General features: G+C 47.2%; 3 protein-coding genes across 3 annotated transcripts in view; 2 read left to right on the top strand and 1 right to left on the bottom strand.

Annotated features, from left to right (window-relative positions):
* Window positions 1-2,158: 2,158 nt before the first annotated feature.
* LOC135460482 (butyrophilin subfamily 1 member A1-like) lies at window positions 2,159-25,208 on the top strand. Its single transcript, XM_064737338.1, has 13 exons — window positions 2,159-2,201; window positions 5,261-5,599; window positions 10,237-10,521; window positions 11,772-11,876; window positions 15,732-15,758; window positions 16,471-16,497; window positions 18,251-18,277; window positions 20,429-20,455; window positions 20,698-20,724; window positions 20,947-20,967; window positions 21,933-21,959; window positions 24,047-24,405; window positions 24,729-25,208. Exons 1-13 carry the CDS (start codon window positions 2,159-2,161, stop codon window positions 25,206-25,208), a joined length of 1,794 nt encoding a protein of 597 aa, XP_064593408.1.
* Window positions 25,209-29,278: 4,070 nt separating this feature from the next.
* On the top strand, window positions 29,279-38,245 carry LOC135460481 (zinc finger protein 500-like; the record flags this gene model as incomplete). Its single annotated transcript, XM_064737337.1, has 6 exons — window positions 29,279-30,436; window positions 32,742-32,859; window positions 34,894-35,001; window positions 35,097-35,204; window positions 35,298-35,420; window positions 35,512-38,245. Coding segments are annotated over 6 exons (2,229 nt in total), but the record flags the coding sequence as incomplete, so codon positions are not given.
* A 23,543-nt stretch (window positions 38,246-61,788) lies between these two features.
* LOC135460500 (myeloid-associated differentiation marker homolog) overlaps window positions 61,789-62,639 on the bottom strand; it is a 3,623-nt gene continuing 2,772 nt past the window's right edge. The window contains exon 2 of the mRNA XM_064737364.1: window positions 61,789-62,639. This exon is cut by the window's right edge and continues 510 nt beyond it. Within this exon, the coding sequence (XP_064593434.1) occupies window positions 62,273-62,639 (367 nt within the window). The 3' untranslated portion in view covers window positions 61,789-62,272.

Here is a 62,639-nt window from a genome sequence, read left to right as displayed (position 1 = left end):
ATTTGGTGATTGGAAAGGTTTTTTCCATATGGAGCCAGTCTGGGATTCGACAGAAAGCTGGGGATAATGTAAAATTAGAATGAAAATATGATCTCAAAACATAAATTTAAATTGTTATAATAATGACGATAAAATATTTTATTATCAGCTTATGTATTAAATAAATACAGCAATAACATATAACATAACATAACATAACATAATAATATAATATAATATAATATAATATAATATAATATAATATAATATAATATAATATAATATAATATAATATAATATAATATAATATAATATAATATAATATAATATAATATAATATAATATAATATAATATAATATAATATAATATGATATAATATAATATAATATAACATATCATAACATAACATAACATAATATATAGATTAGAATACAATATAATGGGATACATATATATATAGATAATATAAAAATATATATAAATATATTAATTACATTACATATTATTGCACCATAAATAAACTGCAATTATTAGTCATTATTAAATTACAATATTATAGTGTGTATTATTTATTAAACAAATAAATACTATTTAAAATAATAAATTAATATATTATTTTCTCAATAAATATCATAATTCTATTAAAACAATAGCATGTTTACTATTTATTATTTCTTTTGCATATGGAATGTATTAAAATATTTAAATACAATGGCAAAATATAATATTAAAGTATAATATCAAAAATACATTCTCCAAATATGCAAAAATAGATCAAATAGAGAGTTAAAATATAATATCAATTGTAATCCCAAAACACAGCATCAGAATATAATAATAAATAAAATATAAAATATAAAATATATAGTCCTGAAATATGTAAAAAAATAGTATTAAAAATATATAAGAAAATTATGTTTTAATATAATATTGAAGTATAATATCAAAATTATATCAGAATAAGATCCAAAAATAATATAAAAAGCTTATATAAAATCTAACTGCAAAATGTAATAGGAAAACGTAAGATCAAAATTAATTACTGAAAATAGTAATTAAAATATCTTAAAATATTGTATTAAATCTAAAATAGAAATCAAATATTAAAATATAATAACCAAAATAAATTCTATAATATTAATACTTAAATGGAATGTTAGGGTATTATAAAATATTATATCAGAATATAGTCTTAAATAGAAGAATACAATAGTAAATTAATATTATAATATTACTCACAGAATAGAATGTAAAATATAAAATATGTGATCAAAATACAATGGTAAAATGTAATATCAAAATATCACATTAAAATATAATATTCAAATTTAATAATATTAGATTAATATTATGAAATAACAATTGGATATAATTTTGGCATAAAACATAATATATGGTATTAAAATACCATATCCAAATATAACATTAGAATATGCAAATGTAATAATAAAATAATTAATTAATAATGTACTATTAATAGGGTAATATGTAATATAAAATATTTTACATGAAATATATAATCAAAATATAATATTTACATATAATATCCAAATTCAATATTATTTTAAATTAATATTATTTTATTTATAATTCAATTCGATGTATTGTGTACATTTATATATATGTATATATTTATTTATATGTGTATATATATACATATATATACATATAAATAAATATGGATATTTATATACATTTTTATATTTATATTTTAAATTCATATACATATATATATTTATATATATACATATATTCAATATGATAAATATTGCATTAAAATACATATCAAAATATAATTACATAGTATCAAAATACAATGATATAATAATAAATTAGTATTGTGATATTAATAATTTTTATAACGTACAGCATTAGAGATTATTTCAAAATAACATCAGCACCCACTGTTAAAATTTAGTATTAAAATATGATCGCAAAATCCAATATTAAAATCCGATAACACCAAAACCCCACTAAAAACTGATACCGAACCAAATTCCAATTGGGTGGAATTCCTCAGGGAGAGGGGAAAATGGGAATGGAGAATCCCGGGAGGATTTAAGGGATGGATCTGCAGGGAGGGAAACTCCTGCAATCCCGTTTCCCAAGGATCCCAGGGATTTTCCAGGTTTTCCCTTTCCCTGCTCTCGCAGGTTCCCCTCGGGACGGGAAGCGCCCATGGATCCCCGGCTGCTGGCGCTGCTCCCGGCCCTGGCTGCAGGTGAGGGCGATCCCGCCGGATCCATTCCCGGGAAACGGCCGAGTCCTGCTCCGACTCGTTAATTAACCCCTAACGAGCAGCGGGATTGACTTGGGAAAGGTTCCTTCTGCTGGGGGCGGAGCAGCTCCGCAGCCACTCCGGAACATTCCGGAGCTCCTGGAGCGTTGGGACAACGCTCCCAGGGATTGTGGGGACTGTTGGGATTGTCGGGATTGTTGGGATTGTTGGGACTGTTGGGATTGTCAGGATTGTTGGGATTGTCAGGATTGTCGGGATTGTGGGGACTGTTGGGATTGTTGGGATTGTCGGGATTGTCGGGATTGTCGGGATTGTCGGGATTGTTGGGATTGTCGGGATTGTTGGGATTGTTGGGATTGTCAGGATTGTCGGGATTGTCAGGATTGTCTGGATTGTTGGGTTGGGACTCTTGGGAATGTCGGGACTGTCGGGATTGTTGGGATTGTCAGGATTGTCAGGATTTTTGGGTTTGGATTTTGGGACTGTTGGGACTGTCAGAATTGTTGGGATTGTTGGGATGGTCAGGATTGTCGGGATTGTTGGGATTGTCGGGATTGTCGGGATTGTTGGGTTGGGACTCTTGGGAATGTCGGGACTGTCGGGATTGTTGGGATTGTCAGGATTGTTGGGATTGTCGGGATTGTTGGGATTGTTGGGACTGTTGGGATTGTCAGGATTGTTGGGATTGTCAGGATTGTCGGGATTGTGGGGACTGTTGGGATTGTCAGGATTGTTGGGATTGTCGGGATTGTTGGGATTGTCGGGATTGTCGGGATTGTTGGGATTGTCAGGATTGTTGGGATTGTCGGGATTGTTGGGATTGTCAGGATTGTTGGGATTGTCGGGATGGTCAGGGTTGTTGGGATTGTCGGGATGGTCAGGATTGTCGGGTTGGGACTCTTGGGAATGTCGGGACTGTCAGGATTGTTGGGATTGTCGGGATGGTCAGGGTTGTTGGGATTGTTGGGATTGTAGGGACTGTCAGGATTGTTGGGATTGTCAGGATTGTTGGGATTGTTGGGTTGGGACTCTTGGGAATGTCGGGACTGTCGGGATTGTTGGGATTGTCGGGATTGTTGGGATTGTCGGGATTGTCGGGATTGTTGGGTTGGGACTCTTGGGAATGTCGGGACTGTCGGGATTGTTGGGATTGTCGGGATTGTTGGGATTGTCGGGATTGTTGGGATTGTCAGGATTGTTGGGTTTGGATTTTGGGACTGTTGGGACTGTCAGAATTGTTGGGATTGTCGGGATGGTCAGGGTTGTTGGGATTGTTGGGATTGTCAGGATTGTTGGGATTGTTGGGGTTGTCAGGATTGACGGGATTGTTGGGAATGTCAGGATTGTTGGGATTTTTGGGTTTGGATTTTGGGACTGTTGGCATTGTTGTCAGGGTTGGGACTGTTGGGGCTGTCAGAATTGTTGGGAGTTTTGGGATTTTTGGGACTGTTGGGGCTGTCGGGATGGTCAGGGTTGTTGGCATTGTTGGGATTGTCAGGATTGTTGGGACTGTTGGGATTTTGGGGTTTGGATTTTGGGACTGTTGGGACTGTTGTCATGGTTGGGACTGTTGGGGCTGTCAGAATTGTTGGGAGTTTTGGGATTGTAGGGATTGTTGGGATTGTTTGGTTTGGATTGTTGAAACTATAGGGATTGTCGGGATTGCCGAGATTGTCGGGATTGCCAAGATTGTCGGGATTATCGGGATTGTTGGGTTGAGACTGTTGGGAACGTCGGGATTGTCAGGACTGTTGGGATTGTTGGGATTGTTGGGATTTTTGGCTTTGGATTGTTGCGACTGTCAGGATTGTTGGGGCTGTTGGGATTGTTTGGATTGTCAGGATTGTTGGGATTGTTGGGATTTTTGGGTTTTTGGATTGTTGGGACTGTCGGGATGGTCAGGGTTGTTGGGATTGTTGGGGTTGTCAGGATATTCAGGACTGTCGGGACTGTTTGGATTGTTGGGATTGTTGGGATTGTCAGGATTGTTGGAATTGTCAGAATTGTCAGGGTTGTTGGGATTGTTGGAACTGTTGGGATTGTTGGGATTGTTGGGAATGTCGGGGTTGTCGGGACTGTCAGGATTGTTGAGATTGTAGTGTTGGAACTGTTGGGATTGTTTGGATTGTGGGGATTGTCAAAATTTTCAGGATTGCTGCGACTGTCGGGATTCTCCTGTGCAGGGCCAGGGGTTGGGCTCTGACCCTCTTCCAGCTCATGGAATTCCAGGATTTTACCACTTCCAGCTCATGGAATTCCATGATTTTACCACTTCCAGCTCAGGGAATTCCATGATTTTACCACTTCCAGCTCAGGGAATTCCATGATTTTACCACTTCCAGTTCAGGGAATTCCATGATTTTACCACTTCCAGTTCAGGGAATTCCATGATTTTCCCACTTCCAGCTCAGGGAATTCCATGATTTTATCACCCACATCCCAATCCCGCCCTGGGAGACCCTCGGGGACGCTCCCACACCTCCCAGCGCTGTAGGGATGAATTCCAGGCCCTGGGACATTCCCAACCTTCCTGGGACGCGCTGTGGGGGCGGGCGATTCCCACCCGGAATTTTCTGGATGTAAATCCCAGCTTTGAGAATTCTATTTCGGATGGAATTTGCCGTTTCCATCCATTTTCCCAGGATTTCCCAATGCTTTACCAGCCAAGAAATTGAGCTGTTGCTCAAAACACCAAAGGGTAAATCCATGAGCGCCACATTCCCGCTGTTTTGGTTTTCCTCTGGATCCCTCTCCTGCTGGGCGGGCGATTCCCACCCGGAATTTTCTGGATGTAAATCCCGGCTTTGAGAATTCCATTTCGGATGGAATTTGCCGTTTCCATCCATTTTCCCAGGATTTCCCAATGCTTTACCAGCCAAGAAATTGAGCTGTTGCTCAAAACACCAAAGGGTAAATCCATGAGCGCCACATTCCCACTGTTTTGGTTTTCCTTTCCCGCTGAGGGTGGAATCCATCCCGATGGAAGCCGATGGGAAACGCGGTGCGGAAACCCAGAACGGCCCCGTTTTCCCCCAAAGCAGGCGGATTCCTCAGCGCTCCCAGCGCTCCCGTGCTCGGCATCGTCGGGGAGCCGGTGCTGCTGCCGTGCCGGGTGGGAGCCGCCCTGGCTGCCCGGGATTTCTCCATCCATTGGACGTTCCAGGCCGGCCGATCCCGGTGGATCCCCGTGCGCAGCTCCGGCGGGGAGGAGCCGGACGGGCGGTACCGGGGCCGGGCCGAGCTGTTCCAGCGGGAATTCCACACCGGGAACGCGTCCCTGCTCCTGCGCGACGTCCGCAGCTCCGACCAGGGCTCCTACGGCTGCCGGGTCTCCGTCCGGGATGAGTCCTGGGAGGTGATGCTGGAGCTGCAAGTGGCAGGTCGGTGCCCTTCCCTCCTTTCCATTTTACTAAAGTTGATTTATTCTCAAGTTTTAATATTTTTTGCATTTTATAATTAAATAATTAAAATATTAAATGTATATTAAATAATTACATTATGTTTTGAATATTCATGTCTAATTTTTTTTTTACATTTGACAGTTCATATGTTTGCATCTTTAATTTCTGTTTTTATAGCTTTGATTTTTATATTTGACTTCTTATACGTTGTAAAATGTAGCATGTAACATCTTATATGTTATATAATATAAATATTACATTATAGAAAGATATAAATACATATATGTATATATACATATACACAATAACATATATATTATATGTATTACATTATGTATAATACTATAGGATATAAATTATCTTCAATTCAATAAAATAATTTTTATATATTATACAGCTCTGTAATTAGATATTGTTTGCTTTTTATATTACATATATTACATTACTTATAATTATTAATATATTAAATATATTAATATAATATTAATTTATATCTTATATCTTATATGATATTGCTATTATAATGTGATATCATTATACCAATATAATAATTGCTATAATTAATTATATCAAAATAATAATTGTTATATCATAACATTATTATTTTATACTATATTATACTATATAATACTATATTATATTATATTATATTATATTATATTATATTATATTATATTATATTATATTATATTACATTACATTACATTATATTACATTATATTACATTATATTTATAATGTATTATTAATACAATTATAGATCTATTACAATACATGCTATAATATATATAATATATAAGAAAATAAATATAAGGGATACATTTTTTTACATTTACACTTATATTCATATTTATCTTTTTACAGTTCTATGTCATATAGTTTATGTTTTTATATTTTATAGTTTTAATAAAAGATAATTCTAGATATTTATATAGATATAATTATATAAAAGATAAAAGATAATTCTATATATTTGATATATTTGTTACTACAATTTTATATTTCCTGCATTCCACAAAATCCTGGCAAATTCCACTCCCAAATCCTTCCCAGAGCCGCCCCCACCCCTCCATCCATTTCCAGATTCTCCCTGAAATCCCTCCTTCCCAAGGACATTCTCGGATCCATCGACCACTGAGAACTTCCAACCCCATGGATAAATCCTGGAAAATCCTCCAGGACTGTCCAGCTACTGGGCAAAAAACTGAGTTCCAAAAAACCTAAATTTAATGGGATTGAAATGGAAAATTCCTGGTTTTCCACTGCTGTTGGAGAAACTCCATCCATGGTCCCGTGGTGACAACCCCTCAATGAATGGGATCCTTGACTCCCAAAACCCCAAATTTAATGGGATTGAAATGGAAATTCATGTTTATCCAGAGAAGTTCCATCCATCATCCTGTGGTGACAACTCCTCGAGGAACGGAATCTTTGACTCCTAAAAACCCAAATTCAATGGGTTTGAAATGGAAAATTTCTCTGTTGTCCCACTGAGATTCCATCCATGGCCCCGTGGTGACAACCCCTCAATGAATGGGATCCTTGACTCCCAAAACCCCAAATTTAATGGGATTGAAATGGAAAATTCCTGGTTTTCCACTCCTGTCGGAGAAACTCCATCCATGGCCCCGTGGTGACACCCCCTCAATGAATGGGATCCTTGACTCCCAAAACCCCAAATTTAATGGGATTGAAATGGAAAATTCCTGGATTTTCCACTCCTGTCGGAGAAACTCCATCTATGATCCTGTGGCAGCACCTCCTGTTGGTTTCCAGAAACCCCAAATTTAATGGGATCGAAATGGAAAATTCTTCTGTTTTGCCAACTGAGTTTCCATCCATCATCCTGCGCCAGCAATTCCTCAATGCATGGGATCATTGGCTTCCAAAAAACTCCAATTTAATGGGATTTGAATGGAAAATTCCTCTACTTCTCCACAGCTGTGGGAGAGGTTCCATCCTTGATCCCACAGCGGCATCAACTCCTCAATGAACAGGATTGTTGACTTCCAAAAACCAAAAATCTAACAGGATTAAAATAGAAAATTCTTGTGTTTTTCCACAGAGGATCCATCCTTGATCCTTTGGTGACAACTCCTCGATGAGAGGAATCATTGACTCCCAAAAACCCAAATTTGGTGGGATTGAAATGAAAATTCCTGTTTATCCGCAGCCGTTGGAGAAGCTCCATCCTTGATCCCACAGTGGGAACTCCTCAATGCACGGAATCTTTGACTCCCAAAAACCCCAAATTTAGCAGGATTGAAATGGAAATTCCTGTTTTTCCACAAAGGTTCCATCAGTGGTGCTGTGGTGGCAACTCCTCGAAGAGCGGAATCTTTGACTCCCAAAAAACCCAAATTTCATGGGATTAAAATGAAAAATTCCTCTATTTTTCTAGAGCTGTTGGAGAAGCTCCGTCCTTGATCCCACAGCAGCGACCCCTCAATGAACACGATTGTTGACTCCCAAAAAACCCAAATTTAGAGGGATTAAAATGGGAAATTCCTGTGGTTTTTCCATAGAGGTTCCATCTGTGATCCTCTGGTGACAACTCCTCCATGAACAGAATCTTTGACTCCCAAAAACCCAACTTTAATGGGATTGGAATGGAAATTTTTGTTTATCCGCAGAAGTTCCATCTCTGGAAATTCCATCAACTCCTCGATGAACAGAATCTTTGCTTCCCAAATACCCAAATTTAATGGGATTTAAATGGAAATTCCTCTGTTGTTCCACAGAGGTTCCATCTCTGATCCTGTGGCGTCACCTCCTCCACGAGCAGAATTCTTGACTCCCAAAAAACCCCAAATTTAACGGGATTAAAATGGAAATTCCTATTTCTCCACAGAGGTTCCATCCATGGTGGCGCCTCCATCATGAACAGAATCCTTGACTCCCAAAACCCAAATTTAATGGGATTAAAATGGAAATTCCTGTTTTTCCACAGAGGTTCCATCCATGATCCGGTGACATCTCCATCATGAACAGAATCCTTGACTCCCAAAACCCCAAATTTAACGGATTTAAAATGAAATTCCTGTTTCTCCCACAGCAGGTTCCATCATGATCCGGTGACATCTCCATCATGAACGAAATCCTTGACTCCCAAACCCAAATTTAACGTGATTAAAATGAAATTCCCTCTGTTTCTCCAGCCAAGAATTCCATCCATGGTGACATCTCCATCATGAAGGAATCCTTGACTCCCAACCCCAAATTATTGAAATTCCTGTTTCTCCACCCGTAGAATCCTGACTCCCAAACCCAAATTTACCGTTTCACAATTCCCTCTGTTTCTCCGCAGCCATGGGCGAAGCTCCATCGGTGATCCTGCGGTGACATCTCCATCATGAACGGAATCCTTGACTCCCAAAACCCAAATTTACCGTGATTCAAACCCAATTCCCTGTTTCTCCGCAGCCATGGGCGAAGCTCCGTCCATGATCCCATGGTGACATCTCCATCATGAACAGAATCCTTGACTCCCAAATCCCAAATTTACCGGGATTCAAACCCAATTCCCTCTGTTTCTCTCCAGCCACAGAATCCTTGACTCCCAAAATCCCAAATTTACCGTGATTCAAACCCAATTCCCTCTGTTTCTCCCCAGCCATCGGCGAATCTCCATCTGTGATCCTGCAGTGACATCTCCATCATGAACAGAATCCTTGACTCCCAAAATCCCAAATTTACCATGATTCAAGCACAATTCCCTGTTTCTCCGCAGCCATGGGCGAAGCTCTGTCCATGATCCCGCGGTGACATCTCCATCATGAACGGAATCCTTGACTCCCAAACCCCAAATTTAACGGGATTAAAATGGAAATTCCTGTTTCTCCACAGAGGTTCCATCCATGGTGACATCTCCATCATGAACAGAATCCTTGACTCCCAACTCCCAAATTTACCGTGATTCAAACCCAATTCCCTCTGTTTCTCCCCAGCCATGGGCGAATCTCCATCTGTGATCCCGCGGTGACATCTCCATCATGAACAGAATCCTTGACTCCCCAACCCCCAAATTTAACAGGATTTAATTGGAAATTCCTGTTTCTCCACAGAGGTTCCATCCATGGTGACATCTCCATCATGAACGGAATCCTTGACTCCCAAACCCCAAATTTACCGTGATTTAAACAGAAATTCCTGTTTCTCCACAGTCATCGGTGAATCTCCATCGGTGATCCGGTGGTGACATCTCCATCATGAACGGAATCCTTGATTCCCAAATTTAACGGGATTAAAATGGAAATTCCTTTTTTTCCACAGCGGTTCCATCCATGATCCGGTGGCAGTGACTCCTCAATGAACGCAATCTTTGACTCCCACAAACCCAAATTTAACGTGATTTCAATGAAAATCCCTCTGTTTCTCCCCAGCCATGGGCGAAGCTCCGGCTCTGATCCTGCAGTGACATCTCCACCATGAACAGAATCCTTGACTCCCAACTCCCAAATTTGCCGTGATTCAAACCCAATTCCCTCTGTTTCTCCCCAGCCATTGGTGAATCTCCATCTGTGATCCTGCGGTGACATCTCCATCATGAACAGAATCCTTGACTCCCAAAACCCCAAATTTACCGTGATTCAAACCCAATTCCCTGTTTCTCCGCAGCCATGGGCGAAGCTCCGGCGCTGATCCTGCGGGGCCGCGATGGCCGCGCCCTGCGCCTGTCGTGCCGCGCCTCGGGCTGGTTCCCGCGGCCGGAGCTGCTCTGGCTGGACGGGCGCGGCCGCGTCCGCCCGGAGCCCTCGGAGGTCACGGCGAGCCCCGGGCCCGGGGGGCTCTTCAGCGTCGAGGGCTCGGTGCGGGTCCCGCCGGGGGCGGAGCCGGAGATCGCGTGCCTGGTGCGGAACCGGCGGCTCAACGGGAGCCGCGCGGCGCGGCTGCGGCTGCACGGTGCGCATGCGCGCGGGGAGCCGCAAATTCCCCATTGGGATTTCAGGGATTGGCTGGGGCAGAAGGGCCGGGAGGGGTCGGGTGCTTGGTTATGGGGGTTAAATTGGAATTTTGGATTTAAATTTTAAATTTTAATTTTTTTAGTTTTAATTGAATTGGATTCTTAAAATTAATTAGCATTTTAATGTAATTTAATTTAATTGCGACAACTGAATTTAAGTTTTGATTTTAATTTTATTTCGTTTAATTTTTATTGTGATTTAATTTAATTTCTACAATTAAATTTAAATTTTGATTTTAATTTCATTCCATTTAATTTTTAAATTTAATTTAATTTAATTCAATTCAATTCAATTCAATTTATTTTAATTTATTTTAATTTAATTCAATTCAATTCAATTCAATTTATTTTAATTTAATTTAATTTAATTTAATTCAATTTAATACAATTAATACAATTCAATTTAATTTATTTTAATTTCATTTAATTGAATTTTATTCAATTTAATACAATTCAATTCAATTTAATTCGTTCAATTTAATTTATTTTAATTAATTAATTTTCCATTTAATTGAATTTTATTCAATTTAATACAATTCAATTCAATTTAATTCATTCAATTTAATTTAATTCAATTCAATTTAATATTAAAATTAATTTTTAATTTATACAACATTTAAACTTTAATTTAATTTGACTACATTTTTTAATTAATTCCAATTCAAACTTGCTTTAGTTAAATTTTAAAAATTAATTCAAATTTAATTTAATGTTAAATTTTTAAAATTTATACAAAATTAAAAATTCAATTTAATTCAATTTAATTTAGTTTAATTTAATTTAATTTAATTTAATCTAATTAATTTAATCCAATTTAATTTAAATTAATACACTTAATTTAATGTAAAATGAATTTTTAATTTCTACAAAATTTAAACATTATATTTGATTTCAATTTGACTACATTTTTGAATTAATTCCAATTCAAGTTTAATTTGAATTTTTTAGTTACTAATATTAATTATAAATAATTGATTTTATATTAATTATTTTTAATCATTATTAATTATTAATTATTAATTATTAATTATTAATTATTATATCTTTATCATTAATTTTTATTAGTATTAATAATATTTATTATTATTTTATATTTGTACTAATTATTATTTGTTAATTATTAAGTGTTAGTTATGAAATTATTAATTATTAATTATAATTATTAGTTATTAACTATTAACGATTCCTTTTCCAGAGGGGTTCCTGCCCTCGCTCTCGCTCTGGCTCCAGATTTTCCTGGCGCTTTTGTTCCTGACCCTGGCGCTGATTTCCGGAATTTTCTGTCTGCTCCAGAGTGAGTCGGGAAATCCCAAATCCATCAGAATCCAGGGAAATCCCAAATCCGCCGGAATCAGGGAAATCCCAAATCCCGCTGGAATCAGGGAAAATCCCAAATCCCACTGGAATCAGGGAAAATCCCAAATCCCACCAGAATTGGGGAAATCCCAAATCCCGCTGGAATCAGGGAAATCCCAAATCCCGCTGGAATCAGGGAAATCCCAAATCCATCAGAATCCAGGGAAATCCCAAATCCACCGGAATCAGGGAAATCCCAAATCCATCAGAATCCAGGGAAACCCCAAATCCACCGGAATCAGGGAAATCCCAAATCCCCCCAGATCTGGGAAAATCCCAAATCCATCAGAATCCAGGGAAACCCCAAATCCCGCCGGAATCAGGGAAAAATCCCAAATCCATCAGAATCCAGGGAAACCCCAAATCCGCCGGAATCAGGGAAATCCCAAATCCGCCAGAACTGGGGAAAAAAACCCAAATCCACCAGAATCCAGGGAAATCCCAAATCCCGCTGGAATCAGGGAAATCCCAAATCCATCAGAATCCAGGGAAATCCCAAATCCCACTGGAATCTGGGAAAACCCCAAATCCATCAGAATCCAGGGAAACCCCAAATCCCCCAGAATCCAGGGAAACCCCAAATCCATCAGAATCCAGGGAAACCCCAAATCCCGCCGGAATCAGGGAAACCCCAAATCCGCTGGAATGGGAGAAAACCCCAAATCCGCCGGAATCCAGGGAAACCCCAATTCCCCAGAATCCAGGGAAACCCCAAATCCATCAGAATCCAGGGAAACCCCAAATCCATCAGAATCCAGGGAAATCCCAAATCCCCTCAGATCTGGGAAAATCCCAAATCTGCCAGAATCGGGGAAAATCCCAAATTCACCAGAATCCAGGGAAATCCCAAATCCGCCAGAATCAGGGAAAAATCCCAAATCCATCAGAATCCAGGGAAATCCCAAATCCATCAGAATCCAGGGAAAATCCCAAATCCATCAGAATCCAGGGAAACCCAAATCCGCCGGAATCAGGGAAAATCCCAAATCTGCCAGAATTGGGAAAATCCCAAATAATCCCGGCAGAATCAGGGAAATCCCAAATCTGCCAGAATCGGGGAAAATCCCAAATCCGCCGGAATCAGGGAAATCCCAAATCTGCCAGAATTGGGGAGAAAAACCCAAATCCGCTGGAATCCAGGGAAAACCCAATTCCCCAGAATCCAGGGAAACCCCAAATCCATCAGAATCCAGGGAAACCCCAAATCCGCTGGAATCAGGGAAATCCCAAATCCATCAGAATCCAGGGAAACCCCAAATCCCGCTGGAATCAGGGAAATCCCAAATCCCCCCAGATCTGGGAAAATCCCAAATCCATCAGAATCCAGGGAAACCCCAAATCCGCCGGAATCCAGGGAAACCCCAAATCCCCCCAGATCTGGGAAAATCCCAAATCCATCAGAATCCAGGGAAACCCCAAATCCGCCGGAATCAGGGAAATCCCAAATCTGCCAGAATTGGGGAGAAAAACCCAAATCCGCCGGAATCAGGGAAATCCCAAATCCCCTGGAATCAGGGAAACCCCAAATCCATCAGAATCCAGGGAAACCCCAAATCCCGCCGGAATCAGGGAAATCCAAATCCCACCAGATCTGGGAAAATCCCAAATCTGCCAGAATTGGGAAAATCCCAAATAATCCCGCCAGAATCGGGGAAATCCCAAATCCGCCGGAATCAGGGAAATCCCAAATCCGCCGGAATCCAGGGAAACCCCAAATCCCCCCAGATCTGGGAAAATCCCAAATCCTGCTGGAATCAGGAGGGAAAATCCCCAAATCCGCCAGAATTGGGGGGAAAAACTCCAAATCCCGCCAGAATTGGGGAAATCATAAATCCACCAGGATCCAGGGAAAAATCCCAAATCCCTCAGAAATCTCAGAAAATCCCAAATCCAATGGAATCAGGAAAAATCCGAAATCCACCAGAATCCATGAAAACCCCAAATCCCTCAGGAATCCCAAAAACCCTCAGGAATCCCAAAAACCCCAAATCCCTCAGGAATCCCAAAATCCCTCAGGAATCCCAAAAAATCCCTCAGGAATCCCAAATCCCTCAGGAATCCCCAAAACCCCAAATCCCTCAGGAATCCCAGAAATCCCAAATCCCTCAGGAATCCCAAATCCCTCAGGAATCCCAAAAAATCCCTCAGGAATCCCAAAATCCCTCAGGAATCCCAAATCCCTCAGGAATCCCAAAATCCCTCAGGAATCCCAAAACCCCAAATCCCTCAGGAATCCCAAAATCCCTCAGGAATCCCAAAAATCCCTCAGGAATCCCAAACCCCCAAATCCCTCAGGAATCCCAAAAACTCCCTCAGGAATCCCAGAAACCCCTCAGGAATCCCAAAATCCCTCAGGAATCCCAAAAACCCCAAATCCCTCAGGAATCCCAAAATCCCTCAGGAATCCCAAAAACCCCAAATCCCTCAGGAATCCCAAAATCCCTCAGGAATCCCAAAATCCCCAAATCCCTCAGGAATCCCAAAATCCCTCAGGAATCCCAAAATCCCCAAATCCCTCAGGAATCCCAAAAATCCCTCAGGAATCCCAAAACCCCAAATCCCTCAGGAATCCCAAAATCCCTCAGGAATCCCAAAATCCCTCAGGAATCCCAAAATCCCTCAGGAATCCCAAAAATCCCTCAGGAATCCCAAACCCCCAAATCCCTCAGGAATCCCAAAATCCCCAAATCCCTCAGGAATCCCAAAATCCCTCAGGAATCCCAAATCCCTCAGGAATCCCAAAAAATCCCTCAGGAATCCCAAAATCCCTCAGGAATCCCAAAAACCCCAAATCCCTCAGGAATCCCAAAATCCCTCAGGAATCCCAAAATCCCTCAGGAATCCCAAAAACCCCAAATCCCTCAGGAATCCCAAAATCCCTCAGGAATCCCAAAAATCCCTCAGGAATCCCAGAAATCCCTCAGGAATCCCAAAAAATCCCTCAGGAATCCCAAATCCCTCAGGAATCCCAAAATCCCTCAGGAATCCCAAAAATCCCTCAGGAATCCCAAAAACCTCAGGAATCCCAAAATCCCTCAGGAATCCCAAAAATCCCTCAGGAATCCCAAACCCCAAATCCCTCAGGAATCCCAAAATCCCTCAGGAATCCCAAAACCCCAAATCCCTCAGGAATCCCAAAATCCCTCAGGAATCCCAAAATCCCTCAGGAATCCCAAAATCCCCAAATCCCTCAGGAATCCCAAAAAATCCCTCAGGAATCCCAAAAACCCCAAATCCCTCAGGAATCCCAAAAATCCCTCAGGAATCCCAAAATCCCTCAGGAATCCCAAAAAATCCCTCAGGAATCCCAAAATCCCTCAGGAATCCCAAATCCCTCAGGAATCCCAAAAAATCCCTCAGGAATCCCAAAAATCCCTCAGGAATCCCAAAAACCCCAAATCCCTCAGGAATCCCAAAATCCCTCAGGAATCCCAAAATCCCCAAATCCCTCAGGAATCCCAAAACCCCTCAGGAATCCCAAAAAATCCCTCAGGAATCCCAGAAACCCCTCAGGAATCCCAAAATCCCTCAGGAATCCCAAAAATCCCTCAGGAATCCCAAATCCCTCAGGAATCCCAAAAACCCCTCAGGAATCCCAAAATCCCTCAGGAATCCCAAAAACCCCAAATCCCTCAGGAATCCCAAAATCCCTCAGGAATCCCAAAAATCCCAAATCCCTCAGGAATCCCAAAAACCTCAGGAATCCCAAATCCCAAATCCCGCAGAATTTCCCATCCAAATCTTGGGAAAAATGAAATTTTTAAATTTTCCTTCTTTTTTTGTTTCCCCCCAGGGAGCCACAAGAGAACTCTGAAGGCAGGTGAGGAATTAATTAGGAATTAATTAAGAATGAATCGTTAATTGTAGTAAATATAAATATAAATATAAATAAAAATATGAATATAAATATAAATATAAATATAAATATAAATATAAATATAAATATAAATATAAATATAAATAATATAAAAATATATATATAAATATGAGCATAAATATTAAAGTAAATGTAAATATGAATGTAAATACGTAAACAAATATGTATATTAACATAACTATAATTGTAAGTATAAATATAAATATAAAATTAGTACTAATATTAATATTAATTTGTATTTAAATATGCATATTGATATAAACATAAATATAGATATAGATAACGGTATATATAAATATAAATATAAATATAAATATAAATATATATTTATATTTATATTTATATTTATATTTATATTTATATTTATATTTATATTTATATATTTATATTTATATATTTATATTTTATATTTTATATTTATATATTTATTTTAAATAAATAAATATATAAATATATTATGTATTTATATATTTATATTATATATTATATATTTATATTTATATATTTATATTTTATATTTTATATTTATATATTTATTATAAATATAAATATAAATATAAATATAAATATAAATATAAATATAAATATAAATACAAATACAAATCAATTGTAAATTGTTCCCAATTCACTCATTAAAATTTTCTCTTTTTTCCAGGCAAGGCAAAGCTGGAAATGGAGGAAGGTAAAAATCTGTGTCTGATATCAATTACATTTCATTCATCAAATTAATTCCATTTCATTATTTAAATGAATATAAATAATTAATAAATTAATTAAATAATTAATAAATTAATAAAAATTAAATTAATTAAATTTGTAGTTACAATTTAAAAATTGCATTAATCAATTAACTATTTATTGATTTTCATTTACCCTCGCCTATTAATTCAAATTAATTATATTAATTATTGCATTATTTAATGCATTAATCATAAATTAACTATTAATTGATTTTCATTTAACCTCGCCTATTTATTTAAATTATCATTTTTGAATTATTGAATGCATTAATCATCAATTAACTATTAATTGATTTTCATTTCTCCTCACCTATTAATTCAAATTAATTATATTAATTATTGCATTATTTAATGTATGAACCATAAATTAACCATTAATTTATTTTAATTTAACCTCGCCTATTAATTCAAATTAATTATATTAATTTTTGAATTATTGAATGCATTAATCATAAATTAACTATTAATTTATTTTAATTTAACCTCGCCTATTAAATACAATAATTATATTAATTTTTGAATTATTTAATGCATTAATCGTACATTAAATATTAATTTATTTTCATTTAACCTCGCCTATTAAACACAATAAATATAATAAATTTGGACTTATTGAATTCATTAATCATAAATTAACTATTAATTTAACCTCGCCTATTAAATACAATAATTATATTAATTTTTGAATTATTGAATGCATTAATCATCAATTAACTATTAATTGATTTTCATTTACCCTCGCCTATTAGATACAATAAATATATTAAATTTGGAATTATTGAATTCATTAATCATAAATTAACTATTAATTTATTTTCATTTAACCTCGCCTATTAAATACAATAATTATATTAATTTTTGAATTATTTAATGCATTAATCATAAATTAACTATTAATTTAACCTCGCCTATTAAATACAATAAATATATTAAATTTTGAATTATTTAATGCATTAATCATAACTTAACTATTAATTTATTTTCATTTACCCTCGCCTATTACATACAATAAATATATTAAATTTTGCATTATTGAATTCATTAATCATAAATTAATTATTAATTTAACCTCGCCTATTAAATACAATAAATATATTAAATTTTGAATTATTGAATGCATTAATCATAAATTAACTATTAATTTATTTTAATTTAACCTCGCCTATTACATACAATAAATATATTAAATTTGGACTTATTGAATTCATTAATCATAAATTAACTATTAATTTAACCTCGCCTATTAAATACAATAAATATATTAAATTTTGAATTATTTAATGCATTAATCATAAATTAATTATAAATTTATTTTCATTTAACCTCGCCTATTACATACAATAAATATATTAAATTTTGCATTATTGAATTCATTAATCATAAATTAATTATTAATTTAACCTCGCCTATTAAATACAATAAATATATTAAATTTTGAATTATTGAATGCATTAATCATAAATTAACTATTAATTTATTTTAATTTAACCTCGCCTATTACATACAATAAATATATTAAATTTTGCATTATTGAATTCATTATCATAAATTAGCAATTATTTTATTTTATTTTCTTTTCCCCTGGCCCGTTCATTCCGATGAATTTTGGGGTTCTGTGGGCGAAATCATCGATCCCGAAATCCCAAAATTTGGATTTTCCGTCCTTTTGCTGAATTTCTGCCCTTTCTGTTCCAGACAAGAAGAGAGTGAAGGCGCTGCTGGGTGAGCGCTTTTCCCATTTTTTCCCATTTTTTCCTCTTTTTTCCCATTTTTTCCTCTTTTTTCCCATTTTTCCCATTTTTTCCCATTTTTCCCTCTCATTTTTTCCCATTTTTTGCCAATTTTTCCCTTCCCCCCCCCCGTTTTTCCCCTCCTTTTTTTCTCATTTTTTCCCCTTCCTTCCCCTTTTTCTTTTTTCCTTTCCCACTTTTCCCCTTTTTTCCTTTCCCCCCTTTTTCCATTTTTTCTCTTTTTCCCATTTTTCCCCTTTTTCCTTTCCCCCCCTTTTCCCCCCTTTTTTCCAGTTCTTTTTTTACCCTTCCCCCTTTTTCCCTTTTTTTCCCCTTATTTCCCTTTCCCCCTTTTTTTCCACTTCTTTTCTTATCCCAATTTTCCCCCTTTTTCTCCTTTTTCCTTTTTTCCCATTTTTTCCCCTTTTCCCCCTTTTTCTTTTCCCCCCCTTTTCCCCCCTTTTCTTTTTTATCTATTTTTCCCCCTTTTCTTCCCTTTACCCCCTTTTTCCCTTTTTTTCCCTTTTTTTCCTCTCATTTTTTGCCAATTTTTCCCTTCCCCCCCCGTTTTTCCCCCTTTTTCCCCTCCTTTTTTTCTCATTTTTTCCCCTTCCTTCCCCTTTTTATTTTTTCCTTTCCCCCTTTTCCCCTTTTTTCCTTTCCCCCCTTTTTCCATTTTTTCTCTTTTTCCCATTTTTTCCCCTTTTTCCTTTTCCCCCCCTTTTTCCCCCTTTTTTCCAGTTCTTTTTTCCCCCTTTTCTTCCCTTTACCCCCTTTTTCCCTTTTTTTCCCTTTTTTCCCCTTTTTTTCCCTTTTTTTTTTCCTTTTTTTTCCCTTTTTTCCCAGTTCTTTTCTTATCCTAATTTTCCCCCCTTTTTCTCATTTTCTCCCCTTTTCCCCTTTCTTTTCCTTTTTCTTTTTTTCCTTTCCCACTTTTCCCCTTTTCCCCTTTTCTTTTTTTCCCATTTTCCCCCCTTTCCTCCCTTTCTTCCCCTTTTCTTTTTTTATCTGTTTTCCCCCTTTTCTTCCCCTTCCCCCCTTTTTTCCTTTTTTTTTCTTTTTTCCCTTTTCCCCCTTTTTTCCCACTTCTTCCCTTTTTCCCCTTTTCCCCTTTTCCCCTTCCTTTCCCTTTTTCCTCGTTTTTCTCCTTTGCTCCTTTTTCCCTTTCCCCACTTTCTCCCTTTTCCCCCTTTTCGCCCTTTTTCCCCCTTTTCTCCCCCTTTCTTTCCCTTTTTCCTTTCTCCCTTTCCCACTTTTTTCCTTTTTCCCTTTTTTCATTTCTTCTCTTTTTTCCCTCTTTTTCCCCTTTTCCCTTCCTTCCCCTTTTTTTCCCTTTTTCTCATTTTCTCCCTTTTCCCCCCTTTTCCTTTTTTCCCATTTTTTCCCCTTTTTCCTTCCCCCCCTTTTTCCCCTTTTTTTAAATCTATTTTTTACCCTTTGCTTCCCCTTCCCCTTTTTTCCTTTTTTTCCTTTTTTCCTTTTTTTCCCCTTATTTCCCTTTCCCCCCCTTTTCCCCACTTCTTTTCTTATCCCAATTTCCCCCATTTTTCTCATTTTCTCCCCTTTTTCCCCTTTCCCCCTTTCTTTCCCTTTTTCTTTTTTCCTTTCCCACTTTTTCCCTTTTTCCCCTTTTCCCATTTCCCCCCCTTCCTTCCCCTTTCTCCCCTTTTTCTCATTTTTTTTCTTTTTTTCCCATTTTTCCCCCTTTCCTCCCTTCCTTCCCTTTTCTTTTTTATCTATTTTTCCCTTTTCTTCCCCTTTTTCCCCTTTCTTCCCCATTTTTTCCCTTTTCCCCTTTTTTCTCTCTTTCCCTTTTTTTCCTTTTTCTCGTTTTCCTTTCCCCCCTTTTTCTCCTTCCCCCTTTTTTCCCCTTTTCCTTTTTCCCTGTTTTTTTTCTCCTTTTCCCTTTTTTCCCCTTCCCCACTTTTTTCCTTTTTTTACCCCTTTTTCTCCCATTTTTCCTTTTTTACCCCTTTTTTTCCTTTTTCCTGTTTTTCCCCTTCCCTCTACCAACACCACCAATAACAAACACTTACAAACCTAATAGAATTAACGATTATTAACAATTATTAAATACTATTAACCATTATTAATTTAATATTTCTCCCTGTCATTCCTTTGATTCCATATCCGGAATTCCCAGATGGAGAAAAAGCCAAGAAACGAGAAGGTAAATCCCATTTTAAATCCCATTTTCAATCCCATTTTAAATCCCATTTTCAATCCCATTTAAAATCCCATTTAAAATCCCATTTCCTTCCTTTTTCCCCCCTTTTTCCCCCATTTTTCCCTCTTTTATCCCCTTTCTTCTCCTTTTCCCAATTTTTCCCAATTTTCCCATGCCTTTCCTGCTGATATTCCCATTTTTCCATGGAATTTTCCCATCTCTCATTTCCCTTTTTTCCTTTCCAGCAAAAATCCAATTCAAGGAACGCTTGGGTAAGAAAACCTCAAATTCCACAAATCCACATTTCCCCCGAAATTGGTTAAAAATAACCCTGGAATTCCACAGATTTTCCACATTTTCCCTGGAATTTGGGGTTCATTCACCCAGGGATGGGAATTTCCTGAAATTCCACATTTGGGGTTTTTTTCTGATGGGGAAAATGGGGGGAAAAACGGGAAAATCCCACAAAATGATGGAAAAACTTTTCCTTTCAGGTCAGCTGAAAGCCGAGCTGGGTGAGCGCGGAAAACTCGGGAATGGCAGAAATTCCTGGGAAAAATCAAATTCCTGGGAAAAATCAAATTCCTGGGAAAACCTCGGGAACCCCCAAATCTCCAAATTCCTCAATCCCTGAATTCCTGAACCCCCAAATTCCTGAATCCTCAAATTCCCGAATCCTCAAATTCCCAAATTCCTAAAATCCCAAATTTCTGAATCCCTGAATTTCCCCATCCCCGAATCCCTGAAACCTCAAATCCCCAAATTCCTGAATCCCTGAATCCCCAAATGCCCAGGAATGCCCAAATTCCTGGAAAAATCAAATTCCTGGGAAAACCTCGGCAACACCCAAATCTCCAAATTCCTGAATCTCTGAATTCCTGAACCCCTGAATCCCCAAATCCCCAAATTCCCAAATTCCTGAACCCCCAAATTCCTGAATCCCTGAACCCCCAAATTCCAAAATTCCTGAACCCCCAAATTCCTGAATCCCTGAACCCCCAAATCCCCAAATTCCTGAATCCCCAAATTCCCAAATTCCTAAAATCCCAAATTTCTGAATCCCTGAATTTCCCCATCCCCGAATCCCTGAAACCTCAAATCCCCAAATTCCTGAATCCCCAAATTCCCAGGAAAACCTTGGGAATGCCCAAATCTCCAAATTCCTGAATCCCTGAGTTCCTGAACCACTGAATCCCCAAATTCCTGAATCCCCAAATTCCCAAATTCCTAAAATCCCAAATTTCTGAATCCCCAAATTTCGCCATCCCCGAATCCCTGAAACCTCAAATCCCCAAATTCCTGAATCCCCAAATTCCCGGAAAAATCAAATTCCTGGGAAAACCTTAGGAATGCCCAAATTCCCGGGATTTGGGGGAAATGAAATGGGAATTCTGGGGGAGAAAAGGATGGAATTCCTCCATAAAAATCAGAATCCCTCCATGAAAATCACAATTCCCATTTTTTTTCCTTCTCCTCGCAGATTTCTGGGAAGCGCGGAGCCACGCGGGTGAGCAGGAAATTCGGGAATTTGGGGATTCGGGGATTCAGGGATTTGGGATTTCAGGAATTCCAGGATTTGGAGATTTGGAGATTCAGGGATTCAGGGATTTGGGATTTCAGGAATTTGGGGGTTCGGGGATGCCAGGATTGGGAAATTCGGGAATTTGGGGGTTTGGGGATTCAGGGATTTGGGGATTTCAGGGATTCCAGGAATTTGGGGATTTGGGGATTCAGGGATTTGGAGGTTCAGGAATTTGTGGATTCGGGAGTTCAGGGATTCAGGGATTGGGAAATTCAGGGATTCAGGAATTTGGGGATTCGGGGATTTGGAGATTCAGGGATTTGGGATTTCAGGAATTTGGAGATTCAGGGATTTGGGGGTGCAAGGGTTCATGAATTTGGGGATTCGGGGATTTGGGATTTCAGGGATTTGGGATTTTGCAGATTGAAGATTTTGCGGATTCGGGAATTTGGGGATTCAGGAATTTGGGGATTTGGGGGGTCAGGAATTCAGGGATTTGGGGATTCAAGTGTCCAGGAATTTGGGAATTCAGGGATTCCAGGATTTGGAGATTTGGAGATTCAGGGATTCGGGAATTTGGGGGATTTGGGGGTGCAGGAGTTCGGGGATTTGGGATTTTGCGGATTCGAGGATTTGGGAATTTGGGGATTTGGGAATTTGGGGTTCAGGGATTTGGGAATTTGGGGATTTGGGAATTTGGGGTTCAGGGATTCAGAAATTTGGGGATTTGAGGGGTCAGGAATTCAGGGATTTGGGGATTCAAGGGTCCAGGAATTTGGGGGTTCAGGAATTTGGGGGGTTGGGGATTCAGGGATTTGGGATTTCAGGGATTCCAGGATTGCGAGATTCGGGGATTTGAGGGTGCAGGGTTTCATGAATTTGGGGATTCAGGGATTTGGGATTTCAGGGATTCAGGGATTTGGGGGTTCAGGAATTTGTGGATTCGGGGGTTTGGGATTTCAGGGATTCAGGGATTAGGAGATTCAGTGATTTGGGGGTTCAGGAATTTGGGGATTTGGGGGGTCAGGGATTTAGGAATTTGGGGATTCAAGGGTCCAGGAATTTGGGGGTCCAGGAATTTGGGGGTTCAGTAATTTGGGGATTCGGGGATTCAGGGATTTGGAGATTCAAGGGTCCAGGAATTTTGGGGATTTGGGAATTTGGGGGTTCAAGGATTTGGGAGTTCTGGGATTCAAGAATTTGGGGATTCAGGGATTTGGGAATTTGGGGATTTAAGGATTCAGGAATTTGGGGATTTGGGGAATTCATGGATTTGGTAACTTGGGGATTCAGGGATTCAAGAATTTGGGGATTCAGGGATTTGGGGAATTCAGGAATTTGGGGACTCAGGGTTTTTGGAATTTGGGGTTTCTGGGGTTTCTGGGATTTCTGGGGTTTCTGGGGTTCAACGATTCTGGGATTCTGGAATTTGGGGATTCTGGAATTTGGGAATTCTGATATTCCAGAATTCGAGGTTTCTGTGATTTGGAGATTTAGGGATTCTGGGATTCCAGGATTTGGGGGTTTCTGTGATTTGGGGTTTCTGGGATTTGGGGATTCTGGGATTCCAGGATTGGGGTTTCTGTGATTTGGGGTTTCTGGGATTTGGGGACTCTGGATTCCGGGATTGGGGATTTAGGGATTTGGGGATTCTGGGATTTGGGGATTCTGGGTTTCTGGGATTCCAGGATTTGGGGTTTCTGGGATTTGGGGATTCTGGGATTCCGGGATTGGGGGTTTCTGTGATTTGGGGATTTAGGGATTTGGGGATTCCAGGATTTGGGGATTCTGGGATTTGGGGATTCTGGGTTTCTGGGATTCCAGGATTTGGGGTTTCTGGGATTTGGGGATTCTGGGATTCCGGGATTGGGGGTTTCTGGGATTTGGGGATTCGGGGATTCCGGGATTGGGGGTTTCTGTGATTTTGGGGATTTGGGGATTCTGGGATTTGGGGATTCTGGGATTTGGGGATTTGGGGATTCTGGGATTCCGGGATTGGGGGTTTCTGTGATTTTGGGGATTCAGGGACTCGGGGCTCCTGCGAGTCCCCTCTCCCGGTACCGTTCCCGCAGCTCCGGTGGCGCTGGACCCCGAGCCGCGGCTGCTGCCCCTCGGGGCCGCTCCGGCTCCGCTCCCGCCGGCGGCGCGGGTGGCGCGGGACGCGCTGGGAGCCGGGAGCCGCTACTGGGAGGTGGAGCTGGGCCGGGAGCGGGGCTGGGCCCTGGGCGTGCTCCGGGACCCCCCCGAGCCCCGGCACCCCCGGGACCCCCGCGATCCCCCCGGTTCCCCGAGGCTCTGGGCCCTCTGCGCGTCCCAGGGCCGCCTCTTCTCCGCCAGCCGCGCTCTCGGGAATCATCCCCGGGATCTCGGGAATCATCCCGGGGATCTCGGGAATCATCCCGGGGATCTCTCCGTGTTCCGGGATCTCTCGGTGCTTCCCAATCATCCCCGGGATCTCGGGAATCATCCCGGGATCTCGGGAATCATCCCGGGAATCTCTCCGTGTTCCGGGATCTCTCGGTTCTTCCCAATCATCCCCAGCATCTCGGGAATCATCCCGGGGATCTCTCGGTGTTCCGGGATCTCGGGAATCATCCCCGGGATCTCGGGAATCATCCCCGGGATCTCTCCGTGTTCCGGGATCTCTCGGTGCTCCCCAGTCATCCCCGGGATCTCGGGAATCATCCCGGGGATCTCGGGAATCATCCCGGGGATCTCGGGAATCATCCCGGGGATCTCGGGAATCATCCCCAGGATCTCTCGGTGTTCTCAGAGCATTCCCGGGATCTCTCGGTGCTCGGGGAGCATCCCGGGGATCTCTCGGTGCTCCCCGATGATCCCGGGCATCTCTCGGTGCTCGGGGTGCTCCTGGACCGGGAGAAGGCGCTGCTGGAATTCTACGATGCGGAGCGGAGGCGGCTCCTGACCGGGATCTCGCTGCGGGATCCTCCGGGACACCGGGATCCGCTGGCCGGGATCGGCCCGGGCGTTCCCACCGGAAGGTTTTTCCCGTTCGTGTCCCGAGGGGAGGAGGGGGCGCCCCGGATCCGCCCGGTGCCGGTGCCGGAGCCGCTCCCGGTGCCGGAGCCGCTCCCGGTGCTGGAGCCGCTCCCGGTGCCGGAGCCGCTCCCGGTGCCGTTCCCGGAGCCGCTCCCGGTGCCGGAGCCGCTCCCGGTGCCGCTCCCGGTGCTGGAGCCGCTCCCGGTGCCGCTCCCGGTGCCGGGGCCGCTCTGAACCCCCGGGACCGGGAAAGGCGCCCCGGAATGGGAGTGAAATAAATCAGGAATAAAAACTGAAATGTGAGCGATGCTGGTGGCGTGGGAGGTTAAAATAAAAGTGGAAATAAGGAAAATAAAAATAAAATTTGAATTAAAATAATTTTAAAAAAATATATTGTATCATATAATTTTAAAATAAAATAAAAAATGTTAAAAGAAAATTAAATAAAAATGAATTTAAAAAAATAAAGTAAAGCAAACTAAACTAAACTAAACTAAAAATACAAAATAAAATAATAAAAAAATAAAATAAACTAAACTATATTAACTAAAATACAAAATAAAATAAAATAATAAAAATAAAATTATTTTCATAAAATAAGATAAAATAAAATAAAATAAAATAAAATAAAATAAAATTTAAAAAATATTAAAAGAAAAAATAAAATAAATTTTAAAAACTTAAACTAAAACAAACTAAACTAAACTAAACTAAAAATACATAATAAAATAATAAAATAATAGAATAATAAGATAAAAATAAAATAATTTAAAAAATAAACTAAACTAAACTAAATTAAACTAAAATACAAAATAAAGCAAATTAAAATTTTATTTTATTTTATTTTATTTTATAAAAAAAAATAAAATTAAAATATTAAAAGAAAAATAAAATAAAATTAAAAAAATAAACGGATATAAAATAAAATAAAATAAAATAAAAATATTAAAATAAAATTAAATTAAAATATATTTTAAAAAGTAAAATAATATAATGATAAAAAATAAAATATAAACTGAAATAAATTTAAATGAAATAAAATAATAATATAAGCTAAAATATAAAATATAATAAGAAAACAAAAATAAATTAAAAAATTAAATAAAATATTAATGTAAAGTAAAATAAAATTTAATAAGGATTTAAAAATAAAGTAATTAAATTTTAAAATGAAGTAAAATAAAATAAAATCATAAAATAAAATAACTTAAAATGGAAAAAAATATAAAATAAAATAATAATATAAAAGTACAATAAAAAATGAAATAACGCTATAGGGTAAAATAAAATGGAATAAAAATATATAGTAATTAAATTACATTATAAAATAATATAAAATAAAATGGAAAAGTAGAAAACAAAATAAAAGTAAAAGAAAATACAAATATAAAGTAAAATGAAATGGAATAAAAGCGGAAAACATGTAAAAAAGAGGGAGAACGTGGGGAAAAATGGGAGATTTGGAAAAGATAAAATGAAAAAGGAAAAGGCCAAAAAAGAAGGAAAAAAGGAAAAATGGGAAAAGAGGGGGAAGGAAAGAAAAGAAAAGCAAAAGAAAAAAGGAAATTTCACCAATTTTCATGAAAAAAATCCCAATTTTCACCGATTTTCCTGCATAAAACCAATTTTTACAGGAAAGAAAAGTTTTTCAAAGATTTTCCTGGAAAAAACCGCAATTTTCACCAATTTTCCTGAACAAAAACCAAACAATTTTCACCAATTTTCTAGAAAAAAAACCCCCAATTTTCACTGAATTTTCTGGAGAAAAATCCCAATTTTCACCGATTTTCGTGGGGAAAAAAAAAATTCTACCATTTTTTTCTGGAAAAAACCCATAAATTTTTGGGTTTTATGCTTTTCCTGCCTAAAAGATAATTTTCACTAATTTTCCTGAGGAAAAAATTCACCAATTTTTCTGGGAAAAAAAAATCCTAATTTTCACCGATTTTCCTGGATTAAAAAAAAAAAAAAATTTTCACCGATTTTCCTGAAAAAAAAAATTCACTGAATTTCCTGGTAAAAAACCCCAATTTTTACCAATTTTCCAGTAAAAAAACCCCTCAATTTTCACTGATTTGCCTGAAAAAAAAAACCCAATTTGCACCAAATTCTCCCGGATAAAGCCCAATTTTCATCAATTTTCAGGAAAAAAAATATTTTCACCGATTTTCCTGAAAGAAACACAATTTTTCAAACTCTCCCTCAGGCCCCGCCTCCTCGCTCTCCTTGCGCTTCCATTGGCTGTTGCTGCTGTCAATCATTCACCACCGCAATGCCGTGTAGGGGTGAGCCCTCCCGCCCTTGTCCCGCCTCTTTCCCCTCATTCCCTTTTTCTATTGGCTGCTCGTGCTGTCAATCTGACCCCGCGGCTCCCGCCCCCACCCCGCCTTATGGGCGTGGCCTCCCTGTAATTGACAGCTCCCTCACCCAATGAGGGGCGGAGCCTCGCCGTCTCCCTCACGTACGGCGGGGCCCGGGGGGGAGAATTTGGGGAGGGGGGAGAAATTTGGGACCCCCGGGACTCCCCGGGACTTCCGGAACCCCTCGGGACCCCCGGGAGGCCTCGGGGGCGGCGCCGGGCCCCGCCGCTCCCGCCCTTTGTGTCGGCGAGCGGCGGCCGCGGGGCCGGGCCCTGCTCGGGGGACCCCCAGGTTTGGATATTGGGGTGAGGGGGGGTTGGGGACCCCCGGGTTTGGATAGGGGGGGGTATGAGGGCTGAGGACCCCCAGGATTGGATATTGGGGTGGGGGGGGGGCTGAGGACCCCCGGGTTTGGATACTGGGGGGAAAGAGAGGCTGAGGATCCCCAGGTTTGGATATTGGGGGAAAGAGGGACTGAGGACCCCCGGATTTGGGGGGCAGGGTGCGGTAACCCCAGTTTAGGGGGGCTGAGGGGAATGGGAGAGGCTGGGGGGGCTGTGAGACCCCCAGGCTGGGGGGGCTTCAGGGTGGTGAGGGGACCCCCAGGGTTTGGGGGGCTGTGAGACCCCCAGGATGGGGAGGGGGATTCGGGGCCGGATGGTGGGTGAGGACCCCAGGTTCGTGAGGCTGCGGAGTCGGGAGGGATTTGGGGACCCCCAGGGTTGGGGGGGCTGTGGGACCCCCAGGGTTGGCGGGGGGCTTCAGGGGGCTGGGGGACCCTCAGGTTGGTGTGGGTTTCAGGGTCGGAGGGGCTGTGGGACCCCCATAGTGGGGGGGGCTGCAGGGCCGGGAGGGGGTCGGGACCCCCAGAGTTGTGGAGAGCTGGGTGGCTGTGGGACCCCCAGGGTTGGGGGTCAGGTTCCCCTTCTGGGGGGTTTTGGTCCCGCAGGGTCAGGACCCCAATACCAGGGTGGGCTGGGGGCTCATTACAGAGCTCGGGGGATTTTGGGGCGAGGTCCAGCCTGGGGGCATTAATTTGGGGAGGGGTCCCCAATCCCACGTTCGGAGATTTTGAAGCAAGTCACAATGAGGGGGTTAATTTGAGGAGGGGTCCCCAATACCAGGTCTGGGGATTTTGGGGCAAGGCACAACCAGGCTGGGATCAATTTGGGGAGGGGTCCCCAGTACCATGTTCGGGGTTTTGTGGCAAGGCACAACCAGGAGGGGCTGATTAATTTGGGGAGGGGTCCCCAATACCAGGGTGGGGTGTGGGGGGCTCATTACAAAGCTCCGAAGCGTTTGGGGCAAGGTCCACCCGAGGGGGATTAATTTGAGGAGGGGTCCCCAATACTGTGTGTGGAGCTTTTGGGGGGAATTGCAACCAGGCTGGGATTAATCTGGGGAGGGGTCCCCAATACCAGATCCGGGGATTTTGAGGCAAGGTCCAGCTGGGCTGGGATTAATTTGGGGAGGGGTCCCCAATACCATGTTCGGGGATTTTGTGGCAAGGCCCAACCTGGAGGGGTTGATGAATTTGGGGAGGAATTTGAGGAGGCTTTTGGGGGGGAATTGCAACCCCAGGGGGGTTAATTTGAGGAGGGGTCCCCAAGCCCCAGAGCGCCTTCTAAACCCAAGCTATGAATTGAGGAGGGGTCTTCCCTTCATCGCCGCTTTGTCCCCTTCCTGCAGAGCCGCAGCGGGGCAGCGCAGAATGGAGCCGCCCCCGTGCCGAGCCCCGGAGGGACCCGCGGCTCCGGACGGTACCGGCACCGGCACCGACACCGAGCAGCGGCGGCTCCGGCTCCGCACAGCCCCGGAGGCTCCCGGCGGTACCGACACCGACACCGAGCAGCGGCGGCTCCGGCTCCGCACAGCCCCGGAGGCTCCGGACGGTACGGCACCGGCACCGAGCAGCGGCGGCTCCGGCTCCGCACAGCCCCGGAGGGACCCGGCGGTACCGACACCGACACCGACACCGAGCAGCGGCGGCTCCGGCTCCGCACAGCCCCGGAGGCTCCCGGCGGTACCGACACCGACACCGAGCAGCGGCGGCTCCGGCTCCGCACAGCCCCGGAGGGACCCGGCGGTACCGACACCGGCACCGAGCAGCGGCGGCTCCGGCTCCGCACAGCCCCGGAGGGACCCGGCGGTACCGACACCGAGCAGCGGCGGCTCCGGCTCCGCACAGCCCCGGAGGCTCCTGGCGGTACCGACACCGAGCAGCGGCGGCTCCGGCTCCGCACAGCCCCGGAGGGACCCGGCGGTACCGACACCGACACCGAGCAGCGGCGGCTCCGGCTCCGCACAGCCCCGGAGGCTCCGGACGGTACCGGCACCGACACCGAGCAGCGGCGGCTCCGGCTCCACACAGCCCCGGAGGCTCCGGACGGTACCGACACCGAGCAGCGGCGGCTCCGGCTCCGCGCAGCCCCGGAGGCTCCGGACGGTACCGGCACCGAGCAGCGGCGGCTTCAGCTCCGCACAGCCCCGGAGGCTCCGGACGGTACCGACACCGACACCGAGCAGCGGCGGCTCCGGCTCCGCGCAGCCCCGGAGGGACCCGACGGTACCGACACCGAGCAGCGGCGGCTCCGGCTCCGCACAGCCCCGGAGGCTCCCGGCGGTACCGACACCGAGCAGCGGCGGCTCCGGCTCCGCACAGCCCCGGAGGGACCCGGCGGTACCGACACCGAGCAGCGGCGGCTCCGGCTCCGCACAGCCCCGGAGGCTCCGGACGGTACCGACACCGAGCAGCGGCGGCTCCGGCTCCGCGCAGCCCCGGAGGCTCCCGGCGGCCCCGGCGGTGCCCGCACGGAGCAGCGGCGGCTCCGGTTCCGGCAGTTCCAGTACCGGGAGGCGGCGGGCCCGCGGGCCGCGTGGCGGCGGCTGCGGGAGCTGTCGCGGCGCTGGCTGCGGCCCCAGGAGCGCAGCACGGAGCAGATCCTGGAGCTGCTGGAGCTCGAGCAGTTCCTGAGCATCCTGCCCGAGCGCATCCAGAGCTGGGTGTGGGCGCGGCACCCGCGCTCCTGCGCGCAGGCCGTGGCGCTGGCGGAGCGCTTCCAGAGGGCGCAGGAGGAGCGCGAAGGGATTTGGGAGCGGCAGGTGGGAGAGGGTTTGGGGGTGATGGGGCCCGAAATTTGGAATAATTGATCCCCGTCCTTATGTTCCTCCCGCTCTGTCCCATCTCTGCTGTGGGATTCTGAGTTCGTTCCCAAGGAAAGCACCCAAAATTGAAAATGGAAAGAGGGCGCCTGAACCCCCTAGGCAGGGCAGCAGGTGGGAGAGGGGCTGGATTTTGGGGTGCTGAGTCACAAATTTTGAATTATTGGTGTCCCCCCCTTTACATTCTTCCCACTCTGTCCCATCCCTGCTCATTCCCAAGGTAAAAAAACCAAAATTCAGAGTGGGAAGGTGCCTAAATCCCCTTGGCAGCTTTTTGGGGTTCAGGGCATCAGCAGGTGGGAGAGGGTCTGGATTTTGGGGTGCTGGCCCCAAATTTTGAATAATTGATCCTCCCCTGTGTTCTTCCCACTCCCTCCCATCCGTGCTCATTCCCAAGAAAAAAAAAACAAAAGAAAAAAAATCACCCAAAATTTAGATTGGAAAGGGGGTCATGGGTCCTGGGCACCAGGTCAGCAGGTGGTTGAGGGTCTGGATATGGTGTTCCAAAAGGGAATTTGGGGGAATTCACCCAAATTTGGGAATTATTGCTCCCCCCTTTATATTCCTCCCGCTCTGTCCCATCCCTGCTGTGGGATTCTGAGTTCGTTCCCAAGGAAAGAACCCAAAATTGAAAATGGAAAGAGGGCGCCTAAACCCCCTAGGCAGGGCAGCAGGTGGGAAGGGGGCTGGATTTTGGGGTGCTGAGTCGCAAATTTTGAATTATTGGTGTCCCCCCCTTTACATTCTTCCCACTCTGTCCCATCCCTGCTCATGCCCAAGGTAAAAAAACCAAAATTCAGAGTGGGAAGGTGCCTAAATCCCCTTGGCAGCTTTTTGGGGTTCAGGGCATCAGCAGGTGGGAGAGGGTCTGGATTTTGGGGTGCTGGCCCCAAATTTTGAATAATTGATCCTCCCCTGTGTTCTTCCCACTCGGTCCCATCCCTGCTCGTTCCCAAGGAAAAAAAAAACAAAAGAAAAAAAACCACCCAAAATTTAGATTGGAAAGGGGGTCATGGGTCCTGGGCACCAGGTCAGCAGGTGGGTGAGGGTCCGGATATGGTGTTCCAAAAGGGAATTTGGGGGAATTCACCCAAATTTGGAATAATTGATCCCCGTCCTTATGTTCCTCCCGCTCTGTCCCATCTCTGCTGTGGGATTCTGAGTTCGTTCCCAAGGAAAGCACCCAAAATTGAAAAGGGAAAGAGGGCGTCTAAACCCCCGAGGCAGGGCAGCAGGTGGGAGAGGGGCTGGATTTTGGGGTGCTGAGTCACAAATTTTGAATTATTGGTGTCCCCCCCTTTACATTCTTCCCACTCTGTCCCATCCCTGCTCATGCCCAAGGAAAAAAAACCAAAATTCAGAGTGGGAAGGGGGTCATGGGTGCCTAAATCCCCTTGGCAGCTTTTTGGGGTTCAGGGCATCAGCAGGTGGGAGAGGGTCTGGATTTTGGGGTGCTGGCCCCAAATTTTGAATAATTGATCCTCCCCTGTGTTCTTCCCACTCCGTCCCATCCCTGCTCATTCCCAAGGAAAAAAAAAAAGAAAAAAAACCACCCAAAATTTAGGTTGGAAAGGGGGTCATGGGTGCCTAAATCCCCTTGGAAAACTTTTAGGGTGCTGGGCACCAGGTCAGCAGGTGGGTGAGGGTCCGGATATGGTGTTCCAAAAGGGAATTTGGGGGAATTCACCCAAATTTGGGAATTATTGGTGCCCCCTTTCTATTCCTTCCACTCCGTCCCATCCCTGCTCATTCCCAAGGAAAAAACCCAAAAGTGAGGCTGGAAAGGGGGTGCCTAAATCCCCTTGGCAGCTTTTTGGGGCACCCAAAACCCTTTTGGGGATCCCCAGCACCCAAATCCCTTTCAGAGCTTTTGGGGGCACCCAAACCCCATTTTAGGGTTTTTGGGGTGCCCAAATTGGGGATCCCCGGCCCCCAAACCCCTTTTAGGTTTTTTGGGGGCACCCAAACCCCTTTTAGGGTTTTTGGGGTGCCCAAATCCCTTTCAGAGCTTTTTGGGGTGCCCAAATTGGGGATCCCCTGCCCCCAAAACCCTTTTAGGATTTTTGGGGGCACCCAAACCCCTTGTAGGGTTTTTGGGGTGCCCAAATCCCTTTCAGAGCTTTTTGGGGTGCCCAAATTGGGGATCCCCCAGCCCCCAAATCCCTTTCAGAGCTTTTGGGGGCACCCAAACCCCTTTTGGGGTTTTTGGGGTTCCCAGCCCCCCTCACAGCTCCGTGTCCCCCAGGTGAGCGTGCGGGTGAAGCTGGAGGACCCCGGGGATTTGGGGGACCCCGGGGACTTTGGGGTCCCCCCGAGCCCCCCGTCGGAGGAGGAGGAGGAGGAGGAGCCGCCATGGGATGAAGGTACCGGGGTGGGGGCAGCAGAACCCCCAGACACCCCAAAAACGGGCTGGGGGTGGAGCTGGGGGGGGGTGGAACCCCAAAATCATCTCAGTGACCCCAAAAATCATCTCATGGGGGGCAGAATGGTGTCAGTGGTGTCAAAATCCCAAATCCTGGGGGGAAAAACCCAAATTCTGAGGTTAAAAAAACCACATTGGACCAAAAACTCAAATCCCAAACCCTGGGGTGAAAAACCCAAATCCAGATCAAAATTCACCTCAATGAACCAAAAACCTCAAATCCTGGGACAAAACCCCAAATCTGGTGGTCGAAAACCTTCTCCATGAGCTCCAAACCATCTCCATGAGCTCCAAACCATCTCCATGAGCTCCAGACCATCTCCATGGGCTCCAAACCATCTCCATGGCCTCCAAACCATCTCCATGAGCTCCAAACCATCTCCATGGCCTCCAAACCATCTCCATGAGCTCCAAACCATCTCCATGAGCTCCAAACCATCTCCATGAGCTCCAAACCATCTCCATGGGCTCCAAACCATCTCAGAGGGTTCCAAACCATCTCCATGAGCTCCAAACCATCTCCATGGGCTCCAAACCATCTCCTGGGCTTCCAAACCATCTCCATGGCCTCCAAACCATCTCCATGAGCTCCAAACCATCTCCATGAGCTCCAAACCATCTCCATGAGCTCCCAACCATTCTTGAGGCTCCAAACCATCTCCATGAGCTCCAAACCATCTCCATGAGCTCCAAACCATCTCCATGAACTCCAGACCATCTCCATGGGCTCCAAACCATCTCCATGAGCTCCAAACCATCTCCATGAGCTCCAAACCATCTCCATGAGCTCCAAACCATCTCCATGAGCTCCAAACCATCTCCATGGCCTCCAAACCATCTCCATGAGCTCCAGACCATCTCTTGAGGCTCCAAACCATCTCCATGAACTCCAGACCATCTCTTGAGGCTCCAAACCATCTCCATGAGCTCCAGACCATCTCCATGGGCTCCAAACCATCTCCATGGGCTCCAAACCATCTCCATGAGCTCCAAACCATCTCCATGAGCTCCAAACCATCTCCATGAGCTCCAAACCATCTCCATGGCCTCCAAACCATCTCCATGAGCTCCAAACCATCTCCATGGGCTCCAAACCATCTCCATGGGCTCCAAACCATCTCCATGGGCTCCAAACCATCTCCATGAGCTCCAAACCATCTCCTGGGGCTCCAAACCATCTCCATGAGCTCCAAACCATCTCCATGAGCTCCAAACCATCTCCATGGGTTCCAAACCATCTCCATGGGCTCCAAGCCATCTCCTTGGGTCCAACCACACCTGATTGGAGTTCCAACCTCCCCCTTCTCCGGATCACCCCCCATGGGTGGATCTGGGGTGGTCAGTGGTGGGAGCCAGACCCCTTTAGCATGAAGGGGTCGGAGCTGGACATTCCCCATCAGGAACCACCCATGGATGTTCTCCTGACCTTCCCCAACCCCAGAACCTCCAGAGACCCCAAACCCACTGAGATCCCCCCAAACCCACCATGGTGACCCCACCACCAGCTTGGCCAAACCCCTGCAGTCAGTGGTGGGAACTGGACCCTCGGAGCATGAAGGGGTCGGAGCTGGACATTCCCCATCAGGAACAACCCACAGATGTTCTCCTGACCTTCCCCAACCCCAGAACCTCCAGAGACACCAAACCCACTGAGATCCCCCCAAACCCACCATGGTGACCCCACCAGCAGCTCGGCCGTACCCCTGTGGTCAGTGGTGGGAACCGGACCCTCCTAGCATGGAGGGGTGGGAGCTGGACATTCTCCATCAGAAACCACCCACAGATGTTCTCCTCCCCTTCCCCAACCCCAGAACCTTCAGAGACACCAAACCCACTGAGTCCTCTCAAACCCACCACGGTGACCCCACCACCTCGGCCATATCCTTGTGGTCAGTGGTGGGACCCTCGGAGCATGGAGGGGATGGACTCAGATGTTCCCCATCAGGAACCACCCATAGATGTTCTTCTCTTCCAGATCCCAGCAGGACCCCGGAGCTGCCCCTTCCTCAGAACACCCAGAGACACCAAACCCATCAAGATCCCACCATGGTGACCCCACCAGCAGCTCGGCCGTACCCCTGTGGTGAGTGGTGGGAACAGAATCCTCGGAGCATGGAGGAGGTGGACTCAGATGTTCTCCATCAGAAACCACCCACAGATGTTCTCCTCCCCTTCCAGATCCCACCACAACCCTGGAGCTGCCCCTTCCTCAGAACACCCAGAGACACCAAACCCACCGAGATCCCACCATGGTGACCCCACCACCAGCTCGGCCGTACCCCTGCGGTCAGTGCGGGAACAGAACCCACAGAGCATGGAGGGCTGGAGCTGGACATTCCCCATCAGGAACCACTCATGGATGTTCTTCTTTTCTTCCAGATCCCACCAGGACCCCAGAGCTTCTCCTTCCCCAACCTCAGAACACCCAGAGACACCAAACCCATCGAGATCCCCCCAAAACGAGCACGGTGACCCCACCAGCAGCTCGGCCGTACCCCTGCGGTCAGTGCGGGAATTGAACTCACGGAGCTTGGAGGGGCTGGAGCTGGACATTCCCCATCAGGAACCACCCATAGATGTTCTTCTCTTCCAGATCCCACCACAACCCTGGAGCCGCCCCTTCCTCAGAACACCCAGAGACACCAAACCCATCGAGATCCCCCCATGGTGACCCCACCAGCAGCTCGGCCGTACCCCTGCGGTCAGTGCGGCAAATCCTTCGCGCGCCTGACCCACCTGCGCAGCCACGAGCGGACGCACACGGGGGCGCGGCCGTACGGCTGCGGCCACTGCGGGAAGCGCTTCGGCCACCTGAGCACGCTGACCACGCACCGGCGGCTGCACACGGGCGAGCGGCCGTACCCGTGCCCCACCTGCGGCAAGGCCTTCACCAACCCGTCGGACCTGCGCAAGCACCGGCGCTCGCACACGGGCGAGCGGCCGTACCCGTGTCCCACCTGCGGCAAGAGCTTCAGCCAGCAGTCCAACCTGAGCCTGCACCGCCGCAGCCACACCCAGGAGAGGCCCCACCCCTGCCCCACCTGCGGCAAGAGCTTCAAGCACCTGGCGGACCTGCGGGTGCACGAGCGCTCGCACACGGGCGAGAGGCCCTTCCCCTGCGGCCGCTGCGGGAAGAGCTTCAGCAACAAGTCCTCGCTGGCGCGGCACGCGCGGATCCACGCCCGGGCGGCCGCCAGGGACACGTGAGGGACATGGGGTGGTGCTGGTTGGGGTTTGGGGGTTCAGGGTGGTGCTGGAGGTGGGAGTGGTGTGGTGGGGCCAGGAGTGTTGGTGAAACATGGATGAGGATGGACGTGAGCTGGTGGTTGATGTCTGCCATCAACTGGTGGTTCCATGATGCCATTCCCCGCTCCTGGAGATCCAGGATGGGTGGTGGGACATCCCCCATGACCTGGTGGCTCCATGATCTCATTCTCTGCTCCTGGAGATCCAGGATGGGTGGTGGGACCATGGCCATTGACTCCCCCATGACCTGGTGGCTCTGTGATCTGATTCCCTGCTTAAAGATCTCCAACATGGGTGATGGGATGTCCCCCATGCCCTGGTGGCTCTATGATCTCGTTCTGTGCTCCCTGAGATCCAGCAGGGGTGGTGGGACCATGACCATTGACACCTCCATGCCCTGGTGGCTCCATGATCCCATGCCAGCTCCCAGATGTCCACCTCAGTTGGGTTGATGTCCCCCAAGAGCTGGTGGCCCCAGGACTGTGCCGAGGTGGCTCAAACATGGATGAGGATGGGCATGAGCTGGTGTTTGGTGTCTCCCATGAGCTGGTGGCTCCATGATGCCATTCCCAGCTCCTGGTGATCCAGGATGGGTGGTGGGACATCCCCCATCACCTGGTTGGCTCCATGATCCCATTCCCTGCTCCCAGATGTCCAACATGGGTGATGGGACCATGACTGATGGGTCCCATGAGCCTGGTGGCTCCAGATCTTGGCTCCCTGGTGCTGGAGATGGGAGCGGCGTGGTGGGGCCAGGAGTGTTGGGCAACCATGGATGAGGACGGACGTGAGCTGGTGTTTGATGTCTCCCATGACCTGGTGGGTCTGTGATTCTGTTCTGTGCTCCCAGAGGTCCAAAAGTGGTGCCGGGATGGACACCCCCATGACCTGGTGGCTCCATGATTCCATTCAGAGTTCCACCATGGGTGGTGGGATGTCCCTCATCACCTGGTGGCTCCATGATCCCATGCCAGCTCCCAGATGTCCACCTCGGTTGGGTTGATGTCCCCCAGGAGCTGATGGCCTCAGGACAGCCCTGAGGTGGCTCAAACATGGATGAGGACGGACGTGAGCTGGTGTTTGGTGTCTCCCATGACCTGGTGGCTCCATGATGCCATTCCCTGCTCCTGGAGATCCAGGATGGGTTGTGGGACCATGGCCATTGACTCCCCCATGACCTGGTGGCTCTGTGATCTGATTCCCTGCTTAAAGATCTCCCACATGGGTGATGGGATGTCCTCCATGACTTGGTGGCTCTATGAACCTGTTCCCTGCTCCCAGACGTCCCACATGGGTGGTGGGACCACGACCATTGACACCTCCATGCCCTGGTGGCTCCATGATCCCATGCCAGCTCCCAGATGTCCACCATGGGTGGGATTGGTGCCCCCCATGAGCTGATGGTGCCAGGATTGCCCTGAGGTGGCTCAAACACGGATGAGGATGGACGTGAGCTGGTGTTTGGTGTCTCCCATGACCTGGTGGGTCTGTGATTCTGTTCTGTGCTCCCAGAGGTCCAAAAGTGGTGCCAGGATGGACACCCCCATGACCTGGTGGCTCCATGATTCCATTCAGAGTTCCACCATGGGTGGTGGGATGTCCCCCATGACCTGGTGATCTCATGATCCCATTCCCTGCTCACAGATGTCCCACAGGGGTGGTGGGACCGTCACTGATGGGCCCCTGTGAGGGTGGTGGCTGCAGGTGGTGTGTTGCAGCGTGGTGCAATTTCCTGGTTTAAACTTCCCAGTCCCTTCCCAGGTGTGGCAATGCCCCTCTCCCTTCCCCCTCGCCCCTTGCTGAGTGAGTTCTGTCCATCAGGCTCAACATTCCAGCAAGGCCTCGTGTGCTTGGTCACGTTCCAAGGGTGTCCTTCAGGCCTGGGCTCATTGGCCTGTCTGGGTGTCCCGTGTCCCCTGGGAGCCTCCCCCTCTCACCTGGTTGGTGCTCACCTGTCCCTTCCCCTCCCGCTGTCCCTGAGCCTAAAAAGTCACTCAGGCCACGTGCTCGGGATTCTGTTGGAGCTGTTCCCTGAGATTCAGAGCTCTGTGACCATGGAATAAACTCTGGATTAAACCCTCCGGCAGAATCCGCTCTCTTTTCCTCTCCACCATCGCCGGAAGCCTTCCCCCCTGAGGTAAACTGAGTTTCTACAAGCCTGGGCTTGTTCAGTGCCCAGCTGCAGCATCCAGCCAGCCAAAGGTGTCTCTGGGGTGAAACACCACAGCTGCCGCCTTTGGCCCAGCAGCGAGGGTCAGACTGGCCCAGGCACAATCTAACTGGTCATACTGGGATTCGTATTCCAATATTTTGGCGCCCAACATGGGGCAACCCACTCTACACAGACAAGAACTGGTGTAAAAATTCAGTCTTAGTTATACACTCATCAGGTGGTGATTACAAGCCTCGAGAACTCCCAAAAGGTGTGTTTTTAATATGTGGAGACAGAGCATGGGCAGGTCTCCCTCCTCGTCTGCTTGGAGGTCCATGTACCTTTGGCAAGCTGAACCTGTTAACACCAAATCAAACAAATCTAATACATTGGCAAACTAAAAACAACACACATACATCGGCTATCAAAAAAAGAGACCTAAGGCAATTAGACCCTGACTGTAATTCAGAAATTGTTCACTGGTCCAGACTAAAGGCCACTGCAATTACAGTCCTGCCGTGGATCTCGGCAGCAAAAACCATGGGAGATTAGGCCGATTGGAATGTTGGGTTGCAAAACAGGCAAACCTCACTTCTACTGCCCTGAGTGACCTCTTATCAGATGAGGAAATTACCAGGCAAGCCACCATTCAAAATAGGGCAGCCATAGACTATCTGCTCCTTCTGCCCAACCATGCCTTCCATTTTCTGCCTTTTGTCCCCTCACGTTTCCCGCCCTTTTCCCCTCACATTTTCTGCCCTTTTTCCTCTCACACTTTCTGCCTTTTTTCCTCTCTTTTCCCACCCTTTTTCCCTCAGACTTCCCACACTTTTCCCCTCACATTTTCTCCATTTTCTCCTCTTTTCCCCCTCCCTCCCCTTTCCCCCCCTCACATTCCCACCATTTTCCCCCGTTTCTCCCTTTTTCTCCCCTCACGTCTGCCACCCTTTCTCCCGTCATATTTCCTGCCATTTTTTCTCATCGCATTTTCTGCTCTTTTCCCCCTCACATTTCCCCCCTTTTCTCCCCTTGTTTCATACCTTGTCTTCCTCTCATTTCCTGTCCCTTTCACTCGGCTTTACTGAGCTTTTTGCCTTCCATTTGCTGCCTTTCCTCCCCTCACGTTTCCCGCTCTTTTCTCCCCTCACATTTCCCGCCCTTTTCTCCCCTCACGTTTCCCGCCCTTTTCTCCCCTCACGTTTCCCGCCTTTTTCCCCTCACATTTTCTGCCCTTTTTCCTCTCACACTTTCTGCCTTTTTTCCTCTCTTTTCCCACCCTTTTCCCCCTCAGACTTCCCACACTTTCCCCCTCACATTTTCTCCATTTTCTCCTCTTTTCCCCCTCCCTCCCCTTTCCCCCCTCACATTTCCCCCCTTTTCTCCCCTGTTTCTCCCTTTTTCTCCCCTCACGTCTCCACCCCTTTCTCCCCTCATATTTCCTGCCATTTTTTCTCATCGCATTTTCTGCTCTTTTCCCCCTCACATTTCCCCCCTTTTCTCCCCTTGTTTCATACCTTGTCTTCCTCTCATTTCCTGTCCCTTTCACTCGGCTTTACTGAGCTTTTTGCCTTCCATTTGCTGCCTTTCCTCCCCTCACGTTTCCCGCCCTTTTCTCCCCTCACATTTCCCGCTCTTTTCTCCCCTCACGTTTCCCGCCCTTTTCTCCCCTCACGTTTCCCGCCCTTTCCCCTCACATTTTCTGCCCTTTTTCCTCTCACACTTTCTGCCTTTTTTCCTCTCTTTTCCCACCCTTTTTCCCCTCAGACTTCCCACACTTTTCCCCTCACATTTTCTCCATTTTCTCCTCTTTTCCCCCCTCACATTCCCCACCATTTTTCCCCTCATATTTCCCCCCTTTTCCCTCCCTTTTGCCCCCTCACAGACACTCAGCTGCTCATTAAGAAGCAGAAATGTCCCTTTAACGACAACACCTCTGCAGCCCCCAATTTAAGGCCAATTTAATTTATCGTCTCGTCCTAAATCCTAATTGTCCTAATTTTTATTGCTCTAATTATATTACTATGTTTGTAACCATTTTATTACTATTCATCCTTTTAAAATTTTAAAAGCAAGTGATTGGTGTTTTTCACACATCTGGTGTGAGTACCTCGTCCCTTTCTTTAAAAAAATATCCCACATACATAGTTTCTATTTCAACATTATGTTATAACCTAAAACTATATTTGAGAAATATATTCAGCAAAATCTGGGGGAGGTCCTGACCGAGTGTTGGCTGGAGATTTGGGGTGAGGGGATCCCCAAAATTGGAAGGAATCCGAAAGAAAGAGGCTTGGCGGATGTGAAAAATGCGTATTTTGTGATTGGCTTTTGGCAAATATTAAAACTAATATTTTATGTGTTGTGTTAGAAAGTAATGCTGTATTAATTCTCTTAAGTAGTGTGTTAAATATAGTTTTAGGTTATAAAAAAATTGTTAAAATAGAAACGATGCTATGTAGGATACTCTTTTTAAAGAAAGGACTCGCAATGAGACAGCAGCCACAGGACACCTGAATCTTCCAGAGAAAAATAATTTATTGCTCCGTTATCAGAAGAAATGAACTTCTTCCCACCTCGAAGGCGCTGTTAGGATTCAGAGGAAGAAGTTGATGATGACCAGAGAGAATCCTGTGTTTGAATGGAATTTATGCATCATGTATGAAGTGTATGAATATGCAACAGGCTGTTGTTTTAAAGGGTTAATCCTTTGTTAACTGTGTCCTTTTTCGGGTTTGTGCTGCCCAGAAAAGGTACCCGGACGTCTGTAACCCTTTGTATTCATTGTCTCATATTGCCCTAATTCAAACTGTCCAAATTATTATTACTCTAATCGTATTGCTATGTTTATAACCATTTTATTACTCTTAAAATTTTAAAATTTAACACAAAAAAACCCCCAAGCAATTGGCGTTTTTCACACCAGGAATTTCCCGGAATTGACTCAGCACAGGGGGTGGGAGGATTTTTCCCAGCATCGGGAAACAAGGGGAGAAAAAAGAAGGAGAAACTCGAAAGTCTTTGAGTCATTTCTGAGAATCGGGGCGTTGTTTTTCAATGCCTGAGGAAACTCGGGGAAAAAGGGGAAATTGGTGCCCAAACAAAACCCGAGATCCCCTCGGAATTAAAAGTCTCAGATCCAGGTATTTGGCATTGGGGAAAGTTTGGTTTTTTAATGATAATTCTGTTTAAAGTTCTTCATTAAAGCTCTGCAGACAGGCATTGCTTTAAGTTTTTTGAGAGACAAAATTGTAAATTTTCCGGTTTGTCAGATTCTTTATGTCACGCTAGACATAATTTTCTGTAGCATTGAGAGTTATTCTAGCCCAGCCTTAATACACAGAGCATTGTTTTATTATTTTATTATTTTATTATTTTATTATTTCATTTTTTATTCTTTTTATTTTGTATTCTTTTTATTTTGTATTCTTTTTATTTTTATTATCTTTTTTTTATTCTTTTTATTTTGTATTCTTTTTTTTATTTTTTATTCTTTTTATTTTGTATTCTTTTTCTTTTGTATTCTTTTTATTTTGTATTCTTTTTTTATTTTTTATTCTTTTTATTTTTTATTCTTTTCTTTTTTATTTTTTTATATTCTTTTTTTTATTCTTTTCTTTTTTATTCTTTTACTTTTAATTTTTTTTATATTCTTTTTTTTTATTCTTTTCTTTTTTATTCTTTTTATTTTGTATTCTTTTTATTTTGTATTCTTTTTTTATTTTTTATTCTTTTTATTTTTTAATATTCTTTTTTTATTCTTTTCTTTTTTATTCTTTTATTTTTAATTCTATTATATTATTTTTTAATTATTCTTTTCTTTTTTATTCTTTTTTTTAATTCTTTTACTTTTAATTTTTTTCATTCTTTTCTTTTTTATTCTTTTTTTTATTCTTTTCTCTTTTATTCTTTTATTTTTTATTTTTTTATATTCTTTTTTTATTCTTTTCTTTTTTATTCTTTTTCTTTTTTATTCTTTTTATTTTGTATTCTTTTTATTTTTTATTATTTTATTATTTTTTTTAATTATTTTTATTTTTTATTCTTTTATTTTTAATTTTTTATATTATTTTTTAATTATTCTTTTCTTTTTTATTCTTTTTTTTAATTCTTTTACTTTTAATTTTTTTTATTCTTTTCTTTTTTATTCTTTTTTTTATTCTTTTACTTTTAATTTTTTTTATTCTTTTCTTTTTTATTCTTTTTTTTATTCTTTTATTTTTAATTTTTTATATTATTTTATTTTTTTTATTATTTTATTTTTTATTCTTTTATTCATTTATCACTGTTTTATTTATTGTTTTATTGCTTTCTTTTTCCGCTTCTGAGCAACCTTAAGGCTTCTGCTTAACTCCAACCGCAGCTCTGCTCTTTTCTCTTCCCTGCTTTTTGCAGCTTTCCCAAAACCCTCGGATTTTTAAGGACTCCCACACCCGCACGCCCCCTCCCATAATTGGGGTCTCCATTCAATATTTGGGGACCCCTCTGCCCCAAAATTTGGGGGGAGGAGCACAAACCTCCCCCAACCCCAAATTGTCCACGGCATCTCCTCTTCCCCTTTTTTAAAAAAACCCAAAATTTGTGGTCGCCCCGCCCTGCAAAAATTTGAGTCATCCCGTTATACAATGAGATGATTAATTGGTTTCGCAATTAAGGGATGATTACTGTGGGAATATGAAGAAAAGTTTATTTTATTGATGTGCAGTTAAATTCTTGTGGTTTGCTGTTGGCTAAAGGTGGGCACAGACACTTTTTTGTTGCTGTTTCCTTATTTAATCCTTTTGTTATATTTTTGTTGAGGTTGAATAAACTTTTTGCTTTAGTTCTTTTTTGTTTTGTTTTTTTTTTTTTAATTATTTTATTTTTATTTTAATTTTTTTTTTTTTTTTTTTTAAGGAAGGAGCCGTTTCTCACCTTAGGAAGAAATCCCAGAGCTGAGAAGATGGCAAGAGCACAGAAGCCGAAACGTTTGGAATTCTGGATGATCAACGACACCCTGGACACCGACCTGGAGAACCTCAGGTGGGGCTGGGGGACACCAGAGGGACCCTCGGGGTGCGGGGATGGGGCATCTCCAGGGGTTGGGATCATCTCCAGGGTTGGGATCATCTCCAGGGGTTGGGATCATCTCCAGGGTTGGGATCATCTCCATGGTCTGGGATCATCTCCAGGGGTTGGGATCATCTCCAGGGTTGGGATCATCTCCAGGGTTTGGGATCATCTCCAGGCTCTGGGATCCTCTCCAGGATTTGGGATCCTCTCCAGGGTTTTGGATCATCTCCAGGGTTTGGGATCATCTCCAGGGTTTGGGATCATCTCCATGGTTTGGGATCATCTCCATGGTTGGGATCATCTCCAGGGGTTGGGATCATCTCCAGGATTTGGGATCATCTCCAGGGGTTGGGATCATCTCCAGGCTCTGGGATCATCTCCAGGCTCTGGGATCATCTCCAGGATTTGGGATCATCTCCAGGGGTTGGGATCATCTCCAGGGTTGGGATCATCTCCAGGGTTGGGATCATCTCCAGGCTCTGGGATCATCTCCAGGGTTGGGATCATCTCCAGGGTTGGGATCATCTCCAGGGCTTGGGATCATCTCCAGGGTTGGGATCATCTCCAGGGTTTGGGATCATCTCCATGGTTGGGATCATCTCCAGGGTTGGGATCATCTCCAAGAGTTGGGATCATCTCCAGGGTTGGGATCATCTCCAGGGGCTGGGATCATCTCCAGGAGTTGGGATCATCTCCAGGGTTTTGGATCATCTCCAGGGGTTGGAATCATCTCCAAGGGTTGGGATCATCTCCAGGCCTTGGGATCATCTCCAGGGCTTGGGATCATCTCCAGGGTTGGGATCATCTCCAGGGTTGGGATCATCTCCAGGGTTTGGGATCATCTCCAAGGGTTGGGATCCTCTCCAGGATTTGGGATCATCTCCAGGCTCTGGGATCATCTCCATGGGTTGGGATCATCTCCATGGGTTGGGATCATCTCCAGGGTTTGGGATCATCTCCAGGAGTTGGGATCATCTCCAGGGGTTGGGATCATCTCCAGGGGTTGGGATCATCTCCAGGCTCTGGGATCATCTCCAGGGGTTGGGATCATCTCCAGGCTCTGGGATCATCTCCAGGCTCTGGGATCATCTCCAGGGTTGGGATCATCTCCAGGGTTGGGATCATCTCCAAGAGTTGGGATCATCTCCAGGCTCTGGGATCATCTCCATGGTTGGGATCATCTCCAGGGTTGGGATCATCTCCAGGGTTGGGATCATCTCCAGGGTTGGGATCATCTCCAGGGCTGTGATCATCTCCATGGTTGGGATCCTCTCCAGGGTTGGGATCATCTCCAAGAGTTGGGATCATCTCCAGGATTTGGGATCATCTCCAGGCTCTGGGATCATCTCCATGGGTTGGGATCATCTCCAGGCTCTGGGATCATCTCCGGGAGTTGGGATCATCTCCCAGCGCTCCCAGCACCTCCTGGTGACCCCACCCCACCCCACGCTGACCCCACCCCTCCTTTCCCCCCCAGGTATGAGCAGAAATCCCACACCCCCCTCAAGCTCAGACCGACGATGCTCGCTGGCGACTCTCATCTCTGCCAGATTCCCCGCGAGCCCGGGCGCCCGGAAACCGAGCGCCTCGTGGTCTACAAGGCCGACTCCTTCACCTTGGCCATCTTTGTCCACATGGAATGGAACGGCTCCAAAAGGCTGCAGCTGGAGCTGTCCCGCGGCATGGTCCACCTGGGAAACCAGGACCATTTGGAAAAAACCTTTTCCCGCATGAGCGAGATGAAGGATCCTCCCGACACCAAAACCACCGCCGTGACCCGCTGCAAGCTCCGCAACAGAGGCGAGGTGTCCACCTGGCTGTTGGCCGGCCCCTACAAGCTGAAGGCCACCCTGTCCTACCACACAGAATTCATCCTCAAGGTGAAGCTGAAGGAACAGAAGAATAATTGATAGCACTGGAAAGGAGCCGTGTGGGGTACTCTGGAACACCACTGGCACCTCCAGAACCCCATGGGCACCTCTAGAACCCTGTAGGCATTTCTAGAACCCCATAGGCACCTCTAGAACCCTGTAGGCATCTCTAGAACTCCACAGGCACATCCATAACCCCATAGGCACCTCTAGAATCCCATAGGCACCTCTAGAACATTGTAGGCATCTCTAGAACCCCATAGGCATTTCCATAACCCCATAGGCACCTCCAGAACCCCACAGGCATCTCTAGAACCCCATAGGCACATCTAGAACCCTGTCGGCACCTCTAGAACCCCATAGGCACCTCCAGAACCCTGTAGGCATGTCTAGAACCCCACAGGCACCTCTAGAACCCTGTAGGCATTTCTAGAACCCCATAGGCACCTCCAGAACCCCACAGGCACCTCCAGAACCCCATAGGCATCTCTAGAACCCCATAGGCACCTCTGGAATCCCATAGGCATTTCCATAACCCCATAGGCACCTCCAGAACCCCACTGGCAATTCCAGAACCCCATAGGCACCTCTAGAACCCCATAGGCACCTCTAGAATCCCATAGGCACTGCCAGAACCCCATAGGCACCTCCAGAACCCTGTAGGCATTTCTAGAACCCCATAGGCACCTCTAGAACCCTGTAGGCACCTCTAGAACCCCATAGGCACCTCCAGAACCCCATAGGCACCTCTAGAACCCTGTAGGCACCTCTAGAACCCCATAGGCACCTCTAGAACCCCATAGGCACTGCCAGAACCCCATAGGCATTTCCATAACCCCATAGGCACCTCTAGAACCCCACAGGCAACTCCAGAACCCCATAGGCATTTCCATAACCCCATAGGCACCTCTAGAACCTTGTAGGCATCTCTAGAACCCTGTAGGCATTTCTAGAACCTTGTAGGCACCTCTAGAACTCCACAGGCACATCCATAACTCCATAGGCACTGCCAGAATCCCATAGGCACCTCTAGAACCCTGCAGGCATTTCTAGAACCTTGTAGGCATCTCCAGAACCCCACAGGCACCTCTAGAACCCCATAGGCACCTCTAATAACCCATAGAGACCCTTAGAACCCCATAGAATATTTCAGAACCCCTTTAGATACCTCCAGAACCCCATAGGCACCTCTAGAACCCCACAGGCACCCCAGAAGATCCTTCAGCAGAACCTCGTGGGCACCAGGAGAACCTCAGAGAACCCACCAGGACCTTCTGGGCGGGATGGACACCCCGGGCCTCCCCGACCTCCCTCCATCCCCTTTGTGCTCCGCTCAATAAAATGGGAAATTCCTGCGCTTGGCCCAATTAAATTTTTATTAAAAATTGGGATTTGGGATCGGGGAGGAGCCTTGGGATTGGGAGGGGCGGGGCTGAGGGGCGGGGCCGGGGTGGGGGTGGGGGAGGGGGAGATCTGGGATGGAGGGGGGAGCCCTGGGCCAGGGAAAGGGTCTGGGGTCTGGGGGGGACACAGGGATACCAGTAACACCAGTTAAACCAGTTACACCAGTTAATCCAGTTAAACCAGCTCTGGGAGAGAAACCAACCAGTTGAACGAGTTCCACTGGAGAATTAAACTAGTTAAACCAGTTAGACCAATTAAACTGGTGCTGGTAGAGAAATAAACCAGTTACAACAGTTACACTGGAGAATTAAACCAGTTAAACCAGTTACACCAGTTAAACCGGTTCTGGTAGAGAAATAAACCAGTTACACCAGTTACACTGGAGAATTAAACCAGTTAAACCTGGTAGAGCAATTTAAAAGGTTCTGGTAGAGAAATAAACCAGTTGCACCAGTTACACTGGAGAATTAAACCAGTTACAACCCATTGCAATGGGGAATTAAACCAGTTTAGAAGGTTACAGTTACACTGGAGAATTAAACCAGTTACACCGATTACACTGGTGAATTAAACAGGTTAAACCAGTTACACCAGTTCCACTGGAAAGAATTCCACGGCCAGGAAGGGGCCGGGGTTTGGGAAGGCTCCGGTGAAAGCGAAAGTTTTTGTTATTGATAAGGAGCAGCCGTTATCGCCCTGGACCCGAGGGAGCGGCAACGGCAGCACCGGGAACAGCGGGAGGAGAGCCCGGAGCTGAGGAGATTTGGGAGCTGAGGAGATCCTGAAGCTGAGCTGATCCCAGAGCTGAGGAGATCCTGGAGCTGAGGAGATCCTGGAACTGAGGAGATCCCAGAGCTGAGGAGATTTGGGAGCTGAGGAGATTTGGGAGCTGAGGAGATTTGGGAGCTGAGGAGATCCTGGAGCTGAGGAGATCCTGGAGCTGAGGAGATCCTGGAGCTGAGGAGATCCCGGAGCTGAGGAGATTTGGGAGCTGAGGAGATTTGGGAGCTGAGGAGATCCCGGAGCTGAGGAGATTTGGGAGCTGAGGAGATCCTGGAGCTGAGGAGATCCCGGAGCTGAGGAGATTTGGGAGCTGAGGAGATCCTGGAGCTGAGGAGATCCCGGAGCTGAGGAGATCCTGGAGCTGAGGAGATCCCAGAGCTGAGGAGATCCCAGAGCTGAGGAGATCCTGGAGCTGAGGAGATTAGGGAGCTGAGGAGATCCCGGAGCTGAGGAGATCCCGGAGCTGAGGAGATCCTGGAGCTGAGGAGAGCCTGGAGCTGAGGAGATTTGGGAGCTGAGGAGATCCCGGAGCTGAGGAGATCCTGGAGCTGAGGAGATTTGGGAGCTGAGGAGATCCCGGAGCTGAGGAGATCCTGGAGCTGAGGAGATTTGGGAGCTGAGGAGATTTGGGAGCTGAGGAGATCCCAGAGCTGAGGAGATCCTGGAGCTGAGGAGATTTGGGAGCTGAGGAGATCCTGGAGCTGAGGAGATCCCAGAGCTGAGGAGATCCCGGAGCTGAGGAGATTTGGGAGCTGAGGAGATCCTGGAGCTGAGGAGATCCCGGAGCTGAGGAGATCCCGGAGCTGAGGAGATCCCGGAGCTGAGGAGATCCTGGAGCTGAGGAGATTTGGGAGCTGAGGAGATCCTGGAGCTGAGGAGATCCCAGAGCTGAGGAGATTTGGGAGCTGAGGAGATTTGGGAGCTGAGGAGATCCCGGAGCTGAGGAGATCCCGGAGCTGAGGAGATCCCGGAGCTGAGGAGATCCGGGAGCTGAGGAGATTTGGGAGCTGAGGAGATCCTGGAGCCAGGATGGGGTTGGGCAGCAGCCGCTCTGTGGAGATCAAGATCTGCAACAAGACCAAGAACATCACCCTGATGAACCCCAGGTGAGGCTTTGGGGGGCTCTGGGGGGACCCTTGGAGTCATCTCCAGGTGGGATCTCCATCCCATGGAGGGATCAACTCCCAGGGGTTGTTCCACCCCATTCTGGTCCCACCAGCATCTCCCACTGATCCCACCACCTTTCTCCCCCCAGGACCTTCTTTGGCCAAGGCCACTGCTCCAATCCACCCCAGCCAGAGTTGTCCCCTGGCTCCAGGGACACCTGCACCTTCTCAGGTGACCCAGTGCTCCTGGGTGTGATGGGGACCACAAGCGTGTCAGGGATCCTGGTCTACGAGGCCGAGTCCTTCACCCTGGCCATCTACTTCTACAACCCCTGTGACGTTAACCAGTTCTCCATGAAGCTGGGCCTGGAGCTGTCCCCAGGTAAGGCCCACCTGGGTGATTTGAGGGCCACCCACCTCCGCATGGCCAGGGGAACCTACTCCAGCGCTGACCAGGACATCAGATTTGCCCGCGTCTTCGTGCGTGAGAGCCACGGGACCGTCCAGGTGAGCCATGGCCCCATCAAGGTGATGGCCGCCATCTCCCCTGACACGAGGTCCACCCTCAAGGTGGTGCTGGAGGAACAGAGGGGATCGGGGATGAAGCCAAGCGAGGGAAGCCCTGGGATGTCAAGAGAGACAGGTCCAAGAGGAATGAAATCCTGCAGGACCTTCTTCAGGACATCCTGGACAGCCCTGGAAGCGCAGGGACAGCCTGAGAATCCTGCAGGCATCACCAGAAACCTGTAGACACCTCTAGAACCCCATAGACGCCTCTAGAACCCCATAGATGCCTCTAGAATCCCATAGACACATCTAGAACTCCATAGGCATACCTAGAACCTGGCAGAGACTTTTAGAACCCCACAGGCAACTCTAGAACCCCATAGACATCTCTAGAAACTTGTAGGCCCCTATAGAACCCCATAGACACATCTAGAACCCCATAAATACCTCCAGGACACCTCCAGAACGCCATAGGCACTGCCAGAAAAACACAGATTCCTCTAGAACCCCATAGGTACCTCTAGAACCCATAGGCACCTCTAGAACATTGTAGGAACCTCTAGAACCCCTCACAGACCTGAGGAACCTTCAGCAGAACCTCGTGGGCACCAGGAGAACCTCAGAGGAACCACCAGGACCTTCTGGACACCGCTGGACCCTCATGGACACCCCGGGGTTGGGGTGTCCCACCAACTTCCACTTTGGATCCCCCACCCCAGACCTCCCTCACTCCATTTTTGCTTTGCTCAATAAAATGGGAATTTTTCCCCACTTTTGAGTCACAGAGTTAAAAAATCAGGGATTTGGGATCTGGGAACGTTTGGGATTTGGGGGGAATTTGGGGTCTGGATGGGAAGAAAAGGTTGGGGAGGGTCTGGGATTTGGGGGATGTGTGAGAACGGGGGTGCCTTGGAACTGGGGGGGATCTGGGAATGGGGAGTGTGGGATTGCAGCGGGGACAGGGAGGGAACTGGGCAGGAGAAGATCTCACATTTCCCTCCCTTTTCCCCCTCACGTTTTCCCTTTTCCCCTTCATATTTCCCCCCATTTTCTCCCTCACATTTCCCGCCCTTTTCTCCCCTCACGTTTCCCTCCCTTTTCTCCCCTCACATTTCCCTTTTCCCCTCACGTTTTCTGCCCTTTTTCCTCTCACACTTCCTGCCTTTCCCCCTCACATTTACTGGATTTTTTCCTCACGTTTCCCTCCCTTTTCCCCTTCACATTTTCCCCCATTTTCTTCCTCACGTTTCTCTCCCTTTGTCTCCCCTCACATTTCCCGCCCTTTTCTCCCCTCACGTTTCCCTCCCTTTTTCCCCCTCACATTTCTCACTTTTCCCCTCATATTTTCTGCCCCTTTTCCTCTCACAATTCCTGCCTTTCCCCCTCACATTTCCTGGCATTTTCCCTTGTTTCTTCCTCCCTATTTCCCCTCATGTTTCCCTCCATTTGTCTCCCCTCACATTTCCCGCCCTTTTCTCCTCATTCCCCTTTCCCTCACATTTCCTCCTTTTTCCCCTCACATTTTCTCCACTTTTCCCTCACGTTTTCTGCCTTTTCCTCTCACACGTTCCTGCCTTTCCCCCTCACATTTACTGATTTTTTCCTCACGTTTCCTCCCTTTTCCCTTCACATTTTCCCCCATTTTCTTCCTCACGTTTCTCTCCCTTTGTCTCCCCTCACATTTCCCGCCCTTTTCTCCCCTCACGTTTCCCGCCCTTTTCCCCCTTCATGTTTCCCTCCCTTTTTCCCACTCACATTTCTCACTTTTCCCCTCATATTTTCCGCCCCTTTTCCTCTCACAATTCCTGCCTTTCCCTCACAATTCTTGCATTTTCCCTTGTTTCTTCCTCCCTATCTCCCTCATGTTTCCCTCCATTTTTCTCCCCTCATGTTTCCCGCCATTTTCCCCCTCACATTTCCCTCCTTTCCCCCCATAAATGCCTGGTGGGGGTCCCATTCCGGTTCAGGGGGTGTCAGAACCCCAAAATCCCTTAAATAGAGGGTGAAGGTCCCATAATTGTGACGTCTGGACCCCCCAAAATCCCCCAAACCCCCCATAATGAGGATCCCCACTCTATGGTACCCCCAATGACACACATCGCCCCCTGGCGGCCAGGAGGTTTTATTACCCAAAAATCCCCATAAATTGGGGGTGGGGGTCCCATCCCCGGGTTCGGGGGGTGTCAGAACCCCCTAAAACCCCATAAATGGGGGTCCCATAACTGTGGGGTGGGAAAGGTCTGGACCCCCCAAACCCCCCATAATGAGGATCCCCACTCTATGGTACCCCCAATGACACACAGCGCCCCCTGGCTGCCAGGAGGTTTTATTACCCAAAAAACCCCATAAATGCCTGGTGGGGGTCCCATCCCTGGGGTCAGAGAGTGTCAGGACCCCCCAAAATCCCATAAATAGAGGGTGAGGGTCCCATAATTGTGAGGTTTGGACTCCCCAAAACCCCCCAAACCCCCCATAATGAGGATTCCCTCTCTATGGTATCCCCCAATGACACACAGCGCCCCCTGGCGGCCAGGAAGTTTTATTACCCCGCAAAAAAAACCCATAAATTTTGGGTGGGGGTCCCATCCCTGGGTTCGGGGGGTGTCAGAACCCCAGAATCCCATAAATAGAGGGTGAGGGTCCCATAATTGTGAGGTCTGGACCCCCCAAAACCCCCCATAATGAGGATCCCCACTCTATGGTACCCCCCAATGACACACAGCGCCCCCTGGCGGCCAGGAGGTTTTATTACCCAAAAATCCCCATAAATTGGGGGTGGGGGTCCCATCCCTGGGTTCAGGGGGTGTCAGAACCCCAGAATCCCATAAATGGGAGGTGCAGGTCCCATAATTGTGGGGTGGGAGAGGTCTCGACCCCCCAAACCCCCCATAATGAGGATCCCCTCTCTATGGTACCCCCAATGACACACAGCGCCCCCTGGCAGCCAGGAGGTTTTATTTCCCAAACCCCATAAATTGAGAGTGGGGGTCCCATCCCCGGGTTCGGGGGGGTGTCAGAACCCCAAAATCCCATAAATAGAGGGTGAGTGTCCCAAAATTGTGAGGTCTGGTCTCCCCAAAAACCCCCCACAATGAGGATCCCCTCTCTATGGTATCCCCCAATGACACACAGCACCCCCTGGCGGCCAGGAAGTTTTATTACCCCCCAAAAAAAACCCATAAATTTGGGGTGGGGGTCCCATCCCTGGGTTCGGGGGGGTGTCAGAACCCCAGAATCCGATAAATGGGAGGTGCAGGTCCCATAATTGTGAGGTCTGGACCCCCCCAAAATCTCTCAAATCCCCTCTCTATGGTACCCCCCAATGACACACAGCGCCCCCTGGCGGCCAGGAGCTTTTATTACCCAAAAATCCCCATAAATTGCGGGTGGGGGTCCCATCCCCGGGCTCAGGGGGGGTGTCAGGACCCCCCAAAGCCCCCCGGGGCCCCACAGAAGGAGGGTCCCAGCCCCAGCACGGCGCAGTCGGCGCTGGCCATGGGGCAGCGGCCGCAGCGACAGCCCAGGGCCACGGGGACGGTGACGGAGGGGTCGGTGCCGGGGGGGCAGCCCCCCAAAATCCAGCGCTCGTAGCGAACCCCCGAGTAGGTGCAGGCGGCCTGGCGGGGGGGGCCCAGGGGGCTGCGGTAAACCGGCTCCTGCAGGGGGGGAGACACCCTGAGAATCCCCTAAAGACCCCCGAATAATGCTCTAAATAATCCCAAATAATGTCCTAAAGACCCCCGAACAATGCCCTAAAGACCCCCGAACAATGCCCTAAAAATCCCAAATAATCCCCTAAACACCCCAAATAATCCCCTAAAGACACCCAAATAATGTTCTAAATAATCCCAAATAATGTTCTAAATAATCCCAAATAATGTCCTAAAGATCCCAAATAATGCCCTAAAAATCCCCAAATAATCCTCTAAATACTCACAAAAAATCCCCTAATACACACCCAAATAATGCCCCAAAGACCCCAAAAAGTCCCTCAAACACACAGCCCAATAACCCTGAAGACCCCCAAAATAATCCCTAATACACACCCAAATAATGCTCTAAATAATCCCAAATAATGTCCTAAAGACCCCCGAATAATCTCCTAATGCACACCCAAATAATGCCCTAATACACATCCCAATAATGCCCTAATACACATCCCGATAATCCTCTAAATAATGCCCTAAAGACCCTCAAAATAATCCCCTAAAGACCCCCAAATAATGTTCTAAATAATTCCAAATAATGCCCTAAAGACCCCCAAATAATCCCCTAAAGACCCCCGAACAATGCCCTAAAAACCCCTAAATAATGTCCTAAAGACCCCCAAATAATGCCCTAAATGCCCCAAATAATGCCCAAAGACCCCAAAAAATCCCCTCAAACACACAGCCCAATAACCCCTAAAGACCCCCAAAATAATCCCCTAATACACACCCAAATAATGCTCTAAATAATCCCAAATAATGTCCTAAAGACCCCCGAACAATGCTCTAAAAACCTCTAAATAATGTCCTAAAGACCCCCGAATAATCTCCTAATGCGCACCCAAATAATGCCCTAAAGACCCCCGAATAATGCCCTAAAGACCCCCGAATAATGCTCTAAATAATCCCAAATAATGTCCTAAAGACCCCCGAACAATGCCCTAAAAACCCCCAAATAATGCCCTAAAGACCCCCAAATAATCCCCTGAAGACCCCCAAATAATCCCCTAAACACCCCCAAATAATGCCCCAAAGACCCCAAAAAATCCCCTCAAACACACAGCCCAATAACCCCTAAAGACCCCCAAAATAATCCCCTAAAGACACCCAAATAATGCTCTAAATAATCCCAAATAATGTCCTAAAGACCCCCGAATAATCTCCTAATGCACACCCAAATAATGCCCTAATACACATCCCAATAATCCTCTAAATAATGCCCTAAAGACCCTCAAAATAATCCCCTGAAGACCCCCAAATAATCCCCTAAAGACCCCCAAATAATGCTCTAAATAATCCCAAATAATGCCCTAAAGACCCCGAACAATGCCCTAAAAACCCCTAAATAATGTCCTAAAGACCCCCAAATAATGCCCTAAAAATCCCCAAATAATGCCCTAAAGACCCCCCAAATAATGCCCCAAAGACCCCAAAAAATCCCCTCAAACACACAGCCCAATAACCCCTAAAGACCCCCAAAATAATCCCCTAATACACACCCTGATAATCCTCTAAAGACCCCCAAATATTGCCCTGAAGACCCCCAAATAACCCCCCAATGCACACCCTGATAGTTTCCTAAAGACCTCTAAACAATGCTCTAAAGCATTATTTATCCCCCACCCCCATAATTGGGGGTCCCACCCCATAATTGGGGGTCTCTGCCCCATAATTGGGGAACCAAGGCCCCCCCTCCCCCATAATTTGGGGTCTCATGGCCCCCCACCCTGCAACTGGGGGTTCCATGCTCATAATTTGGGGGTTCATGGGTGCCCCCTCCCCATAATTGGAGGTCCCACCTTATAATTGAGGGTCCCACGGCCACCCCCACAATAATTTGGGGTAGTGCCCCATATTTGGGGGTCCCATGCGAGAGGGGGCCCATGGGAGGGTTTGGGGCGGTTTGGGCCGGGTTCAGGGCGGTTCAGGCGGGGCTTGGGCAGGTTTGGGCAGGTTTGGGCAGGTTTTGGGGCGGGTTTTGGGCAGAATAGAAACTGGAGATATCTTGAGAAATCTCGGAGTGTGCGGGAAACGGGAACGGAGGATCTGCACCGGGAGGGAGAGAACCTGAGAACAGCAGGAGGAGAGCCCGGAGTGGGGGAGAAGGTTCTGGAAGCAGGGAGAGCCTGAGCTGAGGAGATTTGGGAGCTGAGGAGATCCCAAGTCAGGATGGGGTTGAACAGCAGCTGCTTTGTGGAAATCCAGGTTATCAACAAGACCCAGAACATCACCCTGAGGAACCCCAGGTGAGGTCAGGGGGACATCAGAGGGACCCTCACGGTGCTGGGGGGCAGCTCCAGGTGGGATCATCTCCAGGGTCTGGGATCATCTCCAGGGTTTGAGATCATCTCCCAGGTCCCAGCTCCTCCCAGTGGCCCCAGCAGGTCCCGGTGGTGGTGGGACAATCTCCACATGCTCCCAACCTCACCTCCCCAAATTCCTCTCTCCAGGACCTACTTCTACCACGGCTGCAGCCTCAGTGACCCCCAGCCCTCGGTGCGCCCGGGCTCCTCCAGCAGCTGCAGGTTCACCAACAGCTCCAGGTTGTGGGGCTGTAACGGGGTCCTGGCCTACGAGGCCGACTCCTTCACCTTGGCCATCTACTTCTCCAGCCCCAGGGACCACAACCTATTTTCCATGAAGATGGGCCTGGAGCTGTCCCTGGACAGGGTCCACAGGATGGACCTGGATTCAGCCTACCGCCGCCTGGCCGGGTGCTCCCAGGGCTCCTCCGACATCACCATGTTCCCCTGCGTCATCCTCAAGAGAAAAAAGGATCCAGCCCAGCTGAGCCATGGCCCCGTCACGGTGACGGCCACCATGGCCAAGGGCAGGAGTGCTGTCATCACGGTGGAGGTGGAGGAACGGGGGAACTCGGGCAGTGAAGTTGGGATAGACAGCTTCATGTTGAGGGTAGCAGAACAAAGAGACTTGAGAACCTACTGGACCTTGATTCGGATCTTGAGGACAACCCTGCGACAGAAAATTATGCAGAGAGCCCGGCAGGCAGTGCCTTAGACACATGGAGAAACCTATAGAGACCTCTAGAACCCAGCAGGAATGTCTAGAACCCCATAGACACATCTAGAACCTTGTTAGCACATGTAGAACCTATAAGCAAAACTAGAACCCAATTGTCATCCCTAGAACCCCGTAAACACATCTAGAACCCCACAGGCACCTCAAGAACCCTGTAGAAGCCTCTAGAACCCTGTAGGAATGTGTAAAACCTCATAGAGTCCTCTAGAATGCCACAGGCACCTCTATTAACCCATAGAGACCCCTAGAGCCCCACAGACACTTCTAGAACACTATAGACACCTGTAGAACCCCATAGATGCACAGAGAACCCTGGAGACAGCTATAAAACCTTGTAGGACCCTCAAGAACCCCATAAGCACCTCTAGAAACCCCTAGGCACAGCCAGAACCCCTCACAGACCCGAGGAACCTCCAGCAGAACCTCGTGGGCACCAGGAGAACCTCGAGGGGACCACCAGGAGCTTCTGGACACCGCTGGACCCTCATGGACATCCCAGGGTTGGGGTGTCCCACCAACTTCCACTTTGGATCTCCCCCTAGACCTCCCTCATTCCATTTTTGCTTTGCTCAATAAAATTAGAAGTTCTTGCACTTGGTCCACAGAGTGAAAAATCTGGGATTTGGGATCTGGGGACGTTTGGGATTTGGGGGGAATTTGGGGTCTGGAGGGGGAAGAAAAGGTTGGGGAGGGTCTGGGATTTGGGGGATGTTTGAGAACGGGGGTGCCTTGGAACTGGGGGGGATCTGGGAATGGGGAGTGTGGGATTGCAGCGGGGACAGGGAGGGAACTGGGCAGGAGAAGATCTCACGTTTCCCTCCCTTTTCCCCTCACGTTTCCCTTTTCCCCTTCATATTTCTCCCCATTTTCTCCCTCACATTTCCCGCCCTTTTCTCCCCTCACGTTTCCCTCCCTTTTCCCCCCTCACATTTCTCACTTTTCCCCTCACGTTTTCTGCCCTTTTTCCTCTCACACTTCCTGCCTTTCCCCCTCACATTTCCTGGATTTTTTCCTCACGTTTCCCTCCCTTTTCCCCCTCACATTTTCCCCCATTTTCTCCCTCACGTTTCCCTCCCTTTTCTCCCCTCACATTTCCCGCCCTTTTCTCCCCTCACGTTTCCCTCCCTTTTCCCCTCATGTTTCCCTCCCTTTTTCCCCCTCACATTTCTCACTTTTCCCCTCACGTTTTCTGCCCTTTTTCCTCTCACAATTCCTGCCTTTCCCCCTCACATTTCTTGGCATTTTCCCTTGTTTCTTCCTCCCTATTTCCCCTCATGTTTCCCTCCATTTGTCTCCCCTCGCATTTCCCGCCCTTTTGTCCCCTCACGTTTCCCGCCCTTTCCCCCCTCACGTTTCTCCCCATTTTCCCCTTCACGTTTCTCACTTTCCCCCTCACAATTTCTGCTCTTTTTCCTCTCACACTTCCTGCCTTTCCCCCTCACATTTCCTGGATTTTTTCCTCATGTTTTCCTCCCTTTCCCCCCTCACGTTTCCCGCCCTTTTCTCCCCTCACAGTTCCCGCCATTTTCCCCCCTCACATTTCCCTCCCTTTCCCCCCATAAATGCCTGGTGGGGGTCCCATTCCCGGGTTCAGGGGGTGTCAGAACCCCAAAATCCCTTAAATAGAGGGTGAAGGTCCCATAATTGTGAGGTCTAGACCCCCCAAAACCCCCCAAACCCCCCATAATGAGGATCCCCTCTCTATGGTACCCGCCCAATGACACACAGCACCCCCTGGCGGCCAGGAGGTTTTATTACCCAAAAATCCCCATAAATTTGGGGTGGGGGTCCCATAACCAGGATCGGGGCCAAAATCCCCTGCAAAATCCCCCCCCCAAACCCCAAATATTTGGGGCCCCTTTACCACCCCACCCCATAATCTGGGGGGTCCACGAACCATAAATTGGGGTCCCATGGAGCCCCACCCCAAAAATTGGGGGTCACCATGGCCTCCCCACCCCATAATTGGGTGTCCCGCCCCACAAATTGGGGTCCCATGGAACTCCCGACCCAAAATTGGGGGTCCCCCGCTCATAACTGGGGGTCCCATGGCCCCCCACCCCAGAATTAGGGGTTCCATGCCCATCATTTGGGGGTTCATGGGTGCCCCCTCCCCATAATTGGAGGTCCCACCATATAATTGAGGGTCCCACGGCCACCCCCACAATAATTTGGGGTAGTGCCCCATATTTGGGGGTCCCATGCGAGAGGGGGCCCATGGGAGGGTTTGGGGTGGTTTGGGCTGGGTTCAGGGCGGTTCAGGCGGGGCTTGGGCAGGTTTGGGCAGGTTTGGGCAGGTTTTGGGGAGGGTTTTGGGCAGAATAGAAACTGGAGATATCTTGAGAAATCTCGGAGTGTGCGGGAAACGGGAACGGAGGATCCACACCGGGAGGGAGAGAACCTGGGAACAGCAGGAGGAGAGCCTGGAGTGGGGGAGAAGGTTCTGGAAGCAGGGAGAGCCTGAGCTGAGGAGATTCCGGAGCTGAGGAGATCCCAAGTCAGGATGGGGTTGACCACCAGCCGCTCTGTTGAAATCCAGGTTATCAACAATACCGAGGACTTCACCCTGAGGAACCCCAGGTGAGGATGGGGGGGACATCAGAGGGACCCTCGCGGTGCTGGGGGGCAGCTCCAGGTGGGATCTTCATCCAGGTCCCAGCTCTTCCCTATGGCCACAGCAGATCCTGGTGGTGGTGGGACAATCTCCCCATGCTCCCAACCTCACCTCCCCAAATTCCTCCCTCCAGGACCTACTTCTACCACGGCTGCAGCCTCAGTGACCCCCAGCCCTCGGTGCGCCCGGGCTCCTCCAGCAGCTGCAGGTTCACCAACAGCTCCAGGTTGTGGGGCTGTAACGGGGTCCTGGCCTACGAGGCCGACTCCTTCACCTTGGCCATCTACTTCTCCAGCCCCAGGGACCACAACCTATTTTCCATGAAGATGGGCCTGGAGCTGTCCCTGGACAGGGTCCACAGGATGGACCTGGATTCAGCCTACCGCCGCCTGGCCGGGTGCTCCCAGGGCTCCTCCGACATCACCATGTTCCCCTGCGTCATCCTCAAGGAAAACCAGGAGAAAGTCCATCTCAGTGATGGCCCCGTCAAGGTGATGGCCACCGTGGCCAGGGGCAGGAGAGCCGTCATCACGGTGAAGGTGGAGGAACGGGAGAACTCGGGCAGTGAAGTTGGGATAGACAGCTTCATGTTGAGGGTAGCAGAACAAAGAGACCTGAGAACCTACTGGACCTTGATTCGGATCTTGAGGACAACCCTGCGACAGAAAATTATGCAGAGAGCCCGGCAGGCAGTGCCTTAGACACATGGAGAAACCTATAGAGACCTCTAGAACCCAGTAGGAATGTCTAGAACCCCATAGACACATCTAGAACCCTGATAAGCAAAACTAGAACCCAATTGTCATCCCTAGAACCCCATAAACACATCTCGAACCCCACAGGCACCTCTAGAACCCTGTAGAAGCCTCTAGAACCCTGTAGGAATGTGTAAAACCTCATAGAGTCCTCTAGAACGCCACAGGCACCTCTATTAACCCATAGAGACCCCTAGAGCCCCATAGACATTTCTAAAACACTATACACACCTGTAGACACCTCTAGAACACCAGAGATGCATGTAGAACATTTGAGACAGGTATAAAACCTTGTAGGACCCTCAAGAACCCCATAAGCACCTCTAGAACCCCCTAGGCACAGCTAGAACCCCTCACAGACCTGAGGAACCTTCAGCAGAACCTCGTGGGCACCAGGAGAACCTCGGAGGAACCACCAGGAGCTTCTGGACACCCCCGGACCCTCATGGACACCCACCCAATTTGGGGTGCCCCCCCCCGACATCCCTCGCTCCATTTTTGCTTTGCTCAATAAAATGGGAATTTTTCCCACTTTTGAGTCACAGAGTTAAAAAATCTGGGATTTGGGATCTGGGGATGTTTGGGATTTGGGGGGAATTTGGGGTCTGGAGGGGGAAGAAAAGGTTGGGGAGGGTCTGGGATTTGGGGGATGTTTGAGAACGGGGGTGCCTTGGAACTGGGGGGGATCTGGGAATGGGGAGTGTGGGATTGCAGCGGGGACAGGGAGGGAACTGGGCAGGAGAAGATCTCACATTTCCCTCCCTTTTTCCCTCACGTTTCTCTCCCTTTTTCCCTCACGTTCTCCTCCCTTTCCCCTTCACATTTCCCCCCCTTTTTCTCCCCTCACATTTCCTGCCATTTTCTCCCCTCACATTTCCTGCTCTTTTCTCCCCTCACATTTCCCGCCGTTTTCGCCTGATATTTCTCACTTTCCCCCTCACATTTTCTGCCCTTTTTCCTCTCACACTTCCTGCCTTTCCCCCTTAAATTTCTTGGCTTTTTCCCTCGTGTTTTCCTCCTTTTTCCCCTCGTGTTTCCCACTCTTTTTTCCCCTCACACTTCCCCCTGTTTTCCCCTCACATTTCCTGCCCTTTGTCCCCTCATCTTTCTCACCCTTTTCCCTCTCACACTTCTCACTTTCCCCCTCACATTTCCCACCATTTTTCCCTGCATTTTTCCACCCTTTCCCCCTCACATTTTCTGCCTTCTTTCCTATCACACTTCTTGCCTTTTCCCCTCATATTTACCACCTTTTCCCCCCTCATATTTTCTGCCCTTTTCTCTTGCCCTTTTTCCCCTCATGTTTCCCTTTCCCCCTCACGTTTCCCGCCCTTTTTCTCCCCTCACATTTCCCTTTTCCCCCTCACATTTCCCCCCTTTTCCCTTTATTCCCCTCACATTTCCCACCTTTTCCCCCTCACATTTCCTGACATTTTTCTCATCATGTTTCCCACCCTTTTCTCCCCTCACATTTCCCCCCTTTTCTCCCCTTGTTTCATACCTTTTCTTCTTCTCATTTCTTGTCCTTTTCACTTGGTTTTACTGTCCTTTATGCCTTCCATTTTCTGCCTTTTGTCCCCTCACGTTTCCCACCCTTTTCCCCTCACATTTTCTGCCCTTTTTCCTCTCACACTTTCTGCCTTTTTTCCTCTCTTTTCCCGCCCTTTTCCCCTCAGACTTCCTCCTCATGTTTTTTTCCATTTTCTCTTTTCCCCATCCCTCCCCATTTCCCCCTCACATTTCTCACCCTTTCCCCCCTCATTCCCCACCATTTTCCCCCTCACATTTCCCGCTCTTTTCCCCTCACATTCCCCACCATTTTTCCCCTCACATTTCCCACACTTTCTCTCCCTTTTGCCCCCTCACAGACACTCATTAAGAAGCTCATTAAGAAGCAGAAATGTCCCTTTAATGACAACACACCCGCACCCCCCAGGTAAGGCCTCAGCGGTGTCCCCCTCCCCAAGACCCCCTTGTGATCCCCCCATCCCTCCAGGAAGGATCCCTCAGGCACCCGATCCCACCCTGGTGGGACCCCAGACCCCCATTAGGGGCCCAATCCCACCCCAGGAGAGACCCCAGACCCCCATTAGGGGCCAGATACCACCCTGGTGGGACCCCAAACCCCATTAGGGGCTCAATCCTGCCCTATAGAGGATCCAGACCCCATTAAGGCACCCAATCCTACCCTGGTGGGACCCCAGACCCCCAAGGGTGAATCCCACCCCACAGAGGAACCAGGATCCCCATTAGGGTTCCATTATCTCCCCAGAGGGGACCCTGACCCCGAAAAGGGCCGGATTCTGCCCCAAAAAGGATCCAGGAATCCCAATCAAGACCCTTGATCTCACCCCTGGAGAGGACCCCAGACATTCAGAGAGGCTGGATCCCACCCTGGAGTGACCCCCAGGCCCGCATTAGAGGCTGGATCCCACCCTGGGGTGACCCCAGACCCCCATTAGGGGCTCAATCCTGCCCCAGAGAGGGTCCAGACCCCATTCAGGCACTGATCCCACTCTGGGGTGACCCCCAGACCCCCGTTAGGGGCTGGATCCCACCCTGGTGGGACCCCAGACCCCCATTAGGGGCTCAATCCTGTCCCAGAGAGGGTCCAGACCCCATTCAGGCACTGATCCCACCCTGGGGTGATCCCAGACCCCCATTAGGGGTTCAGTTCTGGCCTATAGAGGGTCCAGGATTCCCATTAGGGGCTGGATCCCACCCTGGGGTGACCTCAAACCCCATTAGGGGCTGGATCCCACCCTAGGGTGACCCCCAGACCCCTATTAGGGGCTCAGTCCTGCCCTATAGAGACTCCAGGATTCCCATTAGGAGCCTGATCCCACCCCATGAGGGGGCACCAGACCCCAGTTAGGGTCCCATACCCCCTCAGGGGCCACCCAGACCCCCACTAGGATCCAAATACATTCCAGAAGGAGACCCCAGACCCCTCTTGGGATCCCAATCCTGCCCCATAGAGGATCCAAGACCCTTCTGGGAGCCTGATGCCACCCCAGGAATCAACCCAGACCCCCACAAAGGCCCTGATCCCAACCTGTGGGAGACCCCAGACTCCCTTTAAGGTTCTGCCTCCCCCCCCAGCTCACCCTGGAGTGCCCCCTCAGGCCCTCAACAGCACCAACCTCCCCGTCTGCCCCAAATCCACCCCGAACGCCACCAAATTGAGGCCGCTGAGCACGGCCACCAGCACGCTCCTGTCCCAGGCGCACGTGGCCGGGCAGCCGTAGGGTCTCCGTGATTGACCCCCCATGTCATCCGAGAAGCTGTAAAGCGACCACAGCACCGTGGTGGCCCCGTAGGCCACCACCCCCAGCCCCGCATAGACCCCCAAGCCCCAGCGCATCCCCTCGGGGTCCCTCATCCACCCGCACCACCCCCAGCCCAGCAGGCACCCCCCGACCAGCAGCACCCCCAGCACGAAGGACACGCAGAAAATGCCCAGACACCAACGCAAAGCCGCCGGCCCC

The sequence above is a fragment of the Zonotrichia leucophrys genome, unplaced genomic scaffold, assembly GCF_028769735.1.
Source record: "Zonotrichia leucophrys gambelii isolate GWCS_2022_RI unplaced genomic scaffold, RI_Zleu_2.0 Scaffold_49_388800, whole genome shotgun sequence".
NCBI classification, from domain to species: domain Eukaryota; kingdom Metazoa; phylum Chordata; class Aves; order Passeriformes; family Passerellidae; genus Zonotrichia; species Zonotrichia leucophrys.
The sequence above is the reverse complement of the archived record's forward strand: the minus strand, read 5'-3'. Positions and strand labels throughout refer to the sequence as shown.

Excerpts from the sequence above, each read along its gene's own strand:
- LOC135460482 (XM_064737338.1), top strand. The coding sequence starts at position 2,159 with ATGGATCCCCGGCTGCTGGCGCTGCTCCCGGCCCTGGCTGCAG. Across the intron at positions 20,456-20,697 it reads AAAAGCCAAGAAACGAGAAG|CAAAAATCCAATTCAAGGAA; the intron begins GTAAATCCCATT and ends TTTCCTTTCCAG. Across the intron at positions 20,725-20,946 it reads CCAATTCAAGGAACGCTTGG|GTCAGCTGAAAGCCGAGCTG; the intron begins GTAAGAAAACCT and ends TTTTCCTTTCAG.